At 32.5% G+C, this 61717-nt stretch overlaps 1 protein-coding gene and 1 long non-coding RNA gene across 2 annotated transcripts; one reads left to right on the top strand and one right to left on the bottom strand.

Annotated features, from left to right (window-relative positions):
* Positions 1-1782: 1782 nt before the first annotated feature.
* Positions 1783-11922, bottom strand: LOC129217490 (uncharacterized). The gene is made up of 2 exons (XR_008580217.1): positions 11771-11922; positions 1783-2074 (listed from the first exon to the last, which is right to left on the bottom strand). It is a non-coding gene; the product is annotated as an uncharacterized LOC129217490 (long non-coding RNA).
* Positions 11923-12506: 584 nt separating this feature from the next.
* LOC129216350 (tubulin delta chain-like) lies at positions 12507-30270 on the top strand. Its single transcript, XM_054850564.1, has 6 exons — positions 12507-12511; positions 16214-16262; positions 22735-23022; positions 24556-24802; positions 25938-26102; positions 29870-30270. Exons 1-6 carry the CDS (start codon positions 12507-12509, stop codon positions 30268-30270), a joined length of 1155 nt encoding a protein of 384 aa, XP_054706539.1.
* Positions 30271-61717: the final 31447 nt, after the last annotated feature.

Below are 61717 nucleotides of genomic sequence, written 5' to 3'. Positions count from 1 at the left end.
TTTCCTTATTTTTGGCGTAGCCACCATATTTGGTCATTCCGAAGATGGAAGTACACAAGGCTCTTTAGGTGCCTAAGTTTCCGAAAATGGCATCGGATGTTTATTGCAGTGCAAATTACTGAAAACACTGCAAAATATTCCTTTTTTTTCTGGATAAATCATAATTATTTTCTAGAAAAATGCAAAATTTTACCTTCAGAAATTTTTTTGATTCTAATTGATTTAGATGCTTATGTGCTAAAAAATGGACTATTTTGTCTTAATTGTAGTTTTTTAAGGATTATTAATTGTTTATAACTACATTTATGTTATACATTCAAAAATCTACTTATTATCTTAAATTCTTCACTCAGTCGCCATATTTGGTCTTTTGCAAGATGGAAATAGACATGAATTTCCAAAAACAGAATTGGATGTTTATCTCAATGTAATCATTTGAAAGTAACATAAAATGTGCAACAAATTATGAATGTTTAAATATTAATTATTTTCTTAAAAAGGAAAATTTTAATTTTAATGCAAGCATCCTTTAATATGTGAAAGAAAAAAAAAAGATGATTGTTGGCATCAATCTATGATCTGCACAGATGTTGATTTCTGTCATGCATTATATGGTATGCCGATCAATGCAACAAGTTAATTATATTTATACTGAAAAATAGCTTTATATTTTGCTCAATCTGTTTTGTGTCATATACTAATAAGAGACTAAAAAGAAGTATTGTGAACCAATAGTGGATGCTAAAAGATTGCTGCACGATTACAGCAAAACGTTAACATTACACACGACGCGTGGCATCAAAGAAACACTGAAATAAGTTGTAAGTACTTTGTTTTCGACAAGTAGTAAATGAATGAAAACAATTTTGAATAAAACATAAAATAGTAATAATAATAATAAATAACTTGATGAGAAAGAAAGAAAAAAAGGAAAAAAATTCCAAGTTTTTTTTTTATCTAAGGAGAAAATTTTTAGTTCTTCCACATTGTGACTTTAAACAGTTTGACTTATTTTGAAAATACTGTTATTTAAACTCAGTTTTGAATGAAGCGAGTAACCTGGAATTTTCTAAAAATCAACCTGGAAAAGTCTGGGAATTTTTTGTAACCACAAGTGTATGAACCCTGGCATGCCTACAACATGCAATTTTAGCATACAGTAAATTCCCGATCACGGCAGTCGGTTTATCTGCGGCTTGGATTTTCCGCTGGTCTTTTCACTACTTTTTTTTAACGGTCATTAAACATTTTTTAAACTTATGATTGTGTTATTGTTCGTTTTTAGCTTTTACATATGTATATTTTTTACATTCAATGTTAGTAAACGAAATGTAGCAATGTTTTTAGCAAAAATTTAAATTGTATGTACGACTGTTATTCATATTTTTTAGCTATTGTATACAGTAGTATCGTTTCCTAACTATTATTCGAATTATCCGCGGTTACCATGCCACCCTATTCGGCGGATAATCGGGAGTTTACTGTATTTCATTCTATTTTGGTCACATGTCTGTTGAATGCATAGAAAATTCTTTAATGGTAAATGAGTACTAGCTGGTTGCTGTATTGAAACCTCTATAGAACATAATTTAAATGTTTGTTATTAGTTGCATGTCCAGTTTAATGATAGTCTGTTTATTTGAAGAAATAACATAGTTTATAAATAATAGCCACACATAAAAAAAACACAAACCAGCTGGTCTTCAAGTATGTCTACCAATAAATGTCGAAAATAAACTTATTACTTCAACACTCACATTAATTCATTTAGTTGTACCATCAAAAGTGACTAAAGAGGCTTTATTTTAATAAAGTTTTACATAACATGACAAATTTTTTTTCAATTACAGATCATAATTATATTAAAAAATTAACTCTTGGCTGAACATTTGACTTTTCAACAGCTTTTGGGGATTCAGTTGTTTTCTGTGACTTCATCATCTTTTTCTTATTTAATTTATCATAATTTAAACCATCATTGAAACATACATGACCAATAAGAAACAATGATGCTAAGCCTGCACCTAGCTGTGTAAGTTTTGGAAAAAGAAGAAGAGCAGAATAAGAAGACATCCTGCAACAAAAAAGTGTACATTAATGAAAATGGATTCAAACAAGTGAAGATAGTAAAATCTGTACCTCAGAGCCAAACTGACATAGGTCAAAAAATTGCAATTTTCTGTTTATTAGGGCATAGTATGTAGAATCATATTCTGCATAAAACCATGTGAATGCAATTCTATAAAAAAAAAATTATAATGTGTGTAATAACACTTTACCAGTGTTAAAAAAGCAAAAGTCCAATCTTTTGCATGTGCCAGACAAAAGTTTTTTCCTTTCTCCTCCAAAGCTGCGATTATGTGACTTATGTTGTTCCGTCTCTGAGGTACAGAAATGTTATCTATATGATTCAAATAACTAGAAGTAAAATGGTTACCCTATAATATATCTCAATTACTTGACTTTGACTTTTTAGCTTACTTTCCCATAAAAGTTTTTTTTTTAAATGATTGACATGAAAGGCAACTTAATGCATTGTAAAAAAATTGCTAAAAACAAAAATAAGTCAAAGATAAACATAATAACTAAATAAATATTGAGAAATTCAAAATTAGAAAGTTGGTTTTGTGATACAGGGAAAATGTGTCTATCAGTCTGTCTGTCCCACTAATATCTTATGGGGGAATTGTCTGAATCAGACTAATTTTTCTTTGTTCAAAAGATATTGGCAAGGATACCTCATACCCATATTTCACTTTTTGATTTGAACAAGTCAAAACAACTCATATTTTATCACTTATCATTTCAATAGCTTTTATCTTTCTCAAAACTTGTCAGCAAATCGTGGGATAGTCTTTTGTCATCTTGCATTCCCAAGAACCTACTTAGAGCTATAGGGTCTCTTTTTTCTGCGTGCTGACAGGACATGACCTCCTTCAGGCTCATCTACTTTGTTTTAGACTGGTGAACTCTACTAACTGCCTTTTGTGTGATGAAGGAGTTAACATGAATGACGGGCATCTATTCGACTGCTCTGCACTCTGGAAGAACCACAATTCCTCCCTTTTTAAGACACCCTACCCTCCTTGAGATTTTTCATTTCCTGTACTGGACTGTGTGCAAGACTTCGTATGCTCGAAAGAGCAAAAATTTGAATGTTTTACCCTTTTAAACTGACTTCAAAAAAGGAGGTTATGATATCGTATTGCGGCTTTTATGTATGTTTTCGAATTATTCCAACAATACTGGACCGATTTGATTCTTTTTTTGTTTGGAAGAGTCAGATGGTCCCATTGTAATTTGGTTTGGATCTGATAAGGGGTCCCAGAGAAATCCAAGAAAATTTAAATTTCATGCGTCACTGTCACGTGGTTTTGCTGTGATCAGTGTATTTTCACACCTAAGGTTTTGGCATTCTCTTGAACGATATTTAATTCTTGCGGCACATGGATGATTAATTTTCGCAACGCTGCGGCGCCTGTTAATTTTTTATTATAGGTGTTACTAATGTATTTATTACTGCGTAGCAAAGCAGTAAATTAAATATATTTTGCTACTTTAATAGTTGAATCAATTACCTTAATATTTTATTTACTAATAAATAACTTTATTTAGGCACTAAAATATAAAGTTTTTTATTTAATATTCCAGTTTTTAAATATATTTAGTGTTCAATTGAGAGGGAATTGAATACAGAACACCCCTCCCCCACGATTTAATTTATATTCTTTAATAACATACATTATAACTGTGTATGATTTCTGCGGTTTGACCAATATTCTAGATTTACTATTTCACAATGCTGCCAATTCAATTTGAAATTAGGGTTATATCAGGGGTTGAAATAGTCCTATATATCCTATATTTTCAAAAAAAAAGCATCAAAATTGTCCAATATTTCCTATATTTTTCAAAAATGTCCTATATTTCCTATATTCTCGTTTTATACCATATATATCTTTTAAAAAGAACGGTAAATAAACTTTCTGACATCGGATTTTTCGCTGAAAGTACGTGCCCAAACGAATTTCAAATTAAAAAACTCAACTGACTAAATTCTGCAACAGGCATCTTCTCTCATTAGCTACAGCAATGTGACGTCACTCTATAGTGGGTGGTGGAGTTTCGAGAACTAATGCTGAAGTTCGTTTTGGAATTTTGCATTGGGGGGGGGGCAACAGCCGTTTGTTTTGTTTTCCATCATGGTTTTCGTTGGTATATTTTTGCGTTCAGTGCATTTCCTGATTGGAATGTTCTAATTTTCTTCTTGCAATCTTTTCTTTTTGTGGAATTTTGAGATTGTGGAATAATTAGTTCCTTATGATGTTAAAACGTAGTTTGTTGCAGGGTTTAAGCTGCGTTCAAAAGTTCTTTAGCATAAAAGCTAAAATTGAGGGGAAAATGTTAGCAAAATGCTAAAATGTTACACATTCTCATATATTTATATATGTCTCAGTGTGCTTCATCTCCAGTTGAAAATAAAATTCATATTTCATCTGTGACATCTTTGAAGAAATAAGTACAACAGCTATTTTTTTAAAACATAAAATAAAAAAAAGAAAACATGATTGATGTTTAGAACGTTGCAGTCTCCTCCTCCTAATAAAGCAGTTTTTGGGGGGACATAATGCTAGATAAGACTAATAGTTATTGAACTTAATTGTAGGTTAAACATCTTAACTAAGATTTAAAAAAGATTAAGTTGATTATCGCCATACATGCTTCCTTTCTAGGATCATAGATTTCTTCTTTTTTTTTTTTTTAATTAATTTTTTATTTGAGCAAAAAAGCAAAAATGCATTGCTTTATTTTCGCAATTCAGATAGTGTTTTCGCATTATGTGAAAAATGCGACCGTAGCGGAAACCCTGGTTTGTTGTAATAAGTGGAATTATAATGGCGAAATTGCATCGCTTAACAACATTTCGTGTGGAGTTGTTGAACCAGGAGGACATTAACTCTACAAATTTTGGTGCATGGTGCACTTAAGGAAAAGATGATTTTATCGCTTTTTGTCATTTTTGCAGCTGTTCAGTGCCCATAAGCAATAGTAGATTTTCGTAATTGAGGCAGCATGCTAAAACATTCAAGCATAAAGAAAACTCTGAAAAATGTCAGAAGGATCCTTCTCAAGCTCTGTTTGTTCTTAATACAACTGGTAAAGGGTTCAGTTTAGATATAAAATCTAAGAGCAGTGGAATTAGCACTTGGGTCATGAGTGAGGAAAAAAAAAATAAAAATTGTCTTTCTTCAAATTTTGTTTAGTTATTTCGTCTATAAAGTACACTTTTTTCAAAAATTATTCTTTCAACTACAGGAAAGTCATTATAGATGTAAAATATTTTGTTTGAGGTTTTTTTTTTCAACAAAATCATTGATAAGAATAACTGAATAACATATGATATGTATTATTTCTTTTTTCATAGCAAAATTATTCATATAATGTGTCCTATATTTGTCCTATATTTTTTGTGGAAAATGTCCTATATGTGACAAGTCGGTCACTTCTACCCCTGTTATATTAATTAGCAGGCTTCAAAAAAAGTTGGAGGTTCTGAACTCGTCGGATTTGTTTTTCCTTTGTACAATGTTCCGTAAATACTCGAAGACACATGTACCCAGGGGCAAGCACAGGGAGGGGGAGGGACACCTGTTGGCCCGGGCCCAATATTTTTATAACAAAGGATGAAATATAGGGGTAAACAATATGGAGGGGGCCCAGAAAAGTCATCTGTGATGGGCTCCAAAATTTCTGTGCACGTCCCTGCCTGTACCAATAAGGAAAATTCTTTTTGTTTGAAACGGTATACTTCCTTAAATTGAAGGAACTCTTCAAATATCATACTCGTATTTAAATCGATTTGTACTTTAATAAGTTTGTATATCGTCTCACTTAGCGAACCGGTTTTTATGCTTTGTTTTTTGTTTAGAGGTGGTTTTGTTTAGGGATAGTCTAACTTAGGTTCTAAATCTTTGATTTACCCTATTTGTTCTTTAGGGAAAAGTTAAGGGTGAAACAATAAATTTCATGCAATTTCCCTCACAAACGATTAAATATAAAATCCATTGATAAACAAAGGCCATAAAACAAAGGTATATACTTTCTTTACCTATAGTTAAAGAAAGTACTAAAAAAAGATATTATTAAGAGTAATGATAATGAAAATTTTGAATTAAGGATTCTATGAAGCAAACATAAAATTCATTCTAGTGGAATTTTTAATCTTCATCTATAGTGGGGCCATGTGAAGAAACATGCGACTTTTATCACAAGTTAAAGGCTAACTTCGCGTATAGTTGAATTAGTGTTTAATTCAGGATTCCGTGGGTTGTCAATTACGTTATATAGTTGTTTATAAGAGGCCCCCGACTTCAAAAGGTTTATTAAAAATTAAGAGATTGTATATAATTAGTTAGAAATTTAAAATAATTCATCGTATAGTAATTTAAATCAGTGTTTATTTTATAATTTGGTGTTTAGTTGATTTTTGTACTGGAATTGTAAAATAAATTTCATTTCTATGTTTGGGTAGGAAATAGAATGTAAGTGTAATCAGTTATTTTTTGTTTTTTAGTTCCTGGGTATTTTTTGAAGGTGTTTTTTTTTTAATTTAAAAGTAATTTTAACTATTTGAAGTATGTAATTTTAAAAAAAAAATCTTTCCCAAACCATAAGGCATGATGTTGTGTCACACCAGTGATTGCATGGGCAAACAAGAGACTTTTTCTAATTTTCCTATGCTGCTAGATTAAAATGCTAATGTTGTATTAGATTTTTCTTGGTCCTTTTAGAGTAAGAGCCACCAAAAACTGACAACTTTCGAGCACTTTGAACTTCTGTAGAGCAAGTTCCACTATATGTATATCAGCATCCCCTTCCGCTGCCAATGCTGGTATTATTCTTTTGCCCATCTCTGAAACCCAGTGGCAGAAAGTTTTGTAGCTGTATGCGACAAGCTTTTAGAACTTCATAATCTGTCAGCAAAATTTCGAACGTAATTTCAATAAAAAAATAAAATAAAAAACGAGTCTTTTTTTTTTAAACTAATTATTTTTGAAGTAAGGCAGGAGGTGCCCCCCTCCCCCAAAGATGATGGTGCACTTCCCTAAATTCTTTAAAGCACTCTCCTCTCAAGAAAGAGACCCCCCCCCCAAAAAAAAAAAAAAAACTGAGACCAAAATCTTTCAAATTACCTCCTCTTAAAAGTTTCAATGGTGCAATCTGATGACAACTCACCCCTCTGTCCTTGGTAGGCACCTGACATTTGCAAACATGCGTTGGCCATTGAACAGGGGTTTGTCCAGGATTTTTCACAGGGTCCATTTTATTTATGAAAAATCAATTCATTTTGTGAAAAATCAAATAATTTTGAGTGGGGGGAGGGGGGTTGTAAAACAAAATTTCAAAATGGGTGTTTCTGTGATATTTTTTTCTTTTTTCCGTTAACAATATTCATTTTCTTTAACATAATTGAAACAAAAAAATAAAATTCAAGCAGTGGTTGAGCATTTAACTCTTAAAACTCTCAGAATTTCGTTTAAAACTTCTAAATTTTGTGATTTCAATAAAAATAAAAGGAGAATTTAGTTGTTTACCTCTTAGCAAAGCGTACTAAACATCAAAAATCCGAAAAATTCGGTTTTCAAAGCAGATGCAAAGAGATCGCAATTCTTAAAGTGAAGACTCCTAAAGCATAAAAACGGCTCATAAAAGAATTAATTTTTTAAAAATTGTTTTAGAATTGCATTTTAGAAGCCTGTGAGAAACCGATCATTAATATCTATAGATACAGTTGCACCAAAACGAAAATCAAACCATCTATTCAGCATTTAAGTTTTTGACTCAAACAAAAACAGAATTTCGTTTTAAAATCTTGAAATGATGGTTTTAATAGATTTTTCATTTATTTGCCTCCATATTAAGTGAAGTTGGGTTGAAGAAAAAAGAGTAAAATTTCGATTCTCATATCGCATGCAATCAGATTGCAGTTTTCAAAATGAAAGCACTAAAAGTATAAAAACGGTAATTAAAAAAGTTTATTAAAATAAAATAATTTTAGAATTACCATTTAACAGGGGTGCTATTGAATTTTATTAATATCACTGACATATTCACCGAAAATTCGGAGTCGTGAAAAAAAGGGGGGGGGGATGAGTAAAGGTTAAACACCAGACACTAAATGGCAATAATTTTAAAGCTGGTGACAGATCATTTCAAAGCTGGTGACCGTATTTGAAGCGATCTAAGCGATGAAGCGATCACATTTCAATGCTCTGATAAGTGCTTTCTTTTTAAAGTCATTAGCTGTAAGGAAAAGTTTGTACACTGCATTTTTAGAGAGCTTAATAACAACACTCACTGCTCTGTTGTTCTCAAAGCACATGAATTTTTTTTTTTTTTTTTTTTTTTTTTTTTTTTGAGGCTCTTTTACTTTGCTCTTCGTTTTTAGGGGTTGAATGATCAGGATATCCTTCGATTACAGTAAGGTTTTGTCCATAATTAGAAACAATATAATTACACTAGTGATTTACAACTTTTCCATAAGTGGTGCAGAAGGCCATCTAACATAATGGATTAAAAATCTTCTGTCAAGTACAAAAGCTAAAAAATGTAATGTGGAACGATGAAATAAGTTAGAATCAAAGTATGTGTGGATTTCACAATTTTATCGATATCCCTGCTAAAAAAAAGCTTTTGACAGTATCATATAACTCTTAATTATCAATAAAAAAAGTCTGAAGACTTGGTCAGTTCTATTGTTCTCGTGCATGAATCTTAAGAGTTAAACAAGCAAAGTTTCGAACGAAAATTAGTCACATTTAAGTACACAATTGCACTGCATTCTGCACTACCCAAAAGATGTAAATGAAAGCTTGTTTTAACCAAAAGGTTAAAAGATGTGTAACAACTTTTCTTAAACTGTTTTGAGATATTATCAAAAATTTAAGCATTGTTTTCTAAAATCAATAGAAAATACACACTTGAAGAAAAAAAAAATTTCAGTAATTTAACAATTTATTGAGTGAATATTAATTTTTCTGAAAACTTCAGGCTGAAGAAAATATATTTAGGAACAAAATAGTGTAATGTTTATGCATTTCAAGCGAACAATGACCAAGATATGCTTATAACTAGAAATGCATGCAAAACCGACTTGAGGGGGGGGGCTGGTATGGGAACTTTTAAGATAATACTCCTCTCATTTGGTACTAACTACGGACAAAACATCAGCATTATCAATAAATGTATGTGAATCAACTAATCAACTGCCACATTTAGCAAAAAGAAGAATAAACATAATTCAGGAAAACAGAAAGAAGTTGGAAAACAACAGCAAAAAAATCTGTTTTCCTGAATTATGTTTATTCTTCATTTTGCTAAATGTGGCAGTTGATTAGTTGATTCATAACCAATTTTTTCGGAGATAAATTCATTGCTAATTTAAAGTGGTTTCATTTTGGTAGCAAAATGTATTTTACGGGTCTTTTTACTGAAATTTATTGCTTAACAGTTTTCTCTGGGCATCATGCAATAAATTTTGACTTTTAGTTCCATTTTGTCTTGTTTTGTTTTTGTTAATTGCTTATTTTGATATTTAAGCTGTCTGTAGTCCATTTTTACTGCTTTCACTGGGTGTCTTCGCATCTAGAAGCTCACACCTTTGAATTGAAAAAGGGGTTCTTTGAAACCCTGAAATACGTGTAATCTGTTTATTTGTGCTAAACAATGTTGGGTATTTCCTGTTATTCCTCGGCACAAAGGTATTTATTTATTCCCATTCAGATAGTTATATTTTTTCCTTAAAGGGGTCTATTTTAAATAATTTGCAAAAATAGGGCAGAGGGAGACGATTTGAACAGAGTTTTTCATTAATTAAATGAAAAGGTAAGCAACTTATGGTGATGGATTGCAGCCAGTAATAGACTGCACTATGAGACATATACTTATCATCCCAGTAATGTTTGTGCTACAAAAACACTAGCTTCATGGAGAGAATTACAACAGCATGGTTCCATTTACAAAAAAAGACAAAAGAAAAGCCATGTGTCTGTATATTATAAATATCGGTAGCCTCCGTCCTGAGGCCTATTATTTCAAATTTTTTACAAAGAGGTGGGAGGGGGGGAGTCAAAGAGCATGAATTCAATGTAAATTGTATCAAACAAAACCCTGCCCACAACCAAGTACACATAGTCAAGGTCATAGTTCAACTCACCAGAGCTACACTAAACACTTGCATTTAGTGCAGCTCTGGTTGTAAGTTGAGCTATGACCTTGACAATGTTTACCTGGTTTTGAAGAGTTCAGTGAGAAAGAAATCCATTCTTGGCTAAAAACCGAGTTAGAACATTCTTAATACTACAACAAAAGTAACCCAACTCAACTCAGCAGCAATTACCACTTCCCTATTACTGGAAACAGAGGTAAACATTATCAATGTTAGAGCCCAACTTATTAAAGCCACATCATAGGAACACAGAAGTACAAGCACAGAAGCATTATTTTGCAAGTTGTACTACATTTCCGTCTTTTTTCTTTTGAAAACCTGAAAGTGATTTGGACAGTTTGAGTTTGATTTTGGATAATCAGAATTCTACAATTATATTAGAAGAACAGCTTTAAAATTCTAATTTATAACTTTCAAAGGAATTTTTAAAAATAAAATTACAAATAAAAAAATTGCTATTCATTCTGAATCAAGTCCTGTATTAATCCCCAGCCATGTTCACTAGCAGACACATACAATGTGCATATGAATTAACACATAGCATTATTAGAAATGTGACAACCTGACTAGTAACAGACTGTAAGCCCAGATAGGCTGGTCCTAGTCAGTTTATTAGTCCCTAATGAAGATCAATGGCCCTCTTAAAACTATCCACCCATTGCTCATTACCGCTTCTTCCGGTAAGCAGTTCCAATTCCCCACGACCCTACTAAAATAGTACAGTAAAACCTGTGCAGTTGACCACCTGTCTAAGTTGACCGCTTTTTTCAGGCACGGAATTAGTCCTTATCATATAAATCAACCTCTGTAAGTTGACCACCTGTTTAAGTTGACCACTAAAGTAGTGCACTGCAGGTGGTCAACTTACACAGGTTTCACTGTAGGAATTTTTCCTCATTTCCAGGTCAGCCACAGATTTGAATAGCTCAAAACAATGACCCCTCATCCTACTTTCCATTCAAAAATTTAACCCATTAACATCTCTCATTTTGATAAATTTATACAACTGAATCATGTCTCCTCTGATTTTCCTCCGCTCTGAGGCTATAATTAGCAGAATCTTTTCATGAAATATTTTGATCAGATATTTTTTAACCTCAATATTAACAGCTTTAAAAAAGTGTGCTTTTCTATTTACTTGACTATTTGAATATTCATCAGGGCAAACTCAGTTACGAACATTTTTTTTTATAACTTTTAGTTTTTCAATTTACGACACAAATTTAAAATATTCTTTATTTTCCCAACGCTTATAGAACCCTTTTCATGCCAGTTTCCTGAGTGTTCTAGAATTGAGATTTCAACTAAACAATTTTAGACATGTTTCATTTCTCATCATTAATACACATTTATTTTATATCCTTTTTGTTGCAGAAAAGGTTAACTCATAGTGTTTAATGCTTTTGTTCAATGTCATATATGAGATTGAATACTACAAAAATATGAACTTTACTCATCTTTGTAAACTCTACCCTATTCATACAAAAAAAAAATCATAAAACTTTTTGGTTCTATTTACAAATGGAGAAATTCATATATTACCTTGCAGATTACTCTGAATATGATTTTTAAACGAAAACAACTGTATTGTTTCACGAAAACTTCCTAGTAGTTGTATACTTATTAACTAATAATCAAGATTATGGTGTAAGAATGTTTTGTTTTGATTTTGTTATCATTTTACAAACGGTTTGTTTGCAGAAGGAGTATAAGTTACTATTTCCTGCAATAGTTTTTTTATTACTTTGAAGAAAATGAAAAAAAAAAAGTTGAATGAATGCTTATAAATTATAATATTATTTATTAACTCTTCTAAAGCTAACATTAACTTAAACACTTAAGAACACTTCTTTAAACTATTACCATAATGATCCAAAGCGGCTTAGCATTACAAGTCTATACATCTAAACTCTATGGCGGCAAGTTTTGTATGTAAACAAAAAACTTGATTGAGGCTGCATCAGAAACTTTATAAGGGCTTTAATAAAGAATGCATTATGTTTCCTAAATTATTGCTCTTGAAGAAATTCTTAATAAACATAAATGATTCAAGTGGTCCAGTTTCGATTTTTATAAAATAAACTAGTGTGCCATGTCATATATTACACTTCAGTTTGGTCAGTGTGGAATCCAACTGGGTTATACTTTTTTCAATATTTTAAATGATATAACTTCTCAAAAACGTAATTCATTGAACTATTCATTTACAGATGAGTCGGATTACTGGTAATTACATATTTTAAGGAATCAATTCTATAATTTTCTATGTTTTAACAGCATGATGTAATTTTACAGATCTTGAGTAACAGGTGCCGGTTAATTTTAAAGTCAATTTGCAATCTGGTTTACTAAACTTATTGCATATCAAGCCCATGCTGAAAAATTTAGAAACTAAGGTATTTAAATATTTTTTCTTTTGGACATATTGTCAAACATAAAAACTATAACCAAGAGTAGGTCAAATAATTCATTTCGGTTTGACAACATTGCAGTAACTCACAAGGCCCGATCAAGCCAAACTGATATGCAGGTCCTGGTAAAAGCTGATTCCTCTCACGAGAAAACCTGAATAATTTCAAAGTACTATCAAACTTTACTATCAACTCACTTAATCTGGTAATGGATAAATAAATACCTTGCTTATAAAAATAAAACCTTCTGGAATAAATTTTTTCACAGACGCAGTATTAAAGATCTCTGTTTTATCTAATGATTTCTCAGATAATCTAAAATGGCTAATCTGTTTCATAAGGCTTTTGAATCTGAAGGTTATAATTTTCGCAGCAAACATAACTGTCAAAATGTAGCCCCTTGACCAGGACATCTTCATAGGCATTTTGAAAGTCTAAATAGGGATTATATTGTACTTTATAGCATGGGCGCCCCAGGGTTGGCAAGTTTTTGCCGGAGGCGGAAAAAACCACAGTTTTTACCGTCCGGCAAAAATAGGTTTTTGCCAAAATGGCAAAAATAGATTTTGTGTTAACAACTTACGGACAGTTTTTTTTTCCTTTTATATAAAAGTAAAGCATGAAAAGATTTTTATAAAAGGCTTTGCCATTTTTTGTAGAGTGAGCTAGTATCACTAAAAAGTAGCTAGTGAATATAGAATGCACATATTGATCAGCTTTTTTTTTCTTTTTAAATTCTTCTCTTGGCTATCCATTTTCCCAGTAAATGAGAAAAAATACATTATTTCTTTAGTGAGGAAAAGTTAATATTTTTCTATATTCAAGTAAATATTCTGTTATTAATTAAATAACTTAAAAATCTTAATGGGATCAAAAAAAAAAGGTGATTAATTAAATATATGTATGTATATATAATTAGAATTTAATTTTTTTATTAATTTACTAAGCTTAAGTAAACATTCTTTGTTTTAGCATTGAAGGAATTGGCTCATTCTGAAAAATTGTTTTAGCAAACATTTAAAATCTTAAGTTTTGCAATCTCAACACTTGTTTTTTATTTATTTTTCACCTTATAAATTAGAAGTAATATGGAGAGACATGACTAAAATATTAAAGTACATTATTTATATTATAAATTTCACTATTTCTTGATTAACACTATAATGCTACTTTATTTGCAATTAGGTTTTTGCCGTTTTTTTTCCATTTTCGCCATGGTTTTTTCCACTGGCCCGGCAAAAATACCTTTTTGCCAGCAAAAAACCCAACCCTGGGGCGCCCATGTGCAAAATTTTTAGCGGGGGCTCAGATATTTTTCCCATGGTTTATCAGGATATTTTCTGCATGAAAACCGATTTCAGTACATATTAGAGTTATTAAAATTCGACATTTAATGGAGAAAAAAATGTTTTTACATTTTTTCAAAGGGAAAAAAAAACTAAAAGCAAGGAAGTTCTAATTTCTAGGGGGGGGGGCTTGAGCCCCTACTTGGCCCTTATTTGGGCATCCCTGCTTTATAGTTTAGAAAAAATTATGCAAAAATGTCCCCACTTCACTTCGAGTAAGCAATCCTGTTGCTGACTTTTTCAGAAACAGAAAGGGGTACCTAAACAAAGATTCTCCAAGTTTCGTTCGAAGTTACTTTCATTTTAAAAATGTTCATGATATAAATGTGCATTTAATTATTTTTATTTTGTTACTTATTGAGCTTATTTCAGAAACTAATATAAAGAACATTTTCCCTCATAATCAAATACCCCGCTTTAATTTTTGAATATTATGTGTTGAAATAAGCAGTTCTTGTTTAAGCAGTCTGCACAGTAGCTCTTATGCACACAAAAAAAAAAAAAAAAAAAAAAACATTATAACATTCAGACTAATTTTAATGCAAAATACTGCAGCATCCCTCCCTAACATCCACCATTATTCAGAAATTGCAACAAAATAAAAGAAAGCTGATCTTTTCCGAGAAGATTGCCCAAAAATCTCAGGTAAAATTGTTAGCATGTAAGATCTGCTGAGGGATGTCCCCCCTCCCCCTCTCTAGGAAGATGGCATCACTCCCTCGATAACTACATAATACATACCTCAGTAAAATTGTACAGTCTATCCGCTTCTGCTCTTGGGCACCCCTGAAAACATTTTAAAAAATGGAGAAAGGAAAAAGGAATACAGTCGAACTTCATTATCACAACACCTCTGTTACAACAAAGTCTTATACCCGGAGCGACGTCATAACCGGAATAGTTTAAAAATTCATAATTAAACATTGAAATTAAATTTAATGAAGAAATTAATAGTGTTTGTATATATATATATGCTTTTAAATAGATTCAACTAATGTAAATTTGAGTTATTGGTGTAAAAAATAACAAAATTCATTATGTAACAAAAATTCTTTTTAAAAAAACTTCACTTTTTTTTTTTAATTTTGCAATACTTTCCAATAAGTGTTTGCTAAACTTTCGAATACCATTTTTAACACTCCTGCTTTCCACAAAATTATCAGCAAGAAAGAAATCAATTCAAAACTATTCACTTTTGTCCTCCATTTGATTTGAATTTGACAGCCTAGCCCCACCTTTCAAAGGTTACAAAACTCTTTCTAATTCTTTTATCCACTTTAGAGTTGTGTGTCCCTTTTCAATATAATGAGGATCTCTTATCTCTTTTTCTCTCATGGGAGAACCTTGTAGTGACCGCCTACAGCTTAAGGTAGCTATGGTCTTTCTTTTCTCTTGCTGTTTCCCTCGTCCAGTATTAGATTCCACCCGCTTTGAATTCCTTTCTATTGTCCCTCTTGTCAAAGTCTGAAACCTGTACCTTTCAGAACTTATCTACTCGTCCCCCATTATTTTTGAGGTGTCATGCCTTTTCAAATCTCTTGTCTAAGTCGAAAGTTCCTACAACAAACATTTCCAGATGTTTTCATTATTTTGCGGAAAATTTTTCAATTGCAAAAGAATATTTGATCCAATCTGCACAGCTCGAAGTGTCATCCTAACCAGAGTTGCCCCCAAAAAAAACTCATAAAACCGGAGCCGCTTAACATTAAAACCGTCTGGCATAAGTTCGGGACTTTGAAAAAGTGACGTGACATCCGGAGTGTCATGAAATTCTGGTGTTGCGATAACAAAATTTGACTGTATATGGTATTTTGGTCTCTTGACTAACATGATGTGCGAATCCAAAGACCCATAGAGCCATGCGTTAATCTAACCCTGGCAATACAAGTTATGAAACGCTATTAAGACTTTCCCTGTTTCAAGTACAGCCTATCACTCTATCTGAACTACTTTTCTTACACATTAAGGTCCTTTCTTTCTACTGAAATGGGAAAACAAATTTTTCTTTTCTATTTGATCATCTTTGGTTACAGATCACAACTGATTTTTTATAAAAATAATATATTATGGTATTATATAATTACTGATATTTATTGTGATTATAATCATCATTAGAGTGCCAAATATCATCTATTTCTCTGATCCTGTATTATTTATTTATATTAATTTTTAGATGATTAATTGATTTGATTTTTTTTTTTTTTTAGTTTTTTCACACACTATGAAAGAAATGAAAAAAAATTTGCTCGAGCTGTTCTGTTTGATACTGAACCTAAGGTATCCAATTTTAATTACTTTCTTTTTCATCAATATCTACTATATTATGCACAATTTTACATTGTGTGTGTGTATATATAATAAATCAGTACATACAATCGAGTCCTGAATTGCATCCCTACTAGCGAAAGTTCTTTCAACAACCTTGGCAAATCTTGATATTATACTGACGGCGTCAATATTGACGTGTTTCATACTGCATAAAGGTTACATAAAGATTAAAAAGCAATATTGCAATAACAACACGTATGCAACATTGCATTCATCTTAAAATACCAATATTGATATTACCTTACAATATCAGCATAGCATACATGTTGACGCCGTCAAGATGGTATTGATTTCATGCTGTTGCCGTCAAGGTAATTAGTACACAATAGAACAGGGGGAACTTCGTTGATACTTGCACATGCACACAGTTCTTTATACCCAGCGTCCCTTGCATTGCTGGCATTTTATCTTCCTCCTTCAACTTTCGATAGAGCTCCACGCTGCATGTGGCATTGCATTCTTTAGGCTTCGCTAAGTTGGTTGCTTAGTTATTAGTGTGGAATAGTATTGTTTTAGGAATAACTTATGAATGACTGATAACTGCATTGGTTTATTAATATAGTAATAGACAAGCCATATCGCAGACGATGTGCGATCAATGATAGAAATGGCCGAGACCGTCCCTAGACTTTGAAGCAAAGGATCAGCAGCCAAGAATTTTGTATTATCACTTCAATCTCATGAATAAGATTATTTTTATTCAATGATTATTTATGTTATTCTTCAAGATAAATTCATATGTTTTGTTCAGGGGATATTTTCAATACTGACATCCATTCAGAAATGTACTTTATTGTATCTATTTATTTATTGCTATCTTTACTCTTTAATGTGCTGTAAAAACTTCCGCAATTATTCTTTACTAAGTATTTTATGTCTTTATAAAACAACTAGAAGCATGAATTTAAAAAAATAAGTCAAGTATTATGCAAAACAAAGAACTTTTAATTTTTTAAGTCAAATTGCGAGTACTATTAATATCCTTATATGAATTTCTGATCAGATGTCAGCTTTAAGAAAATATTCTTAGGCTAGAAAACTAATCAGTCTTGAAGAATAACAGAAATAATTAAAGAATGAAATTTTAATTCTCGACTTTGAAGTGAAAATAATACAAATAAATAAACAGATAAAACACCTTGCAAACGTACTGATTTCTTACTGTCATGTCAATGTATCCTGACACTTTCCTGTCATATCAATACGTATGCAAAATTACAAAAGCAAAATCATCTTGCCTAGACCTTGATTTCATGCTGTCATGACAACATCTTGATATTATCCTGTCATATCAATACGTATGCAATATTACAAAAGCAAGATCATCTTGCCTAGACCTTGATTTCATGCTGTCATGACAACATCTTGATATTATCCTGTCCTATCAATACGTATGCAGGATTACAAAAGCAGTCTACCTTGATATTTTCCTGATATTATGCTGATACACCTTGACAGTCAATATTGTGGCAGCCTACTGACAGCATAAATGGAGTAACATAACAATACTGAGGCAGCATTAATGCAAGATGATTTTTCTTGCATGTCAACCTTTATGCAATATGGAGGCAAGATATTTTGCTTACTGGGATGAGGGTATGCAAACCAAGATTCCTGGTATAGGGGAGGTGGTGCGATTGTTTGTCCGCTTTTTCACTTTTCATTTTTTATCTCATCAGAAAATTTTATGAGCAGTTTGATTTCCTACAATAAGTTGCACTACACATTTTTCAACGCCACACATTTTTTTCAAAATGCCGAATTGATTAACTTATTTTACATACCTGCCTGACTGCCTGGTGGGGCACATTGGACTGCATAATGCAAACAATGCCTGAAATAATTTTATTTATAAATGCTATCAAATATTGTACCTATCTTATTCTCTTTTGCATGTAGAGTAAAAAACATAAAGTTTAAAGTTCAATATAACATATTAAATTGATTTTTTTCAATAAACCATCTAATATTAAAAATAGCAATGAAGATTCACCATTAGTATGCAATTATTTTCTAGATATGAAAAGAAAAATTAAATAGAAATTATGAGAAAATTAATACAGGTTAAAGTTTGCAAAAGATGTGTTAAGTGATGTCTGGGAATATAAAATTCTGCTACTTCCTGGGCAGACTCTGGGTTCTGGAAGAATCAAGGGTGGATCCAGAAAGTTTCTGAGGATTAGGCGATTGGTTTTTTTTACCTTATCTCTTACTAGATATCTAATTTACATCTGCTTGGTGGGGGGGGGCTGCCACATTATTTTTATTTAAAATTTTTTAGAGACTAATTATTTATTGACTAGTTTTCAGTACGGTTTCAGGAAAGGTAAATCTTGTGCAACTAATTTATTACCCAAGTCGCACCAACTCATCAGATTTTGTTCGGCCTCGGCTGATCATCGACTCCTCTTAAACTCATTGCGTAAAGCACGCTGATATTGTTGCGATCAGAATTCGAGAACCAGTTTTTGATGAGCTGTTTTTTATCGGAAAACTATATCCTTACGATCAAATTTTCCGATTTGAATTTGCTGGTCTACATTTCATTGGAAAAAAATATCGTTTCGAACAGTATCCGAGAACCAGTTTTTGATGAGCTATTTTTTACCGGGAAAACTATATCCTTACCATGAAATTTTCCAATGAAAATTTGCCAAGCTACATGTTGTCGGAAAAAAAGATTGTAATGACCAAATTTTCCAGTGAAAATTTGCCGAGCTACATTTTATCGGAAAAAGAGATTGTAACGATCAAATTTTCTGATGAAAATTTGCCGAGTTACGTTCCATCGGAAAAAAAGTAGGTTGTTTAAATTTTCCAATGAAAATTTTCCCAATCTAAGTTTTTTTGGAAATCTCCCAACTGTTAAAATAGGATAAGTTTTATTATTCAAATATCTGACAATTATCAAAGTACAGCTATACGGATCAACATTCAGGGTTGAGAATCGGAGGAAAAATGGCTGAGACTTTGACGCCGAATCCGACTCCTGGATTTAGGAAAGATTTACTCAGACTTACTGCAAAATCAATTCAACTTCAACTCCACAATTCTGACCCTGATTACCTCACTGGAATTGTGAACAAATGAGACTCCGACTCTTGAATGACTTCTTTCTATCTCCAAAATAATTCCACTCCGTTCAATTTGACTCCCAAAACTACCGACTCGGACTCAGTTTGTGGGCAAAATGATCCAATCCAACTCTTCACTAGATGGCGCCACCAGCATATTCACTGAATAAAATTCTCACATTCCGTTCAGAAATCTGTCATGGCCTTGGCCCCCGATAGATGGCCCCACAAGTGATTTTCCATTTAACACATTATTTTCCTCTAATACGAACATTACTTGTCTAGTGGTTAGCATACGAAGCTGGTACTCCAGAGACCTAGGGTTTGATTTCCAGCCAAAACAATTTAGATTAAACTCATGAATCACGTTCATCAAAAGTAATAAATTAGAAATTAAATAGTTCAGAAATTAAATAATCAAGAAATATCATAATCAAGATATTAAACAAAATTAAAAGATATTAAATAATTCTACCAAATGACGGATTTTAAAATGACATCATTCGAAAATACCCCTCCTGAAAGATTACAAGATGGCGGACGGGTCACGTGATCATCCAAAATGGTGGACCCCCTTCCCACTGTTGAGTTGTTTTCCTCCTGCTTGTCCCTATATCGCGGCTATTACTTGTTCTCATCGTATTTTCATTCAAAATTCATCGCCTCGGAACAGCACTGCTTGTATATTGCTCCAAATTTCACCATATTCATCCTAAATTCATCGGCTTGGAACAGCACTGCTCGTATATTGCTCGAAATCTCATCGGTATAGGGAGCAAAATTCATCGGATTTCCATGATCGAGTTCTACTATTGCCGATGAGCAATTTCCGATGACAACTCATGGGAATCTGATGATCGGCTGATCAAAGTTTGATCGGATTTCGATGAATGGCCGATGATCGGCTGATGAGTGGTTGCTACTTGGGTTACATGTCTATGACAAAGTTACCATGACTTTAGACAATAAGAAGCCTGTAGATGTTGTTTACATTGATTTTCAAAAAGCTTTCAATAAGGTACCGCATGTTGCTCTACTTAGCAAATTAGCTGACATAGGAATAGGGAGGAAAATTTTCATTTGACTAAAAAACTGGCTGACCGGAAGGAAACAAAGGGTAGTTGTAAGGGGAAATTATTCTTAATGGAGTGAGGTTTTAAGTGGGGTTCCTCAGGGATCAGTGTTAGGGCCAGTTTTATTCATTGTATTTATGAACAATATCCATAAAAATATTTCTGGGAGCATGAATTGTTTTGCTGACGATGTCAAAGTTATGGGGAGTGTAGAAAATGAAGAACAAGCAAATCAGCTGCAAGAGGATCTAGATCATATTACGGAGTGAGCTGATAAATGGGGTATGGCTGTCACTGTTGGGAAATGTCAAGTGCTACATTTAAGGCATGAAAATAAGAGTACAAGTTATTATTTGCAAGGTTCAGTCATCAGTCAGGCAGAAAAAGTTACTGATCTGGGCGTCTTAATTAGTCAGGATTTAAAGTTTAGTCAACAGTGCAGCATAGCTAGTAACAAAGCCAATAAGATGCTTGGGTTTATCAATAGATCTATTTCAAACAAATCTAAAGAAGTTCTTCTGCTCTTATATAGAAGTTTGGCAAGACCTCATTTGGAGTATGCTGTTCAGTTTGGTCTCCTTATCTTAAGAAAGATATTAATGTATTGGAAAAGGTTCAAAGGCGGGCTACAAGGCTAATAAATGGATTTTCTCATTTAGACTACGATTCCATGCTTAGAATGCTAAAAATGTAGTCTTGAGCAAAGAAGAGACCGAGGGGACATGGTTCAGTTGTTTAAATTTATTAAAATGAAAGATGTTATGGGTCTAAAGTTTAGCATTGAAAACAGGACAAGGGGTCACTGTTTTAAGCTATTTAAATTTCAGGCTAACATGGATATTAGGACAAATTACTATTTTAGCTGGGTAGTGGAACCTTGGAACAGTTTACCGGAAGAGGTGGTAATGAGCAAGGGAGTAGATAGTTTTAAGAGGGCCACTGATCTTCACTGGGGATTGTAAATTGACTAGGACCAGGTTAGCTGGGCCCAGAGCCTGTTGCTGGGTGTCACTTTTGTATTTGTATAATATGTGTGCAAGTAGTTTTTCTCCCCAATATTCAGTTTATGTGAAAATTGGGTCCTAAATTGGAATAAAAACAAACTACTTATTCAACTTTATGAAAGCGGTCCCTGAACCTTTCTACTGTAATTTACAGGGAAAATAGCTGGGTAGTTCCCAAGTTATAAGCATCCCCATAAACAAACAATTTTTGGAGATTCGTTTTGTACAATGCATATAGATAATGAGATATGGTGAAATAGTTTCGATCTTTCTCCGTTATGCTTTTGAAGCTGAGGAAGCTACAACTGCTAATGCTGAATCTTATTGTGTCAGAAAGTTTCCTAAAAATGATTTCAGTGTATAGAAGTGTATAGTTTCAGAGATAGGTACTTTAAAAGTTGTCTTTAACGTAAGTTCAATTAAAGGGGGAAACCAGTTTAGACGGATCAAAAAATCCTTTTTTTGTGTGTGTCATAAAGTGTTAGTAGAACTATTCAAGAATATGTTGCCAAAATTTCAATTCAAAATTACGATTAGTTCCGATGCTGTGAGCACTTAAAAAAACGGAGATTAAAAAATCTCGCTTTTCTCAAAACGACATTTTTTCAACTGGTATGCATTCTAGCACAAAACGTTGTTATCTAATTGTTCTCAAATTTTGTTTGAATATTCTTTATTCAATTACACTTTTTATGAACCTGGTTCTGGGATGATATTATTACTAAAAATATTTTTGTAATGCAAAAAAGTTGAACAAAAATGGTTGAGAAATGTGAATTTTGTGATCAAACACCTCAAAAGCATGAAATGCTTTATTTTTTTAATCAGAATTAAGCTCATATTCTGACGAAATATGTTGTTAACAATTAAAAAAAATATCATGATTACAGGTAAAAATTTTGACTTTAGGAATGCAACAAGCCACTAGCAACAAGGTCTGATGACGACCATCCATGAACATCAACTTCTAACTCTCCTATTTCTGGCAGAAATGACTTTACAAAATTACAAAGTGTACTTCAAAAAATGAATTAAATATCCTTCAAATTTGAACAATATGATTATTCCTTCTCTGTTAAAAAAAATCACAAAGAGCACCAAAATTTCAGCCTCATAAACTGGTTTCCCTAATAATGTGTGTAATGGCTTCTACAATCTACACCCTACCTAATATTTCTTTTTCCTTGCTGTCTTTATGCCTTTATTAGTGTGTATTTCTCAATAAACTAAATCTGAAACATCCTAAAAACTTTTCAAATATTTCTTACAGGTTATTAAAGAAGTGAATTCATATTGCAGTTCTTGGTCCTACAGGCATGATGGTTACAAGATTGAAATGCAAGGTGCTGGTAACAATTGGGCTATGGGTTTTTTCACCCATGGACCAGCATTTGAAGATGATTGCTTAGAGATATTACAGAGAGAAATTGAAAGATGCGATCAACTTCACGGGTTTCTTGCCTTTTCTTCTGTGGCTGGAGGAACTGGCAGTGGACTAGGCTCGTTTATGTCCGAAAAATTGAGGGATCATTATCCAAAAATTTCATCTGCAAACATTGTAAGATGCATTTAAATTTTCTTCTACAATATTCAACCCATTGCTAATTGTAAAAGTATTCATTGTATACATAGAGGGGTATAGACTTACTAAATGTACAAAACTAATGCTATTTATTTAATTGGTACTTTGCATATATCTTATGCACTAACAAAAAAGCTGCAGTATACTCTTGATATCTCAAACTTCGATATCTCAAAAACCTTGATATGACGAATAGTTATTTTCCCCCTTGATTTTGTGTATTTTTCTAATGTTCTTTTTTATTCTTATGTCGAAGAGTTTTTAATCAAAACCTTTTTATGTCGAACATTGTTCGAAGTCAAATATAATTTTTTTGGAAAGACCGCAGTTTATTGTCTTGAAACAACTTGTGGAATGTTTTTTTAAAAAAAATCTCACCAGCCTTCATTATTTCTCTCAGGGGTTAGGAATGATTCAGTAAAATGTATCTACTGTCATTTTTGTTCTAAAGCACGGGGTTGTCAGAAAATGTTAGTCCTAAGAAGCCCCCAAAACTTTTCGCCCCCTTCTCACGCCATTTTGTTGCATCTTTTGAACTTATTTCCATCTCTGTAAAAAGGGGAGATGAATGGAAAATCCCTTTAGAGACACAGGATATAGTCTCTGACAGGATATGGTGTATTTTGTTTCAAGTCATGACTTATCTTTGATAAGTTTAGTCATTGTAAATCACTACATTTTTCTACTTCACTAAAGCGCTCTTTTTTCTTTATTATTTTTGACTCATTATAAAAATTAAAATTTTTGTTATTATATTAAGACTCTTTTTCAGCTTTTGTTACATGTTTCCACTGATGTTCAACCTATTGTGACTAATTTTTGGAATGTTATTTGATTATGATTATGGCCTTGTTATCTCGAAAACTCAATATCTCAATTTTTTTTATCCTCCCTTTGACTTTGTGATATCGAGAGTATACTGTGATAATATATTTACAAATGTTTTTGTACAAACTCTTGACACTTTAGGACTCTGCAGCATCCATGCACATTGTAATATTCTATGGTACTATACTGGTTATGATACTACAATACCTTAAAAGTTCCTTAGCCTCGCACAACGCTTTCTTGTCCGTGGCTAAGTTGCTTCTCTCGTTTTCTCCGATCACACCGGTCATTCCAGGATGAACCCAGCAGTGTCACCATATAATTCGGTAATTCGTGGTGTCCCCCCTTCCCGCCGACCCCCATTAAAAAACTTTTAAAGTTCAATGTAAGCATGAAGCTAATATAAATTTCAAAAGCACATTATTATGTATGTGATGTTACGAAAGTTGACATTGTCGAAAACATGAAATGTCAGGGCTGTTAAAATCAAGCAAAATAAGTTTTCATTGTGAAGCATCATTGCTTGTTTACAATTTTGCAAATGGTGGTTGGTGGAGTTTAAATAAATAAATAAATATCTATGCATTTTATATTTTGCTAAATATCCAACTATAATAAAGTCTTTGATTAGTGTATGTAGCATTTATGGAAATATATTTTTCTATTGGTCTTTTCTTCCAGACTGTTTGGCCTTTTCAAAGAGGTGATGTTTCTGTTCAAGCTTACAACTCTGTTTTGACTCTTGCTGCATTACAAAATTCGTCTGATGCTGTAATAATGTTTGAAAATGATTGGCTTCTCAAGTTGTGTAGGCAGAAAATGGCCCTTAGCCGTGCATCCATGCCTGAATTAAATACTGTGGCTTCTCAACAACTGGCTAATCTTTTGCTGCCAGTAGAAAGCTGCAACAGCATATGTCCTAGATTTAGTAAGTACCTTGTTGAACACAGATAAACAATTAGTGCATTACTACTTTTTTTAAATCTACTCTTCCAAGTTTAAATTATAAAAACGTAACCCTTTTTTAGTATTGTGACCAGATTTTCCATTGATCAATCATTAATATTCGTTAAATCATTGTGATTATTTTGAAATTTTTAAATAACAGCAGAAACAATAAATAAGAAATAATTCAAACTTGCCAATTATAAAGAAGGTAAGCTATGACATTAAAAATAAGCTTCTGTGTTTCAGTTATTTACAGCTAATAGGATTACTGAGTGTAGAGCATACCAAACCTAATTTTTACCTCAAAGGTGGCCAAAAATGGTCTACAATTGGATATTTAAGACTTCTATTTAAAAAAAAATTCTGGGAGAACACCTCTGAATACCTACTTTTAAACAACATCATTAAAGATTGTCTGAATTTTACTTACAGGACTTCAATTTTTAAAATCATTCAAATTTTTTATAACATCATTGAAGATTGTTTAAAATCGCTGTTTTGGAAGTTCAATTCCAAAAAATTTGAAGCTGGAGAGAGTCCTTAAATCCCCCCCAGAAAATAATTAGAAACCATTGTGCTTAAATTAAAGAAAAAACACATTAGTCCTGTATTAATGATAATTTTAAGTAAGGTAAGTTGCACATCAGTTGTTTGCTTGGGGGTATTTGAATGCAGCTTTACTCTAAATGAAAGTTTTAAAAAATCATTTCAAAATTTCTTATTGATTCCAAAAAATTAAATTGTTTCAAATCAATTTAACTATAATAGCTCAATTAACTGATAGTTTTGAACATATTGAATTTTGAAATGAATTAATGTTCATTTATCAATGAATATATATGAATCGGTTATGAGGTCAGTTTCATGAAGTCCTGAGGGGTGACCTTATATCGAGGCTGTATCGGTCCGACTGTATTGAGCTGTTTCATCAACCACTATTCTACAGAAAATTTTTATTATTTGCTAAGGTAACCCATAAACCAGAAATTGTTGGGATTGATATAGATAGAGAATACAATTTTAAATTTAGTAGGGAAGTATTGTAACCCTATTAATCATTTTTAAAGTAATTCATGTTTGTACCTTTTGAATAATGTTTTGTTTCATCCTATCAGATGATCTGTTGGCCCATTTGGTACCCCATCCACAGTATAAGTTACTTGGCTTGCGTGCTGTTCCCCAGGAACCTGTTGCTTCCCTTCCTTTTAGCGCTCATACGTGGTCAGGTTTATTGAGATCTCTTCGTCGAATGGTTTTGTATGACAGTGTTATAGATGAAGGTAATACATTCAATTTTATTTGTCTTTAAAATGTTTTCTGACTTGTATACTGCCGTGCTAAGCACAGATGTGGTATCTGCACATTTTATCAAAATTGAGTTATTGTCACCGGATGGTCATTAGTAATTTAGTTTACCTAAGTCTCAAACTTTTTGGTGATTTGTGAATGCAAAATATTTTAAAAAAATTAGGAAAAAATTTTATCTGCATATTTTGTGTAGTTTTCTAAGGCAATTTGAATGGAAGTGACAAATACCAAGCCTTTAAAGTGATATCTGCGCAGTTACACTTTTTTCCCTTTGTAATTGTGTAGATACAACTTTTATACCTTAGTAAAGCAGCATATTTAATGTAGCAGTTTATTGTAACAGAGTACTAAAACTTAGTTTACCTATTAATTAAATAGTTGATATGGGTCGATAATAAAAACTAGTACAACTTTGCTTCAAGGTTGCCCATATAGGGGGCAAGGAGGGGCTCATGCCCCCCCCCCCCTAGGAATGAGAACTTCCTTGCTTTTAATGCTTTTTTCTTTTCAAAAATGTATAAAAATTTCTTTTCCAGAATAAGTTATTAAAAATGTCAAATTTTAATATCTCTAATCTGTACTGAAATCGGTTTCCATAGGGAAAGTATTCTGCTAAACCATGGGGAAATTTTTTGAGCACCCCCCCCCCCCTTTAAAATTTTGCATATAGGAGCCCTTGCTTTGCATGAATGTTCAAGTTTCAACTTTTTGTATTTAAATTTTTATTTAAAATGCAAATTCCTAAAAATGAATGCATGTAAATTATATCTAATTCTTTTATGCAAAAAATAAGCATTTCATTCTACAGCCAATTATATTTTTATTTAAGTGCTGCCAAAATTATCTTCATGCTCGATAAAAATGGATCGAGAAAACAAAACATTATGAATGATGGTATAAAAATTCAACACATTCTTTGAATATTAAGAACAGAAAATTACTATGGTTTACACCAAGGACGGATTCAGGGGAGGGTCAAAGGGTCAGCTGACATCCTTGTGACAATAATTTTTTTAGGACTATTATAAAATTTCAATTTTTTGAAGCCCAAAAAAAAAATTCATTGAATCAATATTAACCTTTTCCCAGCTAGTTTATAGCTGTAATCTCTTATACTTGAAAGCTTACGGTAATGTGACCAGTTTGTCAGCCTAAAGAAATGGGCAGTTGAGTTCTGACAAAAATTTGGGGGAATATGATCTATGGCGCAGATTGCGCCATTAAAATTTTAGGGTGGGAGGATTTGAAAGGGTCATGCTCCCATTGGGCAAAGTAATCATCACCCTTGAAGGGGAGGCATCCTTTCTTAACTAATATTTTTTGCATTGGAGGTATAATATTGGTCATTGAAACTTGACCCCTTTTTCTGGATCCGCACCTGGTTTACAATTTTAAATGTCTGAAATTTTATAAATGGCATTTTTTAAAAGGCAGATGGATTCTTTTAAATTTGTGTTAACAAAATAAAGCGACAGCTAAGAACAAATAAAGCAGATGTTTTCAGTATCACTTAATACATTAAGCAGGGGCGTCCCTAGCATGGGTGACACCCAAGGCAGTAATTTGGGGTGCCACTCCCCCCACCCACCCACCCACCCCCTTCAAATGCAAAAAAAAAAAGTTTTATTATTCTATGTAAGCATGAAATTCATACAATTTTCAGTCTAAGTACTGATAATATGAACCTAATCCTGAGTATAGTATTCACTCCATGATGTTGGGTGGGAGAGTGGGGGTTCACCCCGAAATTTTTTTACTTTGTAGTCATAAAAATGTGTTTTAGTTTCATATATTTCATAAACTTGCAATTACACTTTAAGTGTCGCCCCCTAGACAGACCCCCCTCTCCGCCCCCGTAGTGACGCCACTGCATTAAGTGCGTTTTGCTAAGCTATAGTCACTTACGATGGAATTAACCTAGTATATAAAAACATTATTGAAGAGAAAATTTGTCGTAACTACATTCATTAATTTTAAATAAAGACTTTTTACAAAAATACTCTCTTACGTAGGCTAGATAAATTATTAACGAAATGACTACCGCACAAGTTGAACATTTAATTAAGTTACAAATCAAAAAAACAAATTGTTAAACTTTAATCATCAATTTCTCATTTTAAGCTCTACTGCAGATACTACATCTGTGCTTAGTACGACAGTATAGCTCACATTAATTTTTAAAGATGGAAGTTTCAAAAGTTGTTATGAAGTATAAGAAATGTAAGCTCTTTCTATCAAACAGTACCTTACAAATAACGAGAAATTAGTTATTTTATATGCGAAAGCACAGATTTTCTCAATTTATCATCTTAATTAGTTTCAATGCACATGTGTGTGTGAGGGGAACTTTATTGCATTTTAAAGTTATCTTCATTTTATAGTTGGTCAGTTGCACTTTATTACTTTTAATTTGTTCTAAACCTTTCATTATTTATTTCACTTTATATATTGCTGCGTTTACACATATTTGAGTAACTTTTTTTTTCTATAACTGCCCTCCTTTTCCTATATATTTTATTTTATTATTTTTTACAATATTTTTATTATGGTCTACTTAATATATTAATATTCTGCTGACCCTCTGTTTGGGAATGAATTAGATAGGGAACCCACATAGAAGTATTTTTTCCAGGGATGAGTTAAGCTCTTAACAGCACTGACAAAATTTGGCCATTCGACTTAAATATTTGTTCTTACTTCGTTGCAAAATTCAGAACACCTGGCAGAGCTGATATTTAATAATTAACATTCCTTGAATATAATGAGGTGCAGAGAAATGCCATCCAAGTGGATAGAAGCCCTGGATACTAGCCTAAGTTGACATTTCCTAAATCTGACCTTACATGTACGATTTTTCTGGAATTACTTATAAGAACTTTTATAAATAAAATTATTTCTTTGGTCCTTATTCTCTATAAATTTTCATAATCATAAATTTAGTAATATCTTCAAAAAGTTTTTAAAAAAAGTACATAAAATGTTGTTGCTATAATTAGTGATTTCATAATGATTGTAATGATTTCTTTCACACATCTTTTTTTCTCTTAAGAAATGTGAGGAAAGAAGAATCTCTAGTACCCTCAGAATCCTGCAACATCTATAACAATCAGTAACATTGAGTTTGGAGACATTTGATTTTTTTTCTTCCTCATTTACCAATAATTACTACAATTCTTTTAACCATAACCCCACCTTTTTTAATTAATTTATTTATTTTACTTTATTTCTTCACTAGCTGCCTTTCTTGGTATTGCACGATCTACCTCAAAAATAACAGTTGTGTGCAGTGACATATGTTTACTTGACTCAAGTTTTCAAAATCAAACTTTTTTTTTATGTAAAATTTTCTATCAACATGTAGAAAAGAGCAATTTTATGACTTAAAATTCAAATTTGGATTTTTTTTTTATTCTGAAAATTCAGTGATTGACAGAAAAAGGCGTAAACATCCCGTTTCACAGATCTTCTGGCGAAACCTTTCTTATATGAATTCCTGAGCATCAAAGGATCTTTGTGTGAAATTTATCAAAGATCCAATGTAAACTGGATTCGTATAAGGAGTATATGCAGTACACACATACAGCCATTTATTTATGTATTGACCATTATAAAGATTCTTTCCCTTTTTCCATTGAGAAACTATAAATCTGTTGTGGGCCTTGACTTACAAAAACAAAATATATGGCTTGGCAATTAACTTGACAAGAAACATTCTGAAGTATGCTTTAAATTCTTTTAGTTTATGGAAAATGTGCCTCAACATGTAATGTCAACACTCGACTGCCAATTTCTCTCTGTAATCTCCTCGTTTTGCGGGGACGTGATTCTAAATCTGCAGACTGGAATCTTCTTCACAAGCCGTCTCTCCCTTACACATCATGGGTGCCTAGTTCTTTCAGGTTAAAAACATTGATTAATTGTAATTCATTTTTAAGTTATGACAGGACAGCAGTTCTTGCAAACAATGGTCAGTTATCTATTTGTTGTGTTGATGTGGCGCTTAAAAAAGCCTGGAGTATGTTTTACAGAAAAGCTTATTTTCATCACTATGAGGACTTTGGTTTAAGCAAAGATGATTTTAAGTTATCTATTAGGATTGTTCATCAAATAATTTCTAGTTATGAGACTTTAGCTATCTAAATGGCATGTGGTGCCTAATTGCTGTTTGCAAACCCTTAAAAAGAGTATCATATTTTATTTTTAAAGTCTCACGTTATGTTTGTTATTCTTTTAAAGTATGAATAAAACATATTTATTGTGTAAAAATGCATATCATAAAAAATAGTTGTGCAACATGGGTGAAATCAAAAACTTTTACAATGAAAGACTAGAATTTTTAATTGTAGTAAACATTTTGTGACTAAACTAGAGGTCAAATGAATTTTTAATAGTGATTGATTTGTTAACTGAGAAAGGTATAATACTTTTACTTTATTCCTTTTAAAAAGAGGATATTTGTTGCTTTCTTCTTTTTTTCTCTCTCTCTTGATGTTTCATGATTAAAAATGACTTTTTTTTATTGCATCTTTAATCTCAAATGTCTTTTCTTTACAACGTTGATCAAATCTAGTCATATATTAGTATCTTATGTCTGAATTATATTATCTGAATCTTTTTAACTGTGGCATTATATTCTGTATATTGTGATAAGTTTGTTTATTGTACCTTCATATAGCTGAAAACAATCATTTATTTATTAAAATATTAAATTTTTTAAAATATATATTATAAAATCATTTATGCATGGTAGTTTCTATTCCTAATCACTAGAAACCAAGCAATAATCCATTGAAATCACATGTATGATGAGTTTTGTAGACATCAGGTATATGTGCCAAGGCATTTAAATCCGACTCCTTTGAGTTTAATTTTTTTTGGGGGGGGGGGATATTTTCCTTCTCTGAAAAAAAATATTTATTTATTGTTTCTTTTGAACTCAGTTACAAGAATCTCATAAACGTGCCATTTCTGTTTAATTAAAGTATTTGCTTTAAAATAAAATAAAATACAGTAAAACCTCATTAAGTCGTCACTCAAGGGACCAAAAATTTTTGACCACTTATGCGGAGGAAATTAAGGAAGAAAAAAAAAGCCTTACAAATATTCATGAATAACAATAGAATTCTGTGAGAAAAACAATAGCTTATGTAATCAATGTCTATAAATTAGAGGAAATATTAAAAATGGGAAAAAATACTAATGATAGTTACTTTGTTTCATTTTCTCTTAGTTATACATTACTAAATAACAACAACTTATTTTAATGTAGTTACAGTACATTAATACAATTCTTCAATGTTGACTCATGAAGTTGTTGCTTACGGAAAAGAATGATCTCTTCTAATATACGTCAAGCTTTAAATTCTGTGTTTGTAGTTCCTTGAACGGATGTTAAATACTGACTAACTTTCTCCAGGTATTAGATTTTGTATGTCTTGCTGAAAGGACTTTGATGCATACTCTTGGCACTTGGCAGAGTCACAGCAAGAAGTATGCTTTGAATGACCAGAACGGAGGATCGAGATTTTAAGGAAAAATGACTATCAAACAAGTCTGACACTATTTTCTAAGATCTGATAAGGAAAAGGAATTTCAGAAAGCAATTTTTGAGTGACTAGTTAACCGGGTAAAATTAATTTGGTGACCAGTAAAGGGGGATCATTTTACATTACTGTAAATGAGACCTTTTCGGAACCAAAGAAAAACGACCACTTAAACGGAATGACCACTTAACCGGTCGACTACTTATTGAGGTTTCACTGTAGTAGCCAAGTCGGGATGTTTAAGATACACTAGAGTCTACATTTTCTTTTTAAATATTAGATATGTGTAGGAGTTTCTTTTTTTTTTTTTCTTATCATTATTATTAGTCTCTACAATTGCCAATATCCTATCTCAAACTTTTACTGATTTCAGTAAAATCAATGTAACTATGTTAGCTAATATTTTACTTTTTGTGCGCATATTTCTCATCAGAATTGCCTAAAATATATATTTTGTCTGTTTTCTGTTCAATATCTTGCAATAAAGACAACTGAAGACAACTTTTAAACATCTCCCCCCATTGGTAACAAGACCTTCTCGGTTTTGGTGGGAGATGTGGAGTGACTTTCCAACGCCATCCGACTAAAAAACCCGGAATGACAGCTGAATTCATTGAAATTTTGACAAAATACAGTAACACCATAAAAATCAACATTTTGTGTACATAATTAAGGTTGATTGCAATTTGAAGAAAAACATATAAATGATTTTTTTTTTTTAAGTGAACTTGAAGTAAAGACTAATTTTTAGTAGAGAACTGTATGTTTGTGCAACTCTTTGTTATTTGTAATGCTTTTAAAAAACATCTTTGTATTATTTTTTCTTCCAAAGAAAATTCAAACTTTTTTTGATGGCAGTACTCTCAAGGACAATAAAAAACCAAACATATTTTCAGCAATAATAATACAATTTAGTTATTACCAACACTGCCTTATCTATAAATATTGCCAAATTCTACATTATTGTTTTTACACTCACTGAACAATACTACTAACCATATCCCCTACTAATTATATCCTGACCTTTTTGTAGCATTTTTCTTATTATGTATATGTTTGTTTCAATGTGCCATTTCAAGTATTTTTTACACTTTATGTATACATTTATAGTCAGATCCCGACTTACGCAGGGGATGTGTTTCAAGTCCCCTTGCGTAAGTCGAAATTTTGCATTGTGGCAAAAGGGTATGTATACGAAGTTTTTTTTAACATACCCAATTATCTTAGACATTTTTAAACCCCCCTTAAACCGTTTTATACCATTTCTTAACTATTTACATGAAAAGCTGAATTTTTACTCTATTTTTAAAAGACTGCATTATTCAGCATAAAATACTGTAACGATGTACAAAATCAATGATCAATGGGGGTATAATGGGGATAAATAAGTACAGTACGTACAGTATGTACTAATAATAAAGTGCAGCACTATAATAATACTGTACAGTTGATTCAATTTATAACTTAAAAATTGAAGATGATTTATGCTGCACAATCTCAGATCGTTATTCTAATATATATTTAAATACAGTTGCTTCACCGTTATTTCTATAACGTTTCTATGGTAACACCCCTCTCTCCTTTCATACTGTTTGCATTACACTACTCTGCAAGCTACATATTAAAACTAAGTTCTGAACTTATACGGATTGCCTTTTCTTCACTTTTAATTGTATGTATGGAAGATTCACTCATACCTAATTCTCGTGCTACCTTCGATGCACTTCTTAGTTGCTCAAGCGTATCAAGAACCTTTACCTTTTCTTAAGTTCTCACAAACTTTCTCCTTTTTTTTTTCCATCTTCACAAACTTTATATGAAACAGTGTGCTTCGTGCCACAGTATTTCCTCGCCTTTCATATTTAAAATTAAAAAAAATAATAATGAAAAATGTGGAGTGGTTTTTTTATGCAAGCAAACGGAGCGATCTATGGAATAGTGCAGTGTGGGAACTTGGGAGTCATTGCAGCTAAAAGATGAAAGTACATTCAGGAAACCAATATTTAGTAGTGAACAACAAAGCCGACACTTAGCACTGCAATTCCTTTCCGAAATGTTTTATGTTGCGGTGACGAACTCGCGTTAGCTCAAAAATTCGTTACTCGTGAAAAACTCGCGTTATAGCCATTTCGTGTAAGTCGAGTCGAGTTGTAGAGGGAGTCAACTGTATTTATTAGTTTATCTTTTTGCTTGTTTAATCACTATCTTCTGTAGAAATCAAAAAATCCTATGTTCAGTAACATGAATTTTTTTCTGCATTAAAATTATTTTTTAATATACAGTTACGTTAAACAGTGCTCTGTTTAACGACTTTCAAGGGACCACAAAAATCGTCCTTAAGTAGAAAGCGTCCTTAAATAGAATGCTTGTAACACTACAGTGGACCATCTGGGACCATGAAAAGCCGTCATTAAATAGAGAAAGTCGTTAAATAGAGCATTGTTAAACAGTGAGCCAACTGTATTAATAATAACTATTAATAAAAAAGCAATATTTAAAAAAAAAACAGTAAACAGATTTTTTAATTCATGGTGGCCTTTATTATATCGTCTTATATTTAGTCACTAGACAAATGTAAAGTGAATGCAAGAAAATCATTGCTAAAAGCAAACTTTTATGCACTTAAACTCTGATTTATCAAAGGGTTTTTTTATCTCAATGTCCAAACAATGTCAAAATAAAACTACCTTGAAAATGTATTGCGCTGTGTCGCTAGTACACCTATCTACAGGGGTGCCCACCCTCCCTAAGAGCAATGATGCACCTCCCCCCTAAATATCATAAAGACTCCCCAAAAAGCAAACCCCCCCCCCCCCCCAAAAAAAAAAGTGGAAAAACCCCTTTAAACACCCCCTACAAATTTCAATGGTGCAGCCTGTCCCGTGACACCCCTAGATGTCATATATATATATTTCATGTCAGACATCAGTTGTCCAATTCTGAGTTTACTGTACCATACCTTGAATGATAAAATCTCTAGCAATGGTAGAATTTCATGCTGTCAATGTCAATCACATTCTGTGCGCAAAAAAGTGTATTACGGTGAAAATTTATTGACGAGTGAGTAATGTGTGAGAGAAAACTTTAGTGAGTAGCAGCAACCCCCCTATGGAAACAGTGTTGAGACTTTGAAGAGAGACATACAAGATATTCATGATGGGGGGGGGGGGGGGGCATGTTGTCCAATCAACATAGTCCAAATTTAACTCCACACGATTTCCATCCTTTGCTATGATAAGGATCTGGTTTGGAGGACAAAATTTTAGCTAAAGCCAGCATAGAGAGTTGGACCTAAGACCATGCGGCTACCTTCTATCACGAGGATTACAAAAGGTGGTACCACGCTGTGGCAAAAATACCTCAATTAGAATGCTGACAATGTAGAGAAGTAGTTGGATGACATATCTACATATTCCAGGTGAAACATTTTTCACTTTTTCTGTGGTTTTCATTTTGTGATTGATCGGAGACTGAAAAAAAATTTTTAAAAATAGCCCTCTTGAAAAAATATTTGTTTTATTTAACTCTCTGGGATTGCCCAACCAATGAGATGGTTAAAAATAAGATATTTTGTATATCTATCTTAGCAATTATTTCAAATGGATCTTTGTCCATGTATGAAAAGTTTTAACAAATTTGTGTGCATTATCTCTTTTTCCACTCATTATTACTAAAAGAAGTGCAATGTATTATTACATTAATCTACTTCATACCCTATAAATTGTACAGCTTTTAAAAAATTAATATTTGAAATATTTTGCTCTCTAAGTTACTTTGCTTTTTGGCTAATTATTATTACTAGTATTAATATATTTCATTGTCTTCAACAAATTATTTGATAGTGAAGTTAGTGCAGTTTTTAAAAATTTTGATGTGTTCAAAAATTTTCTCCTGTCAATTCCTTTACTTTATAACTGATTATTATTATTACTATTGATATATTTCATTACCTAATTGTTCAACAAATTAATGCACAGATGAGAATACTTAATTTTCGATTAATGAAATTATTGGTTGTTACATGCATTGTTGAATCTCGAGATAATTTAAGTGATGTAACTTGTGAGTTTGTCTTTTTTATTTGTATTATATTCTTGTGCAATTTAAATGTTTAAATTTCTTTATCAGCTGTTTCTTAGATCAATTTTAAGTATGCAAAGAGTGACTTATGTTCATGTGCAATTTGAATTTCTGTTAGCATGCTATTTCTTAGATGTAATTTCAACCATTAAGCAAAAAAGAGAGATTGTAAGAGTTTAAAAATCTCGTCATCTATAGCAAAGGTTCTCAAACTCGTAGACATTGCGTCTCCCTTTTTAGACTTAAGTATTTTGGCTACCCTTGAAAGTTTTTACTCTATCTAAACCCTAAACCAATTACTAAAAACTACACAAATGGTTAAGTTATATCCTTAGAAACAAAAGTAACTAGTAAAATAAACATGAGTTTTTGTCTCTTGAATTATTTTATAATGTGAGACAGTAGTACACTTTACTGATTTTATAATCTTGCAGTAGTTTTATGAAAGTTATTGACCTTGCGCTCCTTCAAGTTCAATCACTGCACGCTGTATGAAAAACAGAGCAATAAATTAATTTTCTTTAAAATTTTCTTCTTCATTTTGCGACTTCCCTGGACACATTCCACGACCCCTCTGGGGATCGTGACCCACCATTTGAGAACCCCTGATCTATAATGTCAGAAATAATAGATAAATAACATTAGTGTTTTAATAAAGGGGGCCTCTGTGGTTCTGCAGTACAAGCTTCGCTTCGTATGCCAGAGGTCCTGGGTTTGATTTACGCCCAGTGTCCTGGTTGTTATTTCCTTTCTTTGGGTTGTAAGTCTTCCTTGTGTTGTCTTGTATGGAAATCCAACCCATCTAGGCAATAGCACCAAATCTTTCCATAGTGTTCAGATAACAGAACAGCATTTTGGCATCAAATCACTCCTTGATATGTATATACAAATGTGCAATAAGACCTTGATTTTGGTTTTCTCCATCTTGAATTGGTGACATAACTTGTCCCTAATACGTAAAAATATAAATACAGTGGAACCTCAGGAATTGGAACCCTGGAGATCCGAAATGATCCAATAGCTTGTGAAGGTCTAAAATTAGATTTGAAAAAAGGAAAAATCAATGATTATGATTCAAGAGATAAGGTAATTTTTTGATGATAGCAGCTTTTAGCAAGGGCCCTCTGAACGCAGTGTATAAATTCAGCTCTGAACTGTATATGTAGAACTGTATTTGCTAATCTTTCACTGACGTAATGACATGGGTTAGTGTGATTCCGAGATGTTACATCAGCGATGCATGAACATAACATCAGATAGAGTTGTGTTCAGGTTCTCCTCCATGTCTGCCCCTTTAACATGGGTAAAATTGATTTTTTATCAACTTTATACATAGACTTTTATACAGGGGCGTAGCTAGGGGGGGGGGGGTTTTGGGGACAAACCCCCCCCCCCCCCCCCCCCCCCCCCCCCCCCCCCCCCCCCCCCGAAAAGTTAGTCTCAAAAAAAAAGAGAAAAAGAAGAGAGAAGAGAAAGAAAAAAAAAGAAGAAAAGGAAAAAATTCCAAGCGATTATACATATATATATATATATATATATAAAAGAAGTAACCCCCCCCCCCCCCCCGAAAGTCGGGTCTAGCTACGCCACTGCTTTTATATGACTATTGAGCTGAAGAGTTTAAGTAGACCACCCAGTAAATCCAAACTTTCTGGAATCCAAACAGGGCTCAGCCCCAATTAGTTCATATTTCTGAGGTTCTACTGTATTAAATGTCATTCTTAATTAGAAAGTGCTAGTAATAATTTTATATCTTCCATCTGCTTGATCAGAATGTGTGCCAAATTATAAAACTGTGGTTGGGAGAGGGGAGGGGGATATTTTCCCCTCATACCTATGTTTACTTACATGAAAATCAATATCAGCATAGATGTATTAATTAAATGGATTATTAGCTTAAACTACTGGAAATGAGGCTTCAGTTTGCAATTTTTTTACCAATGAATCCATTACCATCCCTAATTTATTTTTTCACCTACTTTATTTTTTCCTAATTTATGTTTTCATAAATTTTGAAACATTTAAGTTTGTACTTCAAATTCTTAATTAGACTGAACTTTTCTTAAATATCGCTACCAATATAGTGTTGCATATTGTTAGAAAAAGTAGACAAAATGCTGTAACATAAAACTTATTTCAAGTCTTTATTTCATTTCGGAAGTCATTCACAGCAATTCAAACAACTCTTCAACTCTTTGTTTTTAAGCACATTTTTTTGAATTTTTACAGCCCTGTGTAAATCAAGAATAAATGCATCTATCTTGTTAATACTTCATATTTTTGCGAAGTCTATACCAGTAGTACACAAGGGCTAAATTTCAAGAAAATCTGAGATGGTGAAATTTCAAAACTGTGTTGATTTGATCCAACTATTAAAATGAAACTACTCTGTAGTATAGAGTCAGAAATTGTTTTGAACCACTAATTAAGTTTAAAACTAGTTGCAAATGTGCTTAAAAGGTAAACATAAAATCTGCCCATGATATACTCAAAACCAAATGAAAACTTTAAAATCCTTTATTGAATCTGTAACCTTAGCTTCAGGAATGGGTTTCTGACTGTCCAAAACTGGTTTAGGACAGTGCACATGGTTTTTACCGTCCAAAACTGTCTTAAACTGTCCAAAACTATGCTAAAGCAAAGGGATGTAGTCTAATCAATTCGTACTTACTGCAATATTCATAGTACATTATTATAGACATTAGTGAGGTTTAATTAATGAGTATTTAATAACATTTTTCTCCAAAATGTTCATTTAAAAAATATTTTACTTAAAAGAATTGTCAATAACTATTACATAAAAACTTCCTTACCTAACAGTTGGTAGAGTTATGAGATTAAATTCACAACACTATAAACTACCAAAACAACTAATTTCAATTCCACTTATAATTCAAAGGGATGTTATTAAATGTGCAATATTTAGGTGCCAAAAAAAGAAAAGCTTAGTTTTTTTTAATGGTTTTTGCAAATAAGTTTTACATGTTGTTTTAACGAAATTATTTTTTTATGAAAAAGAAAATTGATGATTAAACATTTATATATTAGACCCTCGTTTTACGAGATTTAAGATTTGACACCTTTATTTTATTTTATGCGGATGAGTTTCGGTTTTACGCTGATGCGGCAATGCAAACAGATAACATTTTCCTCTCTCTTAAAATCCAAACTCCTAAAGACTGCAGACTACTCGTAATAAACTGCATTTTAGCGTGCTATTTACCAAACTTGGGCCCCTGGTGACATTTTATGTGATTAGTTTCCAGAGCTCTTTCCAGAAGTAAAGTTATTAAACTCACACAGTTCAGAACTCACTGGAAGAAGAGCTTTCAGGAGTGACAAAGGAGGCCAAAACCAACGAGGATACCGACTTCAGTGGCACACAACCAAAAATGTTTACATTGAAAATTTTGAGCCATTCCAAGTAAATAGAAATGATCTTGTTTTGATTTGTTAGTGAAAGAAGATTCCATCATGGATTCGTTAATGCTTTGCAAAAAATTACAGAGAGAAATTCTTAATGACTGCCAAAAGACTATCATAGCCAGCTCTTCTTTATAAACAGAACACGAAATTAATTTATGTTTTTTTTATGTAAGTTGTACATAAAAACTGATATAAGTACGCAATAAACTTATTAAACAATTAGTCATCACTAAAATAAAGTATTTTTTTAATCTACGGAACCTAATCCCTATTTTAACACTTCAATTTATGTGATTTCAATTTACGTGGCATTTCCGTGAAACGTAACCCCCACGTAAAACAAGGGTCTTCTGTATTATAAAACTTATACTATTCTTTTTTAGTTCATATTTTTAATATAATCCATTCTGTAACTACGAAAAATATTTATTTATTGTATTTAAGTCAATTATTGCACTATATTTTGGAACACTTTCTTTTGCACACATGCATAAATGTCGAAAAATTTGGTTTATGGAAAAAAAAACTGCATACAAATTTAAATTTTTAATGAAGAATTTAATTTCTACATTACTAGATTAAAATTAGCTGCATAAATAAGTTACATATATATTTATACTTGAATGTTCACATTGAATAAATACATTAAATAGTCAAAAAAAATAATTTTGATACATTTTGTTCTGTTTTTGATATTTTCTCACAAAACAGTTTCTCAAAAAATAGTTTTGGACACTTTTGGACACAAGGGTTTTGAACAGGATGGTAAAAACGTTTTCAACCCTGCTTTAGACACATGCATAGTTATTGGGAAATTAGGTTACTATTATCAAAATAATAATAATAATAATAATATGTAACTTGATTAAAATCAGCTGCATAAATAAGTTGAATGTTCTCCATTGAATAAATGTTCAATATAAAACATTACTGTTTTCGATGTTTTCTCGCAGAATACAATTTTTCTAATAATATAGTTTTGGACAGGACCGTAAAAACCAAGGTTTTTACCGTGGCTTTTACTGTAGTGTCCAAAACCTTGCCAACCCTTCTTAGCTTCATTTAAAAAAAATTTAATTCATGTGCAACAACCGTCACTTATGAAAAATTAATTTTAAAAAATATAGTTGTGCAACTGAACATCTTTTTGGAGAAAAAGGAAACCTTTTTAGTTCTACACCTCTGAATCATAATAGGGGGGAAAAAACAACCTGCATTTGTAAAACATAGTCTTTTTCAAGTACTATCTATGCCATACTTTATTAGTTGCATTTTCTCTTTTTATATATTAGTTGTATACTTTTATATTCCTTTATTTGTTTTTGAAAATAAAATATTTTTATAGAATTTTTTAATGTGTCATTATTTTTAGCATTCCTAGTTTCAATCTCCTACCAAAATAAGCTACATTGAATCTTTCAAGGAAAGAATAATTTTAATGCAAGGAATATAAGCTACTCATTTCACGATTGAAATTTTAAATGCATGATATTTACTGTACAAATATTTTATCTCCATTTTTATTTTGTATTTATTTTATTAAAATGTATGATGAAAGATTAGTAATACGAAGCAGTTTCATTTTTCTTCAAAGGAAGGTTGTACAAGGACCTAACAGTCAAAATCGATTTTAAAAATATGAGGGGGAAAAAATTAGTCTGGGGACACGAAATAATAGTAATTATTTTGTGCTTTATTTATTTAATTGAAATACACACTGAAAGTGCTCCAACCGCAGCATTATCGAACAACAGTCCCTTAAAATCAACAACCTCTAAAATATCGTATTGCAATTTATACAAAATTCCTCCAAAATGCCAATTACAAAAAGGACTAGCTTCTAATTAACACCGGCAGCCCCTTTAATAATCTCCGTCAGAATAAAGGCAAGAGTTCTGGAAAATCTTTATTTTCAGGAACACATTACCTACAAGCTTCCATTAGAATAAGAAAAGTCTCTGAAAATGAGTATTGGAATAAGGACAGCAATCCTTCTAAAATACCACTAGAACTAGGACAAGTCTTAAAATATCAAAAATTAGATTTCCTCCCAAATTTGGTGCCTTAACCCATTCTTTGCCCCGGCCGATACAGGATCGGCCGCGCAGTTTGTGTTAATACTGCCCCGGCCGATTCAGGCTCGTCGCAAGAAAATGGTTCCTAACTGCCTTCGACAAACCTGTGTCGTCACGGCGTTTTTAGCAGTTTTTGCCTCGGCCGAATATGTGTCGGCGATCCTTCCAGGGGCAGAACCCTGTTGTTGCGCTTCTCTGTTGGGTTCTGGTGCTTTTGAGGGAGCGGTAATCAAGCTCTTTTCCTTAGACAAAAGGGATGTAACTTATAGTATTTCACAAAACTTGTTGTAATTTATTTTATTTTACTAAGATATTAACCTTTCAAGTACTCCTGGATGAGACACGTATAATGCTTCAAATAATCAGGCATTATATTTTTATCTTTTCGTGGAAGCTTTGTTTCTCAGCATTCTGGCATTTGAACTTCTGATGAACAAGTGTGAAAATATTTCCTTACACATTTAACAATATTTCTATGCCTGAATAAAATAAAAAAAAATAAACAGATTTTTTTTTTCTTGTTATCAAAAATCCACCTTCTTACACAAGCAACCTTCACTAAATTGTTCACAATCCTCAAATTTTATAATTTATTTTACACAACATTTTTTAAAAATTATCTTACACATCTTAATTTTGTACGAGTATGTTTTTTTTTTAAGTTATAATGTGTTTTACTACGCTTTTTATTTATTTGTATATTATTATTATTTTTTATTATATATTTATTTTTAAATCGTGATAATTTCAAACTTAAATTTTAACTTTTTATATTCACGGCATCCTTTGATGGGTTTTTAGTGATACAGTTTTGAATATTTTTAATTTCGCAAACAAAAATTATGACGACCGCATTGATTAATGATTATACGTAATAGTTGACCCTGCAAAACATAAAATATATACTACAGTAAAAATGAAATAAAACATCTTGTTCTTTTCGCTTTACTCATACGAAACGAAACATTCCTTTTCTCCCTTTCTTTTTCAGATTTTATTTACTGTTTTAAAATAGCTCCAATGTTTTAACTGCACCTTCTTTATGAGATTTTAAAAATAAAAATAAAATATTTGGTTTCTTTTCAATAATCAAGTTGCCTTAATTAGTAAATAATCCTATGAAAGTAACTAAAATTTATCCCAATATGTTTTAAAATAAGAAAAACAATCCGACTCGATTTCAAGCAAGATTTTCTTTTTTTTCTTCTGAAGACATGTTCTCAAATACAAGCAGTAAAGCTTGCTTTGAAATTCCTTTCTGATTCAAACTGTTTTGTTGTAAGAAAATAATGTGGAAGGGTTGACCGCAAGACACCAAGGGAGGACATCTCCTTAGGGAATCCGCCCAGGCAGTCTCTGTTATTCCTCTCTCAGCTGGGGGCTTTTAGTTGCATGCACAAAAGTATCCTTTAGGGAAATAGGGGATTAGCCGCAAGTTTTGATCTTTTGTAATCATTTATCTTTAAAATACTTCCCACGCTTGAGCAACTGATATCTGGACACTCAGAAGGGATTTAAAAGTCATCGCAATTACGATAAAAGAACCGAAAAGCAAAGAGATGTCTCTGTGTTTATTGGTCGTTTTGAAGGGTCACAATGCATCAAAAGGCACCGAAGAATACTTTTTATCCGCTTAGAAAATCATTCCCACAGTTAAAGCGTTTTTGTCCATTCAAATGCTCCCCTTGCTCACAGGTTGGATCAATCAGACAATTGTTTGAAGAATGTTTTGTTAAGCCCTTTTGAAAGGTATATCATCTTACATTTAACAGTTTTGATTTCTTAAGTGTATAAAAAGAAAAGAATGATATACTGAGATAAAAGCAAAAAGAAAAATAAATCAATAAAATAATTAGTGTTATAAAAATAATTGCTTTTCGTCCTATCCTCTATTGTTTATTATTTTCCCGTTATGTACTGTGTAAATTTAATGAATATTTCAGCACATATTAGCAACCTTGTATTTTATTGCACTATTTAATTCAGTGCCAAAAAACTAATAAAGCGAAGCGATTTTCGAATGCAAGCTGAACAGAAAAAACAACATTAAAATCCCGAGAGCAAAATGGGGGAAAAAAGCGCTGTTACAACGTAGCAGCTACTCTGTTCGTTATCTGCGGCATGCGCGTTAAGGGGTTTCGGGCTGATCATCGAATGGGTTAAAAACCAAACATTTTGTTTTTGTGTGAACCTCAAAATTTTATTGTAATCATAAAAATTAAACCTTGGTTTCCCCCTGCTTATTGGTTATACCGACCATACGTTTTCGCAAGTGTTTTTCAGTTATCAATGCGATGCGAACACTATTGATTTTACATTAGGAATAGAATGGGATTAAATTCCAACAAACCTCTATTACAGGGCTGCCACTGGCGACTAAAGCTACTATTTTGAAAAATCCGCAAACATGATTATTTTGAAGTCAAAAAGATTAAGTCAAACATGATTATTTTGGAAGTCAAAGAATTAAAGAACGGTAACGATTTTTGTGTAAAAAGCGCTTAATAAATGTACGCGCTTAGTTACTGTAAGAAGCGCAACAAAAATACATAGACTCCAGTTTATATATATATATATATATATATATATATATATATATATATATATATATATATATATATATATATATATATATATATATATATATATATATATATATATATATATGCGAATAAATTGTAAAAAACGTTTTTTAAAAAGTATAGGAAACTGTAATGTGATAAAGATATTTACAATCATGAATGTGTGATTTTCATATTTTTGTCGATAAGTTTTAGTTTTTGTTAATCAATTTTTGTAAAGGGTTCGTTTTTGCGATTGTTATTTTTGTTAAGGGCTCTTTTTTACGATCGCTATTTTTGTAAAAAGTAAGATGTTACGATCACAATTTCTACGAAAAGTTCATTTCTGCGACTATTATTTTTATTAACTGCTGTTTGCATTCTGAATGAATGTTGGTAAAATTTTGCTCTTTAACTTCTTGTAGACTTATTTTATTCATTTTTATAAAGCTTTCTCTAAACAGTTTTTGTGCACGTATTTTACTGCTGTATTTAATTAACAATCAAACAATGGAAATTATACCAAAATGTATAAGTACTTTTTTTTCTTTTTGGTGTATTCATTTGAAAGGGCTGGATTAAAATCTGGAAAATATATACAGTGGATCCCAAAAATGCTCGTACACCTTGAAATTTTGTAGTCAAACCAAAATAACTCAAAACTATTCGAATATGAAGTCTAATTTTTTTTTTTTTTCTTTTTTTCACGTCATCCCTATGCCATTCTAAATAATGCTCAGCGGTGTTTTTTTTTTTTTTTTTTTCAAAACATTGCATGATTCTATTTTTGAAATTTGTCAAAAAACGAAGAAACAGAGAAAAATAACGCCACAAAAGTCATCGTCATGTCGTTTTTTTCTTACTTTTGCGTTGTGTTGACACTGTAAAGTCATTTGGCTTTAATTTTTTGTTTATTTATTCCCTAATATTCTGCACATTATTTTTAAATGGCTGTTATTCGTAAAAAATAACAAATACCATTCGAAATTTGATTTTTTCCCCTCACAGCAACGTTAAATTTGTTTGAAATGTCTCTAAATTATTTAATTTTTACCATTCTATAGTGAAGCTTTAAACAAAAGAATCGGAACCAGGTAAGAAAAGGTCAACCGACGGCAAAGTTCACAAAGCGTGATCGGAGATTTACAGTTAAAAATTTATGAAAGATACACATTTGAGTGCTGTAAAAGTTTCTGCAGAATTTAGTGAAACATTTTACGTTTAATTTTCACCTAAAATTGTTCTCCAAGGGATTTTTTTTTTTTTTTTTTTTTGCATTTGTAATGAGTTTTTGACCATTTGTATAAGTAAAAAAAATTATTACTACCATACATTTAAACTACATTTTTAATTTTTTTTTAACCTATGAATATTTATGAAAATGTGAAGGAAAGAATAAAAATTACTATCAACTTCATGAGTAAGATTTTTTTTCCTTCTGCTTTCGGGGCAAAAAATAAATAGCCAGTCACATTTTGACTACATTCGAAAAGCTACGCTTAAAAGACGTATATTATTCCACTTTTTTTTTTTTAACCGTCCGGTTAAATGATGAACACGTGCTGCCATCTAAGCTATAATGGCTCTAGCAGCCTGCTATGTCAAATTGTATAATTTAAAAAAATAAAAATTCTTATTTTCAAATATCTTATACATTATTTTTCTAGACAGTTTTTCTGTCGGTGCGCAAGAACTTTCTTACTGGCTACGGCCTAAAAATCAATTTATCAGTCAAAAAAAAAGTTTTTTTTTTTTTTTTTTTGGTATTAGATATTAGTTCAATGAATAGCGTTTCGAAAGCTTAGGTTAGGAATTTGCTCCATGGAGCGTAGGGTATAACCGAGAAGATAGCAAAACCGAATCTAGGGCGGAAATTTTCTTTCAATGTTTTTTTTTTCTTTTAACCAACGGAACTCTAATTTAATTTTCGAATTTTTCCAACTGCTTTGAGCGAAAAAAATCTCACATTTGGCCTGTTTTTTTAAAAAAGAAAGTTTAAAAGGACTGGACTAATTTGATCGGGTAAAATAATATTTGCTTTCTGACCGACTGTGCTGAGTAGCTCAATCGGTGTAACTTTCGGGTGATAACCCTCTACTAGCGTTCGGACCTTGCTCGGAAAATCCGCCAGTATCAAAAAACCAGACCAATATAATTTAGGCATTGCATGTACACTTAACATGCAATGATACAATAAATAACACACGCAAGGCAATATCATAAATGAGACGGGAACGCTCCTTGCTGTTTTGCTGTTGCAAAACCTTAACGCAGCCTGTAGTTCTTATGTTTTTTCTTTTCTTTTTTTTTTCCTCCTGCAAAACTTTAATACAATTTTCCTTTTTTTTTTTTTTTTTTTTTTTTTTTTTATATAAAGCTTAAAAGCAACGGACTGAGTTGTTCGGTTAAATTGATAAGTTTTTTGGTAGAGCGTTCGGCTATAAACTAGCTGAACTACAGTTAGGGCCCTGCCCGGGTTGTCTGCCATTATAGCAAATTTAGATTAATATTACGCATTACATGTAGCTATAACATACAATACGTAACACGCGTAAGGCTATAAAATAAATGCGACGGGAACGCTCCTTGGTTTTCGACTCCTTTATGAAGGCTACAGTTATTATTCAGATAAGTTGACTATTAATCGAAAGGTTTTTCTTTCTTTTTTTTTTTTTGCTTCGACTCCGTTCAGAAAACTAATGTAAGCATTAAAAAAAAAATTAGATTTAAAAATTCAGACCTCAAGAGAATCCTTTTTGTGTAGAGAAACTTATTATTTGTATGCTGAAATGCAGATTATTCTTCTAGTAGTGTTCGACCCTTTGTATAAATAAAAAAGTAATACCCCAAATTGAAATTACGTGTTTCATCCAGAGAACCATTTACTATTTATTAGAATACGAATTAATTACTATAATAATTAAATTAATTAAAATTACAATCAACTTCATAAGTAAGATGCCATTTTCTTTCCCTCTGCTTTCGGCGAAAATTAAACAACATTTTATCTGCGTTTGAAAAATTACACTTAAAAAACGGACTCGCTTCAGCTGATTTTGTTTTTTAACTGCTCGATTAAGAGAAAAGCATGTGCTGACATCCAAGCCGTAACACTATTTTTATTGCAGATTGCTTCACGGAATGGCATTCGAAAACGAAGACATTTTTGCTGGGTTGGTTAAGGTGTCGCGCTGATTATCTGACTGGCGTCAGTTTGAATCCGTGGCAATAAATATCGTTTTAATGGTTTGTTTGTTTTTCCGTCAAAGGTTCACATAGGCACGATTGTATTTGCCACAACGCGTTTTTTTCATATGCACAATTATTGCTTTTTCACGAATAAAAACTTTTAATTATATTTATGTTTGCATTGACGATACGTACCACCAAAAAGTGAGCAATGGACAAATTATCACTACCAACTATTTACAGGGGTTTTGTTACGGATGTCTTCAAATTACATGCATTCTTTTGTGACAACATCCGTTTACTTTTTTTTATTCTTCTTCATAATGTCATTTCTTTGAAATTTTTAAAGATCGGAATGCCACATGAAACGACTTAAAGCACAGTGCGGAGTTCCGCACGGGTCCCCTGGTTAAGTTTTAATATGTTATCAGAACTTTTCATGTAGTTTTGTTAAAAATAGATCATAGATCTTATAATTAAATATCTATTCCGAAACATTAATTTAAACCAATGGATAGGGGCCTACTTTCATTGAAAATCGTAGGTGTACGAACACTTTTGGGAGCCACTGTATACTTTTTCCTTGATGGTTGTGTAGTCGGGTGAGCTGAAAAAAGGAAATTTTCTATAAGTAATTTCTAATCGCACAAAAAAGTTGTGTGTTGCCATCCAAAACATGGGGAAAATAATTTTAAAAATATATTTGTATGTTCAGATTTCGCATTGGGTAACAGAATTTGAAGGAAAGGTATAAAATGGTCAATTTTCAAATACTTCTATGAAAATTCCAAAAGTTAAAATTTTAAATGGTATTACGTAGAAACTTGCTTGAAATAATATAGTTATTGTGAATGTAAGTTATTTTACAGATATATAAGTGCTGCAAACAACTATTATTCTTGGGAATTACCGGGTGGAACACAAAGTGCAACCACCTACTTGTGGCGGGTTCTGGATTGTTAATGCAATAAAATGTAATTGAATTTCCAGCAAAGAGTTGCATAGTTTACATTTATTGTAAAAAAAAAAAAAAATCATAACTGGGATATAAAAGAAGAAATGCTTCAAGCTACAAAATAAACTAAAAACGTGGATTTTTGGTTAATTTCACGTAATTTTTCGGCTTATGCGCGAATTAAAAACTAAAGGAATGTAAATAATTCCAAAGACGTATGAAAAAGAAGCATTTAAACGGTATTAGATCGTAAATTTTAAACATTTGGGTTTTCAAAAAAAAATATTTAAAAATTTTCCATTTTTTAACTTTTTTTCGAAACTATGCTGCCAATACGCGATCTGAAGACATATAGATTAATTTTTTAAATTATTTTTCCCATGTTCAGGACGGCAATACACAACTTTTTTTTTTTTTAGAAATGGCTTCTCGAAAATATCTCTTTTTCGGCCCACTATAATGTTTAGGGTGCATTCTTGGAAAATTGCCCTGCATATAAACTTAGTCCCCTGGTTTGCGTGACAGGGCCGCCAAGCCCCCCCCTCCCCCCAGTGAAAAGAAAGGGAGGAAATCAAAACTACTTACTAGAAGATAATTGTGCCACAACAGTAAATACCAAAAGAATTAATTTTACTAACAATCATAGTTTTAAATCAGAAATACAGTATAACCCCGATTTAACGATTGTCAAGGGGCTGGAAAAAATTATCGTTAAATTGAGGGGCATATACATTTAGTTCAGTTAAATCCGGACCAGTGAAATGTATCATTAAATTCAGGAAATCGTTAATTCGGGTATCGGTTAAATCGAAGTTATACTGTACTACTTGCCAATTAATTCAAAGAGAAAAAAACGACAAAGAAAGTCACACTTCAATTTTCATGCATTGAAACTATGCATTCACAATGGGGTCGTTTCCTTCAGTCAAAAATACTACTTTTAGACACTGAAATTGATAGAATGAGTAAAAAAAGTAACATGGACCCAGAAAATACTTTCATTTTCACAACAGTTATTTTTTAATTAGTTTTTTAAAATGTACGATTTTGAAAACAAGGCGTGGTCTTTATGACGTCACAAATGATGCAATTTGGCGCATCTTGCTCCACGTTTCCACTTTATGATAACTAAGAAGCGAATTAAGTATTGCGCTCAGGGAGGTTAAAGGGAAGGAGATAAATCTTTACTATGTAGAAGTGGCAACGTTTGTTCACTTTTTCCAGAGGGCGCTGTATGTGCACCGCTCCCGACAATCGCAGCAGATCAATGTAAATGATACTAAGTTTCTCATTTTTTTAGAGGCAGCTATTAAAGCAAAAAAAAGAAAAATACTGCTGGAAATTGGTTGTAATCAGGGCTGTGGACAGGGGCGGACTGGCCATGTGGAAGATGTGGAAAATTCCACATGGGCCGCATCTAACTCGGGCCGTTTTCTTTTTTCAAAGTCAGTTTTATTTTGGAAAAAAAAAAAAAAAATAGCTAGGCCGGCCGTTCTCGTGTTTTTAGAGTCACAGTCAGTTGTCTTAGACCATTGAAAGAACTGCAGATTATGATGATTTTCCTCTTTCAGTGGTCACTCTTTTCTTGTCGAACTATTGCCGTGTCTTGTTACAAAGTGAGAACACAATGACTTCGTGGGGTAGTCCTTCCTTCGCCCAAAGTGAAGCTTTAAGGGCAGGTGGTGTCTCTTGCTATCTCTGTTGGGAATTGATGTTTCCTGGAATTTTGTTATAAGGAGCGGTATATTGGGGGTGGGGATGTTTTTTATGGCCATCTAAAGCTGTCTGGGAAAGATTACATTGATCCCTTTCCTTCATAAGAAAAAGACTCCATCCGAAGAATAGGATGTATACCGGTTCTGGTAACATGCAAACGCCTGCTAAGAAAGCTTTTTTTTTTTTTCTCTCTCTCTTTTCCCTTCGTGTTTACTCTTAATTTTCCCGCCACTTTCCATATAATAGACGGAGCATGATTTTTTCACTCAATTAGATAATATCTCTCTTCGAAATTTCGTCTCAGAGAAAAATAACGAGTCATTTGTTATACAGCGTGGAATTACATATGTTTTGAACCAACACACACAATGACAACAACTGTTTATATATTTACAGAACAGTTTAATATCTTTAATCATCATGTGTTTGCGAAAATTTTGCTGTTAATACAAACTACAATACTTTAAATAAAAGAATATGAATTTAAAATACCGATTACTTTAAATTAATTTGTTTTCGTTTATTAAAGTTCTAATCTAGAGTCCTTGAAAATAACTAGATTAGTCTTTGAAACTCCTAAGCAAAGTGTGCTTCATTTTATTTCTTACTAGCAGTACCCTCACAGCGATGCCTGTGCTAAAAATTTAAAGAAAATCCGTTGAATTAAAGAAAAACAAATTACATCAAAATTATATTTGCAGTAGCTTTCTAATGTAAACAACTCCATAATTCATCGCCAAATTCACCAAGCGACTCTCTAATTAAAAAGAAAATCAATTAACATACGCACAATGAATTTAAAATGAAGTAATAATAGTAAAATATTCATAAGCAACATAGGCAACTTCCTCCAAAATGTTTAAAAAGAAAATAATTGAAAAAAATTTCGTGAAAATGGATCTAATGATACAGTTGAAAATTGTCTGGAAAGTGGATCTAGTGTTATAGCAATTTCTCGAAAGAGAAGCCTTGAAAATTGGCTCAATTAGAATCGCTTATACCTCATGTTCTAATTATTTAAGAAAAATGGAACAAACATCATCTTGTTTGGGAAGGAAAACCCTTTCCAACGATATATAATGTTTGGGTTATTTTTTACCCCCTAATTAGACGAAATTTAGCTTAATTAGTTTATTAGAAAAAATAATTAGAAATTTCGAATTTCGGCTTCGAGGTGCAGACTCCCGGGGTACGTTCGAATTTTGTGCCAAGTTTCAGAGCCGTAGGTGCTATGGAGGCTTCTTGCCATTGGGTACAAACAAAGAAACACCGTCACCTTTGTTTCACACTCCTGTTTGTGAAAATTGCAACACCACGACGGACTTACGCGAGTGAGCTGAAAATTGCAGGAAATGTAAAGTAGGACATGATATGCAAATGATTAGAATTGCAGACCGGTAGCGCATGCGTATGCTGAGTAGCGCCCTCTGAACGGCGGATCGAACAGAATATAAATACACGGCTGTAGCAAAGCGTGTATGATTATCGGTGGTTATATGGTAGAGTACACGTTAACTGAATCTTTACTATGCATCTTCGGCGAAAGAAGGCGAAATTTGAGCAAATTTCGGAATTTGAACGGGGCAGAATTGTCGGCCTTGTGAAGCTGGATTGTCTTATCGTGTAGTAGCCGCTCGCGTGCAGCGTAACAGCAGCACAATCATGCGTGTTTGGAAGCAGTGGACGGACGAGGGTCGGACAGCTCGGAAATCCGGGAGTGGACCCCGAAATGTGACGTCAGCTCGTAATGACAGACACCTGGTGCGTATGGCGCTGACGGACAGCACAGCTTTTTCTAGACAATTGGCAGCACACTGGTCAACAGCCACAGGTGTTTCACTGTGCTTCATCCATTCGGAGACGTCTGCTGCAGTGTGGGCTGCACGCAAGGATTCCTTTGTACAAGATTCCTCTCACGCAAATTCATCGCCGCCTGCGGGTACAATGCGCCAATGTGCATAGGAGTTAGCGTGTTGATTGGCAGTAGGTCGTCTTTTCTGACGAATCCCGCTTCAATTTGTGGCAACATGATTGCCGAATTCCTGTCAGGCGCTATGCCGGTGAACAGCATTTTGAAGTGCATTATCGAACGCCACAGTCGACAAACACCCGGAGTTATGGTCTGGGGTGCCATAGCATATCATGAACGATCACAATTGCTATAAATTGTTTGCAGTTTGAACAGTAACTGATACATAAACGAAGTTTTACAGCCCCAAGCTATTCTTTTCCTGCAAAGATTCCCAGGGGCTGTATTCTAGCAGGATAATGCCCGTACACATGTCGCCAGGACTGTCAAATCCTACCTTGATTAGCAACAGGTACAGCTTATTCCTTGGCCTGCATAATCCCCGGATATGTCACCGATTGAATATGTGTGGAATTTCGTTGGGCGGCGTCTCGCTCGTGATCCTCGTCCTGTTGCTTCGGTAGACAAACTTTGGTTGCGCATACAAACAATATGGAGCACTCCTCCGCAGGCAGATATTCAAACTTCGTTTCACTTCATGCCGAGTCGTGTAGCAGCTCTAATTGCGGTGCGTGGTGGCCACACAAAATACTAATTTCTATCTCTTTTTATTGTTTCTTTGGTTTGAAAATTTAATCGTTTATTTGTACTATTACCACTCAACTGTGTATTAAATTTCATTCAACTATGATGCTTCCTTCATGGTGTTGCAATTTTCACAAACGGTATATTGATCAAACAGTAAAATAGGTAATATGTTACTCTTACGTTTCCCATTTTCGAAATCTGTACACCGTTTCTTTTAAAGCTTTTTTTACTATTGATCATTTTATATTTAATTCAGTGTTGTATTTGTTGTGAATTGGAGGGTTAATCAAAAATTAATCGTACCGAAAGCCAATGTGACCAAGTAACAATGCATTATATTTTCTCCTTCCTCAGTCTCTTTGTCTGTCAACTGCTGTCATTGATTTATCGATACAAAAAATTTTAATTATCTTAATTTGAAAAAGAAACTCAAAATAAAAATCTTGTTCGCCTATTTTTTTCCTGATTTCTTTTGTTCCAATCACTCCTTATAGGCTTCTAAATGCAGAATTTTATACCTGTTTTTCAAAATTTTCTCCGAGGGAGAGACCCCCGAAAATTGGGGATATTCCATACCCTACCTACAAGGAGACCCTACTTATATTCTTTCTTGATATCATTCTCCGTTTTAAGCTCAATGCGAAAACGGACATCAGCAGCCAACACATTCAAGACATGTAGTCTTCGAAAAAATTTGTTCTATTCTTTTTATTTATTTATTTATTTTTTTAATGAAAGAATCACTAGAAAACTTTGGGGGTTGGGAAAAATACAGCAAAAATTTTTTGGGTAGGGCCGGTAAGAATATTTTGCCACATAAAATTTCTAGGGCCAGTCCGCCCCTGGCTGTGGAGTCGGAGTCGAAGAGTCGGAGTCGGACTGATTTTGGCGTAAAGGAGTTGGAGTCGGAGTCGGTAGAAAATATGCCGACTCCGACTCCGACTCCGGTCTACTTTTTTTTCTTTAATTTTCGCTGACTCTCCTGGCATTTTTTGAAAAACTGACTACCAGTTGATTCGATTACATGTATAAAAGCCTACTAATAAGAAAACAACTGTCATTAATAACCAGCTGGCTTGATTGTTCATCGAATTTTCTGTAATAGCCACCTACGCTGTTCCCTAGTTTGCTTGTTTTTCAACATTCTTGAAATAATAGCAACTGTGAGCACGGTTTTCTTACCTAACATTTTATATTTTTTTAATCACTTTAAAACAACAATAATAAAATTTTTTTAAATCACTTTAAAACAACAATAATAACATTTTTTTTACTTCGACCTCAGTTATAAAATTGTAAAAGGAATGTACCCCTTGAGCAAGTTGGAGCCCGTAGTTCGAGAGGTATCTTACGGTGTTCTGTAATTCAACTTAGTGTTGGCGTGCAAAGGCGCAAATCTAAAAGACATGATAAAATATATCTGTCTTTTCAATTTAAGGGCAACATCTACAAGCTTGATTCTCAACAAAAGTATGAAATAGAACAAATATCTTGGTTACAACACTCAAATAATTGCAGTTAATCTTAAAATCTTCATTTCAAGATTAATTCTAAAGCAGCCAGTAAAATTAAAATTAAAAATTGAGGGAATAATTATAGGAAAAAGAAAAGCTATTTGTACAAAGCTGTATATTGCCGCATTTTCTGTAAAATTTTCTCCAAGCGTACATGTACCCCATATTTTCCCTCAATACAAGTATAGTGCCTTATTTTCGTTGAAATTTTATAGATGAAATATAATTTCAAATTTATTGGGGATTTTTTTTTTTTCAGAATTAAAGTATGTGTATTGTTTTTATAAACTCTGAAATATACTTGAGGTGTCACCCACCAGATGGATCTCGGCCGGAGCGGACCGCCCTCGCTCTAGAAAGGTTTTTTGACTTAGCAAAAAAAGCGTTTTTGAAAATCACACGATTTGATCAACATCTATTCGTTAAACATTAATGGGGAGCAAGTTAAACCTTTTCAATTTTTTAAACAATAGGATGATTATGTGATTTCAATTTTAAAATCGTAATTATTGGAACAATTTGATTTTCAAATTCAGTTTCTGACGTTGTATGCTTCTTAATTTTACAAAAAAAATACAGCGCTTAAATTTCATAAGAAACAAATTAATATTTCAATCTCTGTATAGAGGTTTTCCTCCCTTCTCATGAGGGGGATAGGGGTTGAATTGAAAAATAATTAAATAAAAAAGCCGGAGTCGGAGTCGGAGTTGGAGTCGGAGTCGGGTGTTTCGAAACCCCGGAGTCGGAGTCGGGGTCGGAGTCTGCTATTTTCCTTCCGACTCCGCAGCCCTGGTTGTAATAAGGGGCCAATATAGTGGACGATGTACAGCTTTCGTCCACAGGAAGTTGGCGCAGTATTTTGATGGAAAAATTTATTTTATTTTTTATCACCAAGTTGCCGAATTCGTCTGCTATGAATATTGCGCTGTGCGATGTTTTATTCGCAACTCCAACGAACTATAGGGGGCACTGCAGTCACTGTCTAATGGGCGACTTAAACACTAAAACAAACGTATGTGGTAACGAAGAAAATGCTAAAAGTGTTGTGATTGTTGTTCGTATGTATGATTTTTTCGCTTTATTCATTTGAAAAGATTTTTCAAAGTCTTTTGGTTATTCTGACCCATATAGAAAGAGATTAGAAACCAAAAAGTATTACGAAAATAAACAATCAATGCAGAACACACAGTAAGTTGTTCTGAAGCAGCCATTTTCACGATGTTGAATTCGGAATTCATAAATTTTTGGTTCACTTCGAACGGCATTTTCATTTTGTACCGTTTTTTCTATACATTAGTACATATTAAGTTCAGTTTCGTGGCATTTCCTGCATTTGTTGACATTTTTGTCACATAGTGCACATACGTGGCAGACTGTCAAGAGTAACGTTTAACACTAGATAATTTATTTCTATGACTATATGATTGGATATCCAAAGAAATCATGCATTTAATTCATTCGTCATGGAAATGATTTACCTGATATGCGAAATCTTGTCAAGATACATTATTCTTTCACACAATTTTAAAACCATGACCCTATAAACAGATTTTTGGCGAACTTTTATTTTTTATTGTTCAAATTCTTAACATTCTTTCTGGATTTTTCAATCTGTTCTGCGATAAATATTTTCAAGAAAATTTATTTGCATACTGTCTATTTCAGTAGGATACTGTAGTAACAAAGGTTATTTAAATCATTTATGTGGAATTAGGTTAAGGAAAAGTGTCCAGTCAATGTTGTTAAGTTCGTTTTTTTTTTCCATCGAATTGAAAAACTGATATTTATTCAAATTCACTCAGAACAAAATAAATAAAATGTGTACTCACAGTTTATGTATGGTGGTAGTTTTCTTTTCAGTTGATTGACCATTATTTCTTTTTACTTATCGAATTCTGTAATCTTACTACCATTTTATTCCACTCATGATAAAAATTAAAAATGGTTTAACTAAAAACGCGAAATCTCGCCAAGGCTACTTTGCTCGCACAATACTAACACTATAACCCTAAACAAATTTGGCGAAACCTTTCAGCTGAGAATAAAAGGAATAAAGTAAATTCTTTCTCGGTTAAACATTTTTCATTTTGTTCTACGATAATAAATTCAAGAAAATATTTTGCATACTGTCCATTCCAACTAAATGCTGCTGTAAAATATGATTAGTTAAATTAATTTAAGATTAAAAAAAACTCATATTCTTACAAATTCATACAAAACATTAAAAAATTTTACCTGGTATAACGTTATCCAATTTTGTTAATCCAGAGTTTTCTTGTTTATGCTTCCACCATTTAATACTTTTTTGAAAGAAATAAGGAAAACTAACATTATTTTGAGAAGCTCGAGAATACTACTAAGGGACGAATTAATTTCTGTAGCTGAAAGCAAACTAAAAGACACATCGATTGCGTTAATAAATACTCAGAACAAACTGCCTGTGTTTACGTCAACAGACACCGTGGAGCGCAACGTGGCAATGTTTTAGTTGCATTCGCAGTTTTATAAATCACCGCAAGGTAGCGTATTCGAGCGCTGGAGTTCCGAATTTTTTACGAGTTGGAATGTTTCTATTCCTGTAAATAATTGACGAAATGAGAATGTAATAGAATTAATTACGTAAATACTTTTTTTAATTAGTTGTAACTTTCGTGCTTCGAGAACTAATTAAAGCGAAATAATTTTTTGCTTTCACGACGTTTAACAGATAAAAATAAATGTTAATATTCTATTTACTCAACTTCAAGCTGATATTGATTATAATCATTTTATTCACGTGTTTACTCACTGCTTTAAAGAGAATTGTTATCATTATTTTTTTATTATTGCATTTTTTTCGACAATCAAATGGAAAAAAAATCGAGAAACCTTATTCATTCAAAAAATTATACCTTGGAACGCTTTTTTGAGATAGTTTATGGGGATTTCTGTTGAAATTAATCATATGTATTTTTTAAATGAAAAAGGTTTCCCGATTTTTTTTTTCGATTTAGTTGTAGAAAAAAATGCAATAATAATAAAAAAATAATGATAACAATTTTTCTAAGCAGTGCGTAAATACATGAATAAAATGATTATAATCAGTATCAGCTTGAAGTTAAGTGAATAGAACATTAACATTTATTCGCAACTCCAACGAACTGTAGGGGGCACTGAAGTCACTGTCTAATGACGGAATTGAAAACTAAAACAAACGCACATGGTAACGAAGAAAATGCTAAAAGTGTTGTGATTTTTGTTCGTACGTATGATTTTTTCGCTTTATTCTTTTTAAATTAATTTTCAAAGTCTTGTGGATATTCTGGCCCACGTAGAAAGAATTGAGAATTCAAGAAGCATTACTAAACGTCAAAGATTAATGCAAACTACGTAGTTCGTAGTTCTAAGCAGCTATTTCCATGATGTTGAATTCGATATTTATCAATTCTTGATAAAACTAAATAATAATTGTGGTCTGACAAGAACAACAATTAATGCTAGAAAATTCAATATGACATTACAAATTATTATCGAAAGAAGATGATACTTCTTTGCCTTGCTTGGCTAGCGCTTATTTTTTTTCCATTTGTAGCTGAGTTATTTCTGTCGAATTCCCGAATCGGTTCATTTAAAAATTTTCTGTTTCGATTTTTCTAATTTCTGAGTTACGATTTAATTGTGTCATGTTATGCAAATCATCAACAAAATTCTCACGGATATATGGTGGTAGTTTTCTTTTCAGTTGATTGACCATTATTTCTTTTCAGTTGATTGACCATTATTTCTTTTCACTTATCGAATTCTGTAATCTTACTACTATTTTATTCCACTCATGATAAAAATTAAAAATGGCTAAACTAAAAACGCGAAATCTCGCCAAGGCTACTTAGCTCGCACAATACCAAAATTATAACCCTAAACAAATTTGGCGAAACCTTTCAGCTGAGAATAAAAGGAATAAAGTAAATTCTTTCTAGGTTAAACATTTTTCATTTTGTTCTACGATAATAAATCCAAGAAAATATTTTGCATACTGTCCATTCCAACTAAATGCTGCTGTAAAATATGATTAGTTAAATTAATTTAAGATTAAAAAAAACTCATATTCTTACAAATTCATACAAAACAATAAAAAATTTTACCTGGTATAACGTTATCCAATTTTGTTAATCCAGAGTTTTCTTGTTTACGCGTCCACCATTTAATACTTTTTTGAAAGAAATAAGGAAAACTAACATTATTTTGAGAAGCTCGAGAATACTCTTAGGGGACGAATTAATTTCTGTAGCTGAAAGCAAACTAAGACACATCGATTGCGTTAATAAATACTCAGAACAAACTGCCTGTGTTTACGTCAACAGACACACATGGAACTAAAACGTGGCAATGTTTTAGTTCCATCGGCAGTTTTGTAAATCACCGCAAGGTAGCGTATTCGAGCGCTGGAGTTCCGAATTTTTATCTGTTAAAGATCGTGAAAGCAAAAAATTATTTCGCTTTAATTAGTTCTCGAAACATGTCACGAAATTTACAACTAATTAAAAAAGGTATTTCCGTAATTAATTCTACTACATTCTCATTTCGTCAATTATTTACAGGAATAGAAACATTCCAACTCGTAAAAAATAAAACATCGCACAGCGCAATATTAATAGCAGACAAATTCCGCAAGTTGGTGATGAAAAATAAAATAAAATTTTCCATCAAAATACTGCGCTAACTTCCTGTGGACGAAAGCCGTACATCGTCCACTATATTTACCCCTTATTACAACCAATTCCCAGTAGTATTTTTCTTTTTTTGCTTTAATAGCTGCCTCTAAAAAAAAATGAGAAACTTAGCATCATTAACATTGATCTGCTGCGATTGTTGGGAGCGGTGCACATACAGCGCCCTCTGGAAAAAGTGAACAAACGTTGCCACTTTTATACTAGCAATCCCGTAGGACATTTCTCTCCTTCTTCCTACTCCGTGATTGCGCTCTACGCTTGCTATCAACCATACCGTTGCCAATACACGTGAGTAAAGATGCGAATTAAATATTTTTCTCCTCGAATGGCAACACTGAATGGCATTTCATCATTTGTGATGTCACGACAGAAACGTAAACAATGAAAGAGCACCGATTTAAGTAATTTTTAAAAAATATTATACTTGAACAAATTATTTAAAAAATGGTCAGATCCTATATTTTTAAGCATGATCTTTCAGAAAAGAATACTTTTGAAATTTTGGAAACGACCCCATTCATTCAAAGCAACCTTTCTTGCTTTTTAATTGGCGAAATAATTTATAACTTCATCGTAGTGTATGTTTCTTGAGAGCTTATTCTACCTATGGTATCTTACAACTCCAAAGAGTAGTTAGTCTTTCTTGGCTCATTGCAGAATGGAGAAAAAATATTCTAGAAAGTAAGCTATAGAAGCATTCAACGCTTATTTCACCACCCTGGTATTAGTGAGTACATAACATTTGTGTATTTGCGAATACTCGTGCTGAAAAAATTTTTTTATTCTTTTTTCATTTATTCAGTCTTTTTTTTCCCCTCACTCTCCCTTTTTTTTCTTTCATTGTTTTTCCTTTCTCTTTTTTTCTTCTATTTTGTGTCAGTGTCACCGGGCCCTCTCATGGTCCGGGCCCCTGTAGTTTACGACTAGACTGACTTGTTCTCTCGTTGTTTCTGTTGCGTGGTCCCACTTACATACCACACAGTCAAGATATGCCTATTCATCGAAGCATCATTACATTATGATGATATAAGTGCTTAACAAGAAGTTCTGTCTAGAACTAGACGAGCGTACACTTTCTAGTACCTGATCAATATTCTCAAAAATAACTAAAACCGCAAATGTTTTCAAACACATTTTAAAAATACTTTAAGCTGATTTCTAGGAATAAAATATTCCTCACTCATCGAAAAAAATTAGGTGTGTTAAATAAAAAAAAGAAACTGAACAAATAAAATAGCAGCAACTTTTAAATAAAGCAGCTAATACGCTTTTTTCCATTAAAAAAATCTTTAACAGCTTTCAAAACGAAAAAATAATAAGTGAAATTAATAAGCTCATTAAAATAAATACATCACATCAAAAAAAAATCGTTTCTTTTTCCCTGTTGCAAAAAAACAATTTTTTAAATGAATTAATGCACTTAACAAAATAAATAAAAACAATAAAATGTCAACTTAAAGAAATAATTTTCATTGTCAAAAAAAAAAAAATCGTCTGTGCATAACTTTATGTAGAAACATAAATGACTTCGCGTTTATTCGCCGAAAACTGAATACCTAAATTAAAACTTTAGCGTAAAAATAAAAACAAGTCAAATCAACAATAATTATTTCACAGTCAAAACCATAGCTGCGGAGTCGGAGTCGTAGTCAATCTCATTTTGGGGTAAAGAAATCGGAGTCGAATATTTAAGAATCGGAGTCAGTCATTTGTCCTTCGTGTATAAATTTTTGCCAAAGCTACGAAGTCAGAGTCGAAGTCGGGGAGTCGGAGTCCGATTAATTGTCGGGCACTGGAGTCGGAGTCAAGTGCTCCTAAATTCTCGGAGTCGAAGTTTGGAGTTTGGCGTCAAGAGCTATTTCCAACAAAAATTGTTTGAAGTAAATCCGCCTCCAAGTACAGAATCTACATTGACTTTCAGTTTCCCCGTAGGCGCTAATGTTAAAGGATTTGAACTGTTCAAAATTGAACGGAAAATTGTTCAAATCAAAAAGACATTTTATATGCAAGTTTTTCATCTAAAGCTTTTTCCTACAAAGATTGTTTGAAGCAAATTTGCCTCACAGTTCGGAATTGCCTTGAATTTCCCCATAGGCGCTAATGTTAAGTTTTTTTGAACTGTTCAAAATTGACAAAAAAATAGTTCAAATCAGAAAGTGAAATATGGGAATGAGGTGTCCTCGCCGAGATCTTTCGAACAAAAAAAAGTTTGTTCGAATCGGACTATTCATTCGAAAGTTATTGGGGGGGGGGGGGGGCGGGACAGACAGACAGACCGACAGACATCTTTCTCATCTCAATACCCTACTTTCCAATTTTTAATTTTTCGATATTTATTTAATTATTTTATTTATTTTTGACCTTTTTTTGTTTTTCGCGACATTTTTAAGATGCATTAAGCCTTCTTTCATGCTTTTTTCTTCTTTTTCTGACTTTTACTGGGAAAGTAGGCTAAAAAAAGGGAAACTGTTTCAGAAACTATTCTACATCTGGCAACTATTTTGAGACTACCTTTTACATTACAGGCTACTAAAGCAACTATATGGCATTTACGCAATTTCATTCCTAAGAAATGACCGAAGAAATCTTAATGATTTAAAATTTTTATCTCTTGCGATCTTCTATTCGTTAACAAATTAAATGCTTGTAATTAATTTAAGCAAGGCTCTTAAAATAACTGATTTTCATTTTGATTTTGTTCAGCTTTTGGGAATAGCAAAACTTAGTACAACTGACTATACGTAAAAGCCAAAAACTCAAAAGAAATCGAAGAAAGTTTCGTGATGGCCGCAACATATACTAGTTTAAACAATGAAGAATTACTTTCCATCATGTCAGGAATTTTCAGAAAATGCAAAATTTTAAAATTTGTTTGTACACTATTTATTTCTTGGAAAATGATGAGTAGAATCTAGACGGGAGAAAATCAATTTTTAAGATACTCATTTACACTATATGACCAAAAGTATTGGGACACTTTCGAAAATTCACATTTTTACGGATTTCTCGAGAAATATGCTCTGTAACTTTTTTCCTATTAAAGATACACTCCAGTTGTAATTTTCCAGTAAAAGTTGAATCTACTATTCATTTAGGGGACCAGCAACAAATTGAGAAAACAAAAAAAGGTTTTTGATCATCCTTCATTGTGAATTGCTGGGAATAAGTTATAAATTTCAGAAATAAGTTAATGAACTATGCAAAATTTATTTTTATATTTTTGTGAATGTATCTCTTACACCCACGGAGATATAAGCATTTC

Source organism: Uloborus diversus, chromosome 2 (genome assembly GCF_026930045.1).
Source record: "Uloborus diversus isolate 005 chromosome 2, Udiv.v.3.1, whole genome shotgun sequence".
Taxonomy (NCBI): Eukaryota; Metazoa; Arthropoda; class Arachnida; order Araneae; family Uloboridae; genus Uloborus; species Uloborus diversus.
The sequence above is the reverse complement of the archived record's forward strand: the minus strand, read 5'-3'. Positions and strand labels throughout refer to the sequence as shown.

Excerpts from the sequence above, each read along its gene's own strand:
- LOC129216350 (XM_054850564.1), top strand. Across the intron at positions 16,263-22,734 it reads TGTTTGATACTGAACCTAAG|GTTATTAAAGAAGTGAATTC; the intron begins GTATCCAATTTT and ends TATTTCTTACAG. Across the intron at positions 23,023-24,555 it reads AAATTTCATCTGCAAACATT|ACTGTTTGGCCTTTTCAAAG; the intron begins GTAAGATGCATT and ends CTTTTCTTCCAG.